This window comes from Lathyrus oleraceus, chromosome 3 (genome assembly GCF_024323335.1).
Source record: "Lathyrus oleraceus cultivar Zhongwan6 chromosome 3, CAAS_Psat_ZW6_1.0, whole genome shotgun sequence".
NCBI lineage: Eukaryota > Viridiplantae > Streptophyta > Magnoliopsida > Fabales > Fabaceae > Lathyrus > Lathyrus oleraceus.
Window position 1 is genome coordinate 8,755,349 of NC_066581.1, and position 72,089 is coordinate 8,827,437.

The window sequence follows — 72,089 nt, forward strand, 5'->3', positions numbered from 1 at the left end:
TCAACAACAGAGGAATAGGGGATTCTAGACACAAATATAAATACCGGATCAAATGATGCAACACTATAACAATGGAAGAAGATTATGTTGGTGTAAGCCCTAGAGGCATATACTTTTGGTACTTGTATCGAATTATTTATTAATAATAAAAGGCTTTTTCTTTATTATGTTTGTTTAATAAAGTCCCTAGAATATCCCGTTTAATGTATCAAGTGTGACTTAATCATGAGATCACATTAAACATAAGGACACTATTCTTAAAGTATCCGTAGTCGAGCTTTATTGTGAAGTGGGATAACATTAAAGCATGAAGACTATTATGTTTATAGACTGATGATCACATCTCATGGATCATGGATAAGGAGTTATCAAGTCTCAAACATAGGTATGAATATTAAGAGTAATATTTATACCGGATTGACCCGCTATGAGAATACTATATTAAAAGTTATGCAAAGTGTCATAAGTTGTTCTCATGGTGATAATGGTGTATACTACTCTTTGACCTGAAACCACTATGGACCCTAGATGTAGAGTCGAGTGCTTTATTGCTGATCAAACGTTGTCCGTAACTGGATAACCATAAAGACAGTTGATGGGTACTCCACGACGCATGCTAAGGGACATGAGTGACCTAGATGGAATTTGCCCATCCTGCGTAACAGGATAAATGTCTATGGGCCCAATATTGAACTGGACAAGGATGACACGGTCTATGCCTTATGTTCAATATAGACATAAGGGCAAAAGGGAAATTATACACATAATTATTATCACAGAAGGATTTGTCAGATCACATGACATTTTCGTGTCTTGGGTAGCAGTGATGTGTTGCTAGATACCGCTCACTGTTTATTATGTTAAATACGTGATTTAATATAATTATCAATGCCGCGAAAACCTATAGGGTCACACACAAAGGACAGATTGATGAGAGATAGAGTAATTAAGGAATACCGTAATGTACGGTGCCTTTAAGTGAATTATAGAACATCGTAAGGTACGATGTACTTAAGTAGAATACGAAACATGGTAAGGTACCACGAGCTTAAGTGATTTTGGCATATTATAAGATATGGGCCATATACACTTGAGTGGGCTTTTTAGCTTGCAACCCACACAAGTGGTTCTATAAATAGAACCCTTGGGTAGAAGCATTGTCACTCTTGCAAATTCGTTTCTTTCTCTCTCTCACTCAAAGCCTTCATTCATAGTAGCTAGCACTGGGATTGAAGGAATCCGTTCGTGTGGACTGAGTAAAGGCGTTGTCATCGTTCAACGTTCGTGATCTCCACAAGAGGTAACGATTCTATCAGTGATCATGCCTATTCGTAAGGATCATTAAAGGAGAAATTTTAAATTCCGCTGCGTTTTGGATCACCATTCTCCTTCAGTGGTATCAAAGCCACTTACGAAACCATGAATCTGATAACTGTTTTTTTCTGTAATAATACAATTAAAGACAGAATGAATCAAAGAATAAACGAGTAATTAAATCTAGATCGATTAAGTTTTATATATGATATAAGTAATCCTGATGCAAAATACGGTATATATGATATACTGTTTCTGTTTCATTCATTCAAACACTTAATGGTTGTTTTCCTTTAAGCGATCAATGGTCGTTTGCTTCTTGATCCGACATTAGTATGGTGAAGCAATGACGTGTTGATCAATCATAATGAATCAACAATCGAGATGTGTTTGACGGTCTGAAATTGGTGCATTAGGGTTAGTGACGGCACAAGGGTTGTGTTGTCAAAGAGTTATGCGATTGGGGTTGTGACTGCACAAGAGTTGTGCTTTCTAACAGATTTTCAAACAGTGTTAACCGGTTAACATATATGGTTAACCGATTAACGCAAGACGGAATACTGCTTTCTAATAGATTTTCAAACAGTGTTAACCGGTTAACGTATTTGGTTAACCGGTTAACGCAAGACGGAATAAAATTTTCTAACAGTTTTTCAACAGTGTTAATCGGTTAATGCATTTGGTTAACCGGTTAACGCAAGACAGAATACACCCGTTCGGCCAACTCTGCGTAGTGTGATCGGCCGTCGAAATTTAATTTGGTTTTAATTAATTAAAAGAATTAAAATTAATAATAATAATTATGTGTTTATTATTGTTGTCTTGTGGTGATCGGTTATAGCCTTAGTTTTCCTTTATTTTGTTTTGGGTTTTAAAATACGACCTGCGTGTCGTGCCTCTCTTTTAATCTCTCAATGTAACTTCTTTTCTTATCTCCCTCGTATGTAAAACGAGTTTCTTTATGTAATGTAATGTTATGAAGAAAGCAAAGAAGTCAGTGCCAAAGGAGGACAACCTTGAAGATCTTGCTTGGAGAAGCTTAGATCGTTATTAGGTTAGCTTAGGTTCTCTCATTGGCTTGGGAGAACAATTGCGCTAGAGGCCATAAGTGTTTCATTATATATGTATGTTGATGCATGTGAATGTATGTTGATGCATGTGAAAGACGATTTATATGATAAATAAGCCGGTGAGATCAGAATAATTGCAAATCCCCTCAAATTAAATATTAAGTTTATGCTTTCCAAGTTTTAACACTCATCAAGACTAGTATCGGATAATGTAGGTTTCGCCTACGCGAGATGCATGTTCTATATTAGTAAGGTGCGATGGGATAGTTGTAATATTCAATTGTTAAAACAATGGGTCAAACTTGACTAAACAAATTATAATAAGATTATATATGTTTAGAAGCAAGAGTTGGAAATTATCCATGTGATGGATTGGAATAAGGAGTTATTCACCCAACTAAAATATTCAAGAGTTGTATTAGATACAATTGGAAGGAGTTCCTACCTAAATAACCTAGTTTTGTGTAATCCGCCTACGTGGACTTAAAACGAAGTGAAATATGGATCTCGATCCACTAGAAAATCTTCCAACGGGATTTCCCGAATCAAATGGTGAGGGTCATTTATTTTTGAGTAAAATAATGGGAGCATATTTAATTAAAGGCATAATTAAATATGTTATTGATACTTATATTTTCATTAATTCTTATGTAGATTACCATGACAACAAACACCTCTAACAACATCTTGCGATCAATCCTTGACAAAGAAAAATTGTCTGGGACAAATTTTCTGGATTGACACCGAAACCTGAGGATTGTCCTCAAACATGATAAAAAGTTGTATGTCTTAGAGAAACATGTTTCTGAAGAGGAACCTCCTAGTTCTGCACCTAAGGCAGAAAGAGATGCTTATAAGAAGCATGTCGATGATGTCAATGAAACTGCTTGTCTCATGCTAGCTACCATGAACTCAAAATTGCAAAAGCAACATGAGAACATGGCAACGTTCAATATGATCGAACACCTGAAGATGCTCTATCAAGAGCAAGCAAGGCATGAAAGGTTTGAAATTTCAAAAGCCCTTTTTCAAGGCAAGTTAGCTGAGGGAGCCCCTGTAGGTCCTCATGTGCTCAAGATGATTGGGTATGTGGAAAACCTTGAGAGATTGGGTTTTCCCCTCGGAAAGGAACTTGCGACTGATTTGATCTTGCAATCGTTGCCAGATAAATTCAGTCAATTTGTCCTAAATTTCAATATGAATGATATCTCTTTCTGAACTGCTCGCCATGTTAAGAACTGCTGAGCAGAATCTGAAGTCAAAAGGGAAGTCCATTCTAATGATCGGAAATGGAAAGAGACAGAACAAAAGGCCCACTAAGCAGGGTGATAAAGGGAAAGGCAAGGAAGTTGCCAAACCCAAACCCACCGTTGCTGCTTTAAAGCCTAGTGGAGGCATAGCAAAAGAAGGCACCTGCTTCCATTGCGGTAAGACCAGACACTGGAAGAGAAACTGCCCAAAGTACCTGGAAGATAAGAAGAATGGAGTAGAGACTTCAACTTCAGGTATTTTTGTTATTGAAATTAATTTATCTACTTCTGCATCATGGGTATTAGATATTGGATGCGGTTCTCACATTTGTACCAATGTGCAGGGACTAAAAAGGAGTAGAGATTTGGCAAAAGGTGAAGTCGACCTACGAGTTGGCAATGGAGCAAAGGTTGTTGCTTTAGCCGTAGGAACTTATGTATTGACTTTACCTAGTGGTTTAATAATTCAGTTAGAGAACTGTTATTATGTACCTGCAATAGCAGGAATATTATTTCCGTTTCTTGTTTGGACAAGTTTGGTTTTTCGTTTATAATAAAGAACAATTGTTGCTCAATTTATTTGAATGATATATTCTATGCTACTGCACAAATGAATAATGGATTATATGTCCTTGATCTTGAAATGACTATTTATAACATTAATACTAAAAGGATGAAACCTAATGAGTTAAATCCAACTTACCTTTGGCATTGTCGATTAGGCCACATAAATGAGAAATACATTTCCAAACTCCATAAAGATGGACTCTTGGACTCTTTTCATTATGAATCATATGAGACGTGCAAATCTTATTTAATTGGAAAGATGACAAAGTCTCCATTCACAGGAAAAGGTGAAAGAGCTAATGATCTTCTGGCTCTCATACATACTGATGTATGTGGACCACTGAACATACCAGTCAGAGGAGGTTTTCAGTACTTCATCACATTTACTGATGATTTCAGTAGATATGGTTATGTGTATTTAATGAAACACAAATCAGAGTCCTTTGAAAAGTTCAAGGAATTCAAGAATGAAGTACAAAACCAACTAGGTAAGAATATTAAAACTCTTTGATCAGATCGAGGTGATGAGTATTTAAGTTTAGAGTTTGATGACCATCTGAAAGAGTATGGGATCCTATCCCAACTTACTCCTCCTGGAACACCCCAATGAGATGGTGTATCTGAGAGAAGAAATCGAACCCTGTTAGACATGGTCCGATCCATGATGAGTCACGCCGATCTTCCAAACTCCTTTTGGAGACATGCACTATTGACAGCAGCTTACACACTTAACCGTGTTCCATCCAAAAAGGTTGAGAAGACACCATATGAGATATGGAGTGGTAAGAAACCACATATGTCTTACATGAAGATTTGGGGTTGCGAAGTTTATGTGAAACGACAAATTTCAACTAAGCTTGAGCCCAAATCTGACAAATGCTTATTTGTGGGGTATCCTAAAGAAACAAGAGGGTATTACTTCTACAATCCTTCAGAGGGCAAAGTGTTTGTCGCTCGAACTGGAGTTTTCCCAGAAAATGATTTTATTTCCAAAGGAATCAGTGGGAGGAAAGTAGAGCTTGAAGAAATTCAAGAATCACAAAGCATTGATACACCTATGGAGGAATTAGAGCAGGAAACACAAGTAGTTGTGGAAGAGCAACCTGCTCAAGTAGAACAAGACCAGCGTAGGTCAAGCAGGATACGTCACCTACCTGAGAGATATGGATATCTCATAACAGATCAAGGTGATGTATTACTCATGGATCAAGATGAGCCTGTGACCTACCAAGAGGCCATAACTGGTCCCGAGTCTGAGAAGTGGCTAGAAGCCATGAAATCTGAAATGGATTCCATGTACACAAACCAAGTTTGGACCTTGGTAGAGCCTCCTGTAGGATTTAACCCTATAGGATGCAAGCGGGTCTTCAAAAAGAAGACTGACATGGATTGGTAAGGTACATACCTATAAGGCAAGACTGGTTGCAAAAGGATATAAACAAATTCATGGGGTTGACTATGATGAAACCTTTTCACCAGTTGCAATGCTTAAATCTGTTCGGATTTTACTTGCTATCGCTGCATATCATGATTATGAAATATGGCAGATGGATGTCAAAACTGCTTTCCTTAATGGGAATATTCTTGAGGATGTGTATATGACACAATCTGAAGGATTTGACATACCAGAAGAAGCCCAAAAGATATGTAAGTTACAAAGGTCAATATATGGATTGAAGCAAGCTTCCAAAAGCTGGAATCTTCGTTTTGATGAAACAGTAAAACAATATGGATTCATCAAGAACGAAGATGAGCCTTGTGTCTACAAGAAGGTTAGTGGGAGCATGATCGTGTTCATGGTATTATATGTAGATGACATATTATTCATTGGAAACGATGTCCCTACCCTGCAACAAGTAAAGTCTTGGTTGGGGAAATGCTTTTCTATGAAGGACCTAGGTGAAGCAGCCTATATATTAGGAATCAGAATCTATAGAGATAGATCACAAAAACTGCTTGGCCTAAGTCAGAGTACGTACATAGACAAAGTGCTGAGACGTTTTAACATGCATGATTCCAAGAAAGGATTCATACCTATGCAACATGGCATGTGTCTGTCAAAAACACAATCCCCTTCAACTAAGGAAGAAAGGGATCGCATGAATAAGATTCCATATGCATCTGCAATAGGATCTATCATGTATGCCATGTTATGTACTCGACCAGATGTCTCGTATGCTTTAAGTGCAACGAGTAGGTACCAATCTGATCCTGGTGATGCCCATTGGGTAGCTGTCAAGAATATCCTTAAGTATTTGAGAAGGACTAAGGACTCATTCTTGATATATGGAGGTCAGGAAGAGTTGGCTGTAATTGGATACACCGATGCTAGCTTCCATACAGATAAGGATGACTTTAAATCGCAATCTGGTTATGTGTTTTGCTTAAACGGTGGCGCTGTGAGCTGGAAAAGTTCAAAGCAAGATACAGTCGCTGATTCTACAACTGAGGCTGAGTATATTGCTGCCTCAAGTGCGGCAAAGGAAGCTGTTTGGATCAAAAAGTTCATTAGTGAACTTAACATAGTTCCTAGCATTGTGGATCCCATTGGTCTCTATTGTGATAACAATGGTGCTATCGCACAAGCTAAGGAGCCTAGATCTCACCAACGATCCAAACACATACTTAGGCGTTATCACCTCATTCGAGAGATAATAGATAGAGGAGATGTGAAAATATACAGAGTACCCACACTTGACAATATTGCTGACCCACTGACAAAGCCTCTTGCGCAGCAGAAGCATGATGGCCATACTAGATCTATGGGCATTAGGGGTATGCCTGATTGGCTCTAGTGCTAGTGGGAGATTGTTGGTGTAAGCCCTAGAGGCCAATACTTTTGGTACTTGTATCGAATTATTTATTAATAATAAAAGGCTTTTTCTTTATTATGTTTGTTTAATAAAGTCCCTAGAATAGCTAGTCCGTTTAATGTATCAAGTGTGACTTAATCATGAGATCACATTAAACATAAGGACACTATTCTTAAAGTATTCGTAGTCGAGCTTTATTGTGAAGTGGGATAACATTAAAGCATGAAGACTATTATGTTTATAGACTGATGATCACATCTCATGGATCATGGATAAGGAGTTATCAAGTCTCAAACATAGGTATGAATATTAAGAGTAATATTTATACCGGATTGACCCGCTATGAGAATACTATATAGAAAGTTATGTAAAGTGTCATAAGTTGTTCTCATGGTGATAATGGTGTATACCACTCTTCGACCTGAAACCACTATGGACCCTAGATGTAGAGTCGAGTGCTTTATTGTTGATCAAACGTTGTCCGTAACTGGATAACCATAAAGACAGTTGATGGGTACTCCACGACGCATGCTAAGGGACATGAGTGACCTAGATGGAATTTGCCCATCCTGCGTAACAGGATAAATGTCTATGGGCTCAATATTGAACTGGACAAGGATGACACGGTCTATGCCTTGTGTTCAATATAGACATAAGAGCAAAAGAGAAATTATATACATAATTATTATCACAGAAGGATTTGTCAGATCACATGACATTTTCGTGTCTTGGGTAGCAGTGATGTGTTGCTAGATACCGCTCACTGTTTATTATGTTAAATACGTGATTTAATATAATTACCAATGCCGCAAAAATCTATAGGGTCACACACAAAGGACGGATTGATGTGAGATAGAGTAATTAAGGAATACCGTAATGTACGGTGCCCTTAAGTGAATTATAGAACATCGTAAGGTACGGTGTACTTAAGTAGAATACGAAACATGGTAAGGTACCACGAGCTTAAGTGATTTTGGCATATTATAAGATATGGACCATATACACTTGAGTGGGCTTTTTAGCTTGCAAACCACACAAGTGGTTCTATAAATAGAACCCTTGGGTAGAAGCATTGTCACTCTTGCAATTTCGTTTCTTTCTCTCTCTCACTCAAAGCCTTCATTCATAGCAGTTAGCACTGGGATTGAAGGAATCCGTTCGTGTGGACTGAGTAGAGGCGCTGTCATCGTCCAACGTTCGTGATCGCCACAAGAGGTAACAATTCTATCAATGATCATGCCCATTCGTAAGGATAATTAAAGGAGAAATTTTAAATTCCGCTGCGTTTTGGATCGCCATTCTCCTTCAGATTACACGTGTTGCAATATCCTTTTGATGATGAAACATGAAAACACATTGATCGGATACATCTTAGTTTAAACATTGAACCACATAAATGTGAGACTCCGATTATATTATGATGATTTTACATCGTATATCCAATTGTTGTTTCGTCATATTCTTGCCACTAGTTTGTTTTTATTTTTTGTTTATCCGACTTTAAGGTACATGTAATTGTTTTTGTATAATTTGATTTTTATATATTTTCTAATTGAGTGATTAAGTAGGAAAAAATAATTTGAGTAGAAGACTTTTAAACATTAATTAGTCAAACTTAAATTAGATAATTTTGTAAGTGTTAGAAAAATTTATTAATGAAGAGTATTAAATCGATTACTTTAAGAAAAATTGATTAATAAGACACAGTTAATTGATTAATGAGAAAGGAATCTACTTTCTACTTTTAATATATAAAAGTTAATTACCACCATAATTACTTAATTACCCTAATTACAATCCATAATACAGCTACTTTCATGTTCCTATAAGTAATTTTGTACTAAACTCTATTTATACTACTAAAAAATATTACCCTTATTTTATTGTTGTTGCAATCTTATCATTCCAAAATGAAATCAATATTCTGAAATCAAATTAATTAGTCTTTCCCCATCGATCCAATATCTCACAACGATGATTAAGAAATGCATATAAAAGATATACAATTAAGTAGTCTTTCCCCATCGAAAATGTATATTTTAGTAAAAACAATAAATGAAATAATTAAGTAGTCATCTATTCGTTTATTCGCACGGATCGCGCAATATTGTTATAAATAATAAATAAATATATATATATATAAGATATATTTATTAAGGAGTCACGGTCCATCAAAAATGTATATTTTAGTTTTAAAAAAATAATAAAGTAGTCATCCAGTACATTCGCACGAGTCGTGCAATATCATTATATATAGTAAATAAATATATAGTGATGATTAAGTAATGTATATAAAAGATATATTTATTAAGGAGTGACGATCCGTCGAAAATGTATATTTTAATAAAGTAAATAAATTGCGCAATGTCACTTACTAAATGTATAATGATGATTAAAGAATATATATATATATATATATATATATATATATATATATATATATATATATATATATATATATATATATATATATATATATTAAAACATTATTTTATAAGTGTCTATAAAATGTAATTTACAATTGTATTAGAATATTAAATTATCAAATATATTTTTTAAAGGAAATTAATATACAATTATAATTATCAGACTAAATATTAAAACTCTGTATTTGTTTAATTTTTAGATTTGTAATTTGAAATGTTATAATTGAATCATTTATAACTAATTAATAAAGGATTATCACATTAGTATTTTAATCGTACATTAATTAGATAGTTATAGCGAGATATGCAAAAGTGATTTTTTTTTATTCTTCTCTATTATAAATTATTTATAAACATTATTATATTAAGTAATCTACGTAGTATTTTGCTGTAAATAAAAACATAAGAAATTTTTAAACAGTACATTATTTTAAAAATGTATCTATGTTAAAAAATATTTAATTCTTATTATACTAATATATATATATATATATATATATATATATATATATATATATATATATATATATATATATATATATATATATATATATCATTTTTTCATATTTACACATAGTTAGAGAGGTAATGGGCAATTCTTGAATCTCAATCTATAAAGATCTCAAACAGTATTTGTAAAAAAAAAAAGTTTAAGACATTAATTTATGATTCTCCCCTTTCTATATGGTAGGATCATCGTCAAATCAAGAGTTATCTCTTCCAAGAGAAGAATCCATTTATTATCTTAAATACAAAAATAAAGCAAATCCCTAAATTATGATTATATGTGCGAAATTACTTCCAAGAATATAAAAAATTCCATTACATTAGTTTTAATCAGGATACGTAAGTAAAATTCATAGATATTAATTTTTTAGTAAAAGCAATAAATGAAATAATTAAGTAGTCATCTATTCGTTTATTCGCACGGGTCGCGCAATATTGTTATAAATAATAAATAAATATATATAAAAGATATATTTATTAAGGAGTCACGGTCCATCAAAAATGTATATTTTAGTTTTAAAAAAATAATAAAGTAGTCATCCAGTACGTTTGCACGAGTCGTGCAATATCATTATATATAGTAAATAAATGTATAGTGATGATTAAATAAAAACAATTTTATTTAAATAAATGTAAATGTATAGTCATCCAGTATATTTTTATTTACTGTAAACAGTTTTATTGCTTTTGATTTTAATACATTTTTATTATAATTCGGTATACAGAATGTACGTATTTACTATAATTATTCTGTTGAAAGGATAAAATATGTTAGTGCAAAGATAACAACGGTATAAGATTCAATATGTCAGCGTTTTCATAACTTATGTTTCTGTTGTTGTTTCTGTTGTACTGAAAGATTTGAAGTAATGCGCATTGTTTTCATAACTTATGTGTTTGATAAATTTATATATTTTGCATCACTGAATCCCATCATATAATATTGTTTATTTATATTGCAAAATAGGGGTAATTGCATAAATTGCAATTTATGGGAAATCTATGGATCAAAATTTTTGGCTTACTACAATGATCCTAAAAACAATGGAGTTATTATAATTCTGCTCACTCATGCAATGGTAAAAGATGGTCAAGGTATTGCACTATCAGACTTTATAAATACATAGCTGATTTGTATTTTTCATTATACGTTCAATAATTTTTATATTAATTATACAATTTACAGTGTCAAATGCATGGAGTGGTTCCAAATTGTTGATAAATGAAGACATCCCTGAAATTCAAGATTTTATGTCTAAGTATGAATTTTATTTATTTATTTATATTCAGATTATTATACATAATTTTTAATTTCAAAAACAATCTTATTTCTATAGGTTGCCTACTAATGAACAGAAGGAGAAACCTACTCAATCTGCAAAATCTCTTTCTAATTGGTCTGGTGGTTCTCAGTATTCGCCAGTAGAAAGGTTGGTCCCTAACAAAGAAAATTTGGAAACTTCCGCAGTAAGTATCTTCATTTGTTAACATAATAATTTTCTATGAATAAATATTGTATTATTATAATTCATTTTATATCTGACAATTAATTTTTTATATTGCAAGCAAACATTATCTGCATCTGGTGAAAATGATCCAGAATCAATCATTCTAATGACTCCGGCTAAGGATGTTGTAATTGCTGACAAGGGTGAAGAAGTTGATTTTGAAGCGTCTGGCGCTACGCAATTATCAGGCACCAAACCATCCAAGAAATTAAAGATAGAACCATCTTCTTAATTAGAATTTTCGGAAATTTGATATTGAAATATATTTTATGAACTTTTTAGCACCATAATGAGTTTAAGTATGAAGTTGTTAAGAACATGATATGTTTTGGTTGTAGGATGTGTTCTTACTTTTTTGAAGTGTTTATTTTGTGGGATTATAATTGACATTTATATTTCATGTATGGTTTAAAGGATGATAATGAGTATTTAATTCATGTGTGTGAAATTATTCAAAATCCTATGTTGTTATGTTGAACATTGTGTTTTGTGTGTTCTTTCAACTACAAAATTTATATGAGTATCATATCTTCAAATGTTAATAAGTATTTTAGATTGATAACAAAATACGCTGTCATCTTATGAAATATGTGTATACGACTAAATTATAAATAGATTATTGCATGTCATGTTTGGTTTCAGCATGCCTAATGGTGTTAGAAATTAAAAAAACAATTATATAAAAATTTATTATGAAATCCTTCAAAACTAATTATAGAAAACACATAGAAACACATTTTTTTACAATTTTTTTCAAAGTCTAATACATATGTTAAAATTGCAGGTAGTTTAGAAATGTTGGAGCAATGTTTGAATCTTGCATTCAACTGAATTAATGATTTATAAAAAAAACAAGGTATAATTATCATATACAGTGAATTGTCTTTTGATTGATAATGGAAAATCTACATTGTTTGTTTGAAATGATAAAGTTAAGCATGCAACTATACTTTTTATCAATCTCACGTCATCATATATAATATTATAACTCAACATATTTAAATTATTTATTTGCCAAAATATAGTTGGGGGTTGAAATGAATAATTATGTCCACTGCCTCCTTTCTATTGGCTAGGTCAGTGGAGTATTAAAATAATTCAGCTGTAAGATAATTAATGTTATGCATGATTTGTAATAAATCAATAAGAATATCAATTCTTTATACATTTAGTTGTACAAGAAAATTATTGTAAATAATTAAAGTGGGCTAAGAAAATGGGCCCCACTAAATCCCACTATATATTATATAAAATATAATTAAAAAATTGATTCAAATATATCAAAATACATTCAAAGAGAGTTTTTCATTGGGTAAAGTGATGTATGATATGAGTAATTTCCAATGGGTGAATTATTTTATGGATTTGGGATAAAAAGAGAATTTTGAAATCTTGAATTATGGTGTGGATTTAGAATAAGAGGTGGATTTTCAAAATATGGGGTGTTTTGTTGATTTGGGATACAAAGAGGACTTCCATCATTTTGCATAAAATTGGAGCATGTGTTATGTTGATTGAGGTTCATTTTCAAATGAAATGTGTACACAAAAAAATTAAAATTAAATAAAATAAATTGGTCAAATTTAGACTAGATGTGAGTGAAAAATGTGATAAAATAAATTATCTATTTATACTACTAAAAAATATTACCGTTATTTTATTGTTGTTGCAATCTTATCATTCCAAAATGAAATCAATATCCTGAAATCAAATTAGTTATTATTGTAGTTTTTTAAGGCTGCAGACAGATTTTGAATCATCATTTCCTAAAAGGTTGCGGACAGGTTTTGTATAAACTCAGTTTTTTAAGGACCAAAGAATTGTACGAAGTTAAATCATTTTTGTTGCTGGACTTATTTATCACAATTTTAACTAAAATTGTGAACCTTTTGTTTCAATATCTTTTGTTGCATTAAACCTTACTGTATCAATTGCAATTAATTTCAACATTTGGTAGTATTCATTACTATATTTTAAAACAAATGAGGTTCTGGTATTTCTTTTACATGGTTTATGTATTTTGGTTAAATAATCATTTATTATGAAGGTTAATATTTGCGCTTTTATACCTCAAATTAGTAACAGATTGGAAAATTTCATCCATTACTAAATAAATATATTTTTATTTCTTATGTCCAAAATCTCAATGATAAATGGAATGTTTATCCATAACATTAACAATGGAATCTTTATTATATATCACTATATCAATAAATTGTAAAAATATTTTTGTATTATTTCCTTAATATAGTATACAAAAAAATTAAGCAAATTATATTACTATAAATTAATAATGTTTTACTTTATTATGTCCCAAACTGGAAAAAGTTATTTGTGGAAATTTTTTGAATCCATTTATTGATCATTTAACATCCATTACATTAAAAAAAACTCTTATGCAATAAATTTGTGTACGTTGATCCAACCATATATATATATATATATATATATATATATATATATATATATATATATATATATATAAACAAAAAAATATATTATATTTTAATTTTTTAAAAATAAATTATTGCACTTGCGCGATGTAACACCCTTCTAAAATACCCCAAAAGTTTAATTAAAATAACAACATATATCAATCAGAGTAAATATGCAATTAAGGGTGTCACACAATTACTTCACACCATTCACCATGATAACTGTCATGCTCTTTTATTAATTCAAAACATAAAGCATTTGCACAATACGCAGCGGATAGAGATTAAATCAATCATGCAAAACATGTAGCATATTACATGTAAACTGGTTCACAACCAACAATAAAACATTTAAAACATCCCATCCCGATGTTACATCTACCAGAGCATGACCCACTAAGGAACTACACTAGACTTCAAGCACTAGCTCCTACTCAATCACTGCTCGTTACCTGAAAAATAGTTGTAAGGGTGAGTTCCTCAATCGATATAATAAGCATTATAAAATATCATGCAATGTTAAGTAATTTAACACATTTCATCACCTTAATCATAACACACATTCAGTAACGGCACATCAACTCAAACATCATACTCAACACCAACATAAAGCACACGTATAATCTCAATTCATACTCAACACCAACACAAAACACACGTATAATATTGGAATACATCCATTCATATTATACGCCATACATACATTATGCAATAAGACTCCATGCATGCGGTACCGACTATTCGTGAACATATAGTTCAACTTCACCGACCAAATCCAGGTACGGCTACCAAGCTCACTAGTCCCACTCATTTGAGACCTAGTGACTCACATCACTAATTCCTCACCATGGGAATTAGCTACCACCCCAAGGGCCATGCTATGCACGCTAATCACCTAGCATGCAAACATCAACAACAGTCCAAAATGACTAACATCACTAATTCCTCACCATGGGAATTAGCTACCACCATAAAGGCCACATTATGCTATGCCAAATCACCTAGCATGCAACATCAACAACAATCCACAATGGACATATGCTCACACTCTAAGCCATAAAACAGTCCATCCATAATTATATACATAATATATACATTCACAACATTATGCATATTTTCACACATCATCAGCATATTTATCACATAATCATATTATGTCATGCCAAATAATTCAGTCACAGTATTAGCACACTCTACTAATACCTATCCTACTCAAAACAACGGGAAATAATCCCTACTATATCACACACCGATATAGGCCAATCACCAATTATGTTCACAACATTAAAATATCAATTTTTCCAATTTCCAACAGTGTTAACCGGTTAACGCCCTGGGTTAACCGGTTAATGCAGGACAGAACACGCTTCCTGGCCAATTTTAACAGTGTTAACCGGTTAACGCCCTGGGTTAACCGGTTAACGCAGACAGAACAACAATTTCTCAGAAATCACAACAGTGTTAACCCATAATACCCATTAAACGACGATAAACCCCCCTTACCTGAGTTAATCCGGCGAATCTTTAAGCTTCAAGCTTTTCTCTTCTCCAACCTTCTTCCTCTTGCTCTGTCTCTTTGCCTTTTTCCTCTTTTCAGCCGCTTCTCTGCTTTTCACGTGAAACCCTTTCTTTACCAAATGGGACTCTTTTTCTTATTTCCAACTTATATATATTTTCCAATAATTATTATTCCAATAATAATAATAATAATAATCCAATAATTCCAATTATTTAATTAAATTAATAAATATAATATTAACTTAAATTAAATAATTATCTTATTTTTATCGGGGTGTTACAACTCTCCCCCACTAAAAGAGTTTTCGTCCTCGAAAACATACCTCAAGCGAATAACTCCGGATAAGACTCCTTCATCTGACTCTCAAGTTCCCAAGTCACATTGCCACCTGCTGGTCCTCCCCAAGCTACCTTTACCAAAGCAATCTCTTTACCCCGCAACTGCTTCAACTCTCGATCCTCGATCCTCATAGGTGATGTTTCAACAGTCAGGTTATCTCTCACCTGTACATCATCTATTTGGACTACATGCGACGGATCAGGAATGTACCTCCTCAACTGAGACACATGAAAACCTCATGCAAATTCGCAAGTGACGGCGGTAAAGCGATACGATAGGCTACCTCCCTATCCTCTCCAAAATCTGATAAGGACCAATAAATCGAGGTGTCAAGTTCTTCGAATTCAAAGCTCGACCAACTCCAGTTATCGGAGTAACACGGAGAAACACATGATCCCCCTCTTGAAACTCAAGTGACTTCCTTCTCTTGTCGTGATAACTCTTCTGACGACTCTGAGCAATTCTCATCTTCTCCTGAATCATCTTAATCTTTTCCGTAGTCTGTTGAACAATCTCCGGTCCAACCACATCACTCTCACCGGACTCATACCAACATAAAGGCGTCCGACATCTCCTACCATACAAAGCTTCAAACGGTGCCATACCAATGCTCGAATGAAAACTATTGTTGTAGGTAAACTCAATCAAAGGTAAGTAACAATCCCAAGCACCTCCCTTTTCCAAAACACAAGCCCTCAAAAGATCCTCCAGTGACTGAATCGTCCTCTCAGTCTGACCATCAGTCTGAGGATGATATGCAGAACTCAATCTCAGCTTAGTTCCCAAAGCCCTCTGCAAACCTTCCCAGAACTTCGATGTAAATCTAGGATCTCTGTCCGAAACAATACTCGACGGAATACCATGCAAACTTACAATCTTCTCAATATACAACTCGGCTAATCTCTCTAACGGATAATCCATTCTGATCGGAATGAAATGAGCCGATTTTGTCAATCTGTCGACAATCACCCAAATAGCTTCAAAATTCTTAATTGTCCTCGGTAAACCAGAAACAAAATCCATACTGATATTATCCCACTTCCACTCTGGAATAGCCAACGGTTGCATTAGCCCAGACGACTCCTGATGCTCAATCTTTGACTTCTGACAAGTCAAACAAGAATAAACAAAACTCGCAATTTCTCTTTTCATTCCCGACCACCAAAATAACTTTTTCAAATCATGATACATCTTCGTAGCTCCAGGATGAATACTCAGGCCACTACGATGTCCTTCCTCAAGAATACTCTTCTTAAGTTCGGTAACATCCGGAATGCACACCCGATTACCAAATTTCAAAACATCATTCTCATCAACTCTGAATTCACCACCTTGACCTTGATTCACTAGAGTCAACTTATCAACCAAAAGTACATCGGATTTCTGACCCTCTATAATCTCATCCAGAATACCACTCGCTAACTTCAACATTCCCAATTTAACACTATTGTGAGTACTCTCACACACCAAACTCAAGTCTCTAAACTGCTCAATTAAATCCAATTCTCTAACCATTAACATAGACATATGCAATGATTTCCGACTCAATGCATCAGCCACTACGTTTGCTTTACCCGGATGGTAATTCAAGCCAAAGTCATAATCCTTCAGAAACTCTAACCATCTCCTCTGTCTCATATTCAGCTCTTTCTGATCAAACAAATACTTTAAACTTTTATGGTCACTGAAAACCTCAAATCTTGACCCGTACAAGTAATGCCTCCATAACTTCAGAACAAATACCACAGTTGCCAACTCTAAATCATGTGTCGGATAGTTCCTCTCATGAACCTTCAGTTGTCTCGAAGCATAAGCTACAACCTGCTTATTCTGCATCAAAACACCATCCAAGCCCAACAATGACGCATCACAGAAAACCTCAAATAGTTCTGACGGACTCGGTAATATCAGAATAGGAGCAGTAGTTAACCTTCTCTTTAACTCTTGGAAACCTTCTTCACATTTTGAGTCCCAAACAAACGCTTGCCCCTTTCTAGTCAACATCGTCAACGGTAATGCCAACTTAGAAAATCCCTCAATGAATTTCCTATAATAACCTGCAAGTCCAAGAAAACTCCTTATCTCAGAAACTGACTTCGGAGCTTCCCACTTAGATACCGCTTCTATCTTAGAAGGATCAACAGCAATACCACCTCTTGAAATCACATGACCAAGGAAACTAACCTCTTCTAACCAAAATTCACACTTAGACAGTTTAGAAAATAACTTCTTTTCTCGTAGAACTCCTAAACCACTCTCAAATGTTCAGCATGCTCTTCTTCAGATTTCGAATATACCAAAATATCGTCAATAAACACCACAACAAACTTGTCTAGGTACGGATGGAAAATCCTATTCATATACTCCATAAATACCCCAGGCGCATTAGTCACACCAAAAGGCATTACAGAATACTCATAATGTCCATACCTTGTTCTGAAAGCAGTCTTCTGAATATCCTCAGTTTTCACACGTATCTGATGATACCCCGACCTCAAATCTATTTTGCTGAACACACTCGCACCAACCAACTGATCCATCAAATCATCAATCCTCGGTAAAGGATACCGATTCTTGATCGTCACTTTATTCAGTTGCCTGTAGTCCACACACAACCTCATAGTACCTTCTTTCTTCTTAACCAATAACACTGGTGCACCCCACGGTGACACACTCGGACGAATAAATTTCTTATCCAACAGATCTTCCAGCTGACTCTTCAATTCAGCTAACTCAACAGCAGACATATGGTACGGAGCCATCGACATCGGCCTAGTACCAGGTACCAAATCAATCGAGAATTCAACTTCACGCTCTGGCGGTAATTCATTCACTTCTTCGGGAAACACATCAGGAAAATCACACACCACAGCTAGATCGTAAATCACCAGTTTATCTTTAGCCTCCAAAGTCGCTAACAGCATAAACAACTCTGCCCCATCTGCTACTGCCTCATTCACCTGCCTTGCTGATAGAAACAAACTCTTTCCTTCCTCAATCTCAGGAAAGATCACAGTTTTATCAAAACAATTGATATAGACTCGGTTAAACACCAACCAGTTCATACCCAGAATAACATCAATCTGCACAAGTGGAAGACACACTAGGTCCATCCCAAAGTCTCTACCAAAAATACTCAAAGGACAATTTAAACAAACTGAAGTAGTAGTCACTGAACCCTTCGCAGGAGTATCAATCACCATACTTCCATGCATCTCAGATATCTCTAATTTAAGTTTCACAGCACAATCCAAAGATATAAAGGAATGAGTCGCACCTGTGTCAATAATAGTTACAAGAGGAAAGCCATTAATATAACACGTACCTCAGATCAAACGATCATCTGCATAAGTCTCAGAACCCGGTAAAGCAAAGACCTTGCCTCCCGACTGATTCTCTTTCTTCGGCTTAGGACACTGTGGACTGATATGACCCACCTCTCCACAGTTGAAACAAGTCACAGTCTTCAACCGGCACTCTGCAGCCAAGTGACCACCTTTGCCACATTTGAAACACTTCCTCGCAGCACTGGTACACTCATGGACATGATGTCCAGCCTGACCACATCTGTAACACTTAGCAGGGGCACTAGAGTCTCCCCCACTAGGCCTCTTCATCCCACTCTGTCTCTGAAAACCTTTGCCAACTGCATACGGTTTTCCATGGTCATTCTGATTCTTGCCTTTCCTATCAACCCTCTGCTGATAGCTTTCCGCTCTGGCCTTGGTATCCTGTTCAAACATTCTGCAACAGTCGACCAAATTAGAAAACACTCTAATCCGCTGATACCCAATAGCCTGCTTGATCTCGGGACGTAACCCGTTCTCAAACCTCACGCATTTTGAAAATTCTCCAGTAGCCTCATCATAGGGAGTGTAATACTTCGACAGCTCTGTGAACTTAGCAGCATACTCAGTAACAGACTGGTTGCCTTGCTTCAATTCTAAGAACTCTATCTCTCTCCTTCCTCTGACATCCTCTGGAAGGTACTTCCTCAAAAATCTCTCTCTGAACACCGCCCAAGTGACCTCAGCACTCCCGGCAACTTCCAACTCAGTGCGGGTAGCAACCCACCAATCATCTGCTTCCTCTGACAGCATATGCGTACCGAACCTGACCTTCTGGTTATCGGCACACTCAGTCACTCGGAAGATCCTCTCGATCTCCTTCAACCACTTTTGAGCACCATCTGGATCGTATGCTCCCTTGAACATTGGAGGATTGTTCTTCTGGAACTCACTCAGTTGACGAGCAGCTCCCATTCCCACAACATTCGGATTTCCCCCAAGTACTCCAGCTAGCATACCCAGAGCCTCAGCAATCGCAGCATCATCTCTACCTCTTCCAGCCATCTCTATTCTGAAAACCCAACAAGCTAAAACAATAAGTACTGGTAGGGTTACACAACACCTATCACGTACAGGGAAACAGAATAATTACGACTCGACTCGACCGACTATGCTCTGATACCACTAATGTAACACCCTTCTAAAATACCCCAAAAGTTTAATTAAAATAACAACATATATCAATCAGAGTAAATATGCAATTAAGGGTGTCACACAATTACTTCACACCATTCACCATGATAACTGTCATGCTCTTTTATTAATTCAAAACATAAAGCATTTGCACAATACGCAGCGGATAGAGATTAAATCAATCATGCAAAACATGTAGCATATTACATGTAAACTGGTTCACAACCAACAATAAAACATTTAAAACATCCCATCCCGATGTTACATCTACCAGAGCATGACCCACTAAGGAACTACACTAGACTTCAAGCACTAGCTCCTACTCAATCACTGCTCGTTACCTGAAAAATAGTTGTAAGGGTGAGTTCCTCAATCGATATAATAAGCATTATAAAATATCATGCAATGTTAAGTAATTTAACACATTTCATCACCCTAATCATAACACACATTCAGTAACGGCACATCAACTCAAACATCATACTCAACACCAACATAAAGCACACGTATAATCTCAATTCATACTCAACACCAACACAAAACACACGTATAATATTGGAATACATCCATTCATATTATATGCCATACATACATTATGCAATGAGACTCCATGCATGCGGTACCGACTATTCGTGAACATATAGTTCAACTTCACCGACCAAATCCAGGTACGGCTACCAAGCTCACTAGTCCCACTCATTTGAGACCTAGTGACTCACATCACTAATTCCTCACCATGGGAATTAGCTACCACCCCAAGGGCCATGCTATGCACGCTAATCACCTAGCATGCAAACATCAACAACAGTCCAAAATGACTAACATCACTAATTCCTCACCATGGGAATTAGCTACCACCATAAAGGCCACATTATGCTATGCCAAATCACCTAGCATGCAACATCAACAACAATCCACAATGGACATATGCTCACACTCTAAACCATAAAACAGTCCATCCACAATTACATACATAATATATACATTCACAACATTATGCATATTTTCACACATCATCAGCATATTTATCACATAATCATATTATGTCATGCCAAATAATTCAGTCACAGTATTAGCACACTCTACTAATACCTATCCTACTCAAAACAACGGGAAATAATCCCTACTATATCACACACCGATATAGGCCAATCACCAATTATGTTCACAACATTAAAATATCAATTTTTCCAATTTCCAACAGTGTTAACCGGTTAACGCCCTGGGTTAACCGGTTAACGCAGGACAGAACACGCTTCCTGGCCAATTTTAACAGTGTTAACCGGTTAACGCCCTGGGTTAACCGGTTAACGCAGACAGAACAACAATTTCTCAAAAATCACAACAGTGTTAACCCATAATACCCATTAAACGACGATAAACCCCCCTTACCTGAGTTAATCCGGCGAATCTTTAAGCTTCAAGCTTTTCTCTTCTCCAACCTTCTTCCTCTTGCTCTGTCTCTTTGCCCTTTTCCTCTTTTCAGCCGCTTCTCTGCTTTTCACGTGAAACCCTTTCTTTACCAAATGGGACTCTTTTTCTTATTTCCAACTTATATATATTTTCCAATAATTATTATTCCAATAATAATAATAATAATAATAATCCAATAATTCCAATTATTTAATTAAATTAATAAATATAATATTAACTTAAATTAAATAATTATCTTATTTTTATCGGGGTGTTACACGCGACCCGTGCGAACGCACGGGTCCTTTACTAGTAACTAATAATAAGAATAACATAATTGATTAATGAGTAAACAATAGTAATTTGTAACAGAACAGTATCAACAGTGGCGGAACTGAGGGGGGACGTGGGAAGGCCACGACCACCCCTCAACTTTTTATTTTTTTTAATTCATATATGTTAAATTACTAAAACATCCTTATTTTAAATTAAAATTAATTTTTATTTTTTCTTTTTCATTCAAAGTTAGGTTAAAATACAGATAAGGTAAAAAAACTCCTACCTTTCATTTCTTTCTCATATGTGTTTGCTACCGGCACCGGAACCGGAACAGATTAAAGTGATCGGCATCTAACAAGTAAAAAACTTTATTCATTCTTCTTTTATAAAAAGTAACAAATTAAAGTGATTGCTTGATTTGTGTTTTTGAGATTTTTAGGGTTCTTCTTTCTTGATGTGTTAAAATAATCTATATGAGATTTATTAAGCCAATTCATAACACTGTAATTTACAAATATAATTTTACACTGTAATAAGGTTTATTTAATCATTGTTGCTGCTAATTTCTAATAGTGAAGTTACCGGTATTTGAAAACGGATTAAAGTTGATTAATTAAGTTTATTAATTTTTTTCTCTTTTAATTTTTATGTTCTCTAAATTGATTTTTGGATCTGATATGATATTATAGGAAGAGTAAAGATGAATAATAGGAAAGTTGATTCTTTTTTCAAAAGGAAAGCATGTGAAATTGAAAGAGAAGAGAGAGATGAAGAAATTATAAACACGACATCCGAATCTGAAACAGTTCTTAGGAATCCAACAATTGAAGAGCATCATGGTTTTGAAAATTCTTTGGAACGCGATCCTGGAAAGCGTCCTCTGATTTGGAAATATCCACCAAATCAAGTGGATGCAATACGAAGAGCTTATCTAAAACGGGGTCCATATCAAATTCATTTAGAAAACTATCCTTTGTCCGGTAACGAGGATCATTCGAGAAGGTTTCAACATACTTGGTTTAGCATATTTCCATCATGGTTAGAATATTCACCATCTGAAGATGCCGCATATTGCTTACCATGTTACCTTTTTAGCAAAAAACTAAGTGGACGTCCCGGATCACTTCTATGGGTTTTAGAAATTGGAAGAAAGTTAGGAATGGAAAACATTGTTCCTTTCAATTCGTCCATCATGCTCATTTCGAATTCAACCTGCATTGACTTAGAAAATCTTGACAAAGAGAAGCATTAGAAGAGGCAAATATGATGTCATCAACATAAATTTAAACTATTAAAATATCATTATTGAATAATTTACAGAACAAAGTTGCATCAACTTTTCCTCTTGAAAAACTAGTATGCAGAAGAAAGTTGTTAAGTCTTTCATACAAAGCTTTAGGAGCTTGTTTCAGATCATACTAAAGATCAATACAAAAAGCAGGCATGATGCAACACTATGATAATAGAAGAAGTTTATACGTGTTGCGGTATCCTTTTGATGATGAAGCATGAAAATACTATGATCGAATACATCTTAGTTTAAATGTTGAACCACAAAAAAGTGAGACTTATATTATACTATGATGATTTTACATTGTATATTTTGCCATATTATTTTCACAAGTTTGTTTTTATTTTTGTTTATCTGACTTTAAGGTACATGTAATTGTCTTTTTATATAATTTAATTTTTATATATTTTCAAATTGAGTGATTAAGTATGAAAAAATAACGATTCAAACTATTTTAAATTTTAAATTGAGTGATTAAGGTGAGTTACTTGAGGACAAACAACGATTCAAGTTTGGGATTGTGATGACAGTCTGTCATTGTATATATTTAGTCGAAGAATCAGAGCAAAACAAGTGAAAGTTGAGCTAAAATGAAGAAGAATGACCGAAGAATGAGAAAGAAATAGCTAAGTGTGAAAATTGTGGACTTAGTGAAAATTTGAGTGAAACAGGGAGCAAAAGCGTGCAACCACTATAATAATCATATGCACCATCGCACAAACGATATGGTCTTTAAAGCTGTATCGCATACGATGCAAGGTATCACGCGCACAATAGGTATTGTTTCTGGGTTTTTCTGGCGCGTTCTGGTCCATTCTGATGCCTTTAAAAGGGAATTTTCTACACTTTCACAAGATTTACGAAATTGGAAGATCAAGACACAATTTTGAGAGCACAAGTGGTGATTTTTAAAGCATTTGAGGCCATTACTTCAAGGAATTTCATATGTTATTTTCATCTATCAATTATGATATTGTTAATTGCATTATGAGTAGCTAATCTCCTATAGGTTAAGTTGTGTTATAATGAACCTATTTCTATATTGTTGGATTCTATGATTTTTGGCATGTATGGAATACTAACCATTAGTCTATATGTTAAACCTAGGTTGTTGTACTTACATTGGTTGAATATGAATAGGAGACCCCGAGTTGTGACATAGAGAATTAGCGTTTTATACATCGCCTAACCCTGCTTACGCTGACGGACTAGGGATATAAAGCTTCGAGTAGTGGTTAGTGACTTATTTCGTGAGGGACCGACTGTAACGATTTTGTTAACTTTTTGTGGTGTTATAATGATAGGACAATTCATACAAGACATTAAACATCAACAACAAAGGAATATGGGATTCTAGACACAAATATAAAAACCGGATCAAATGATGCAACACTATGACAATGGAAAAAGATTACACATGTTGCAGTATCCTTTTGTTGATGAAACATGAAAACACATTGATCAGATACATCTTAGTTTAAACATTGAACCACATAAATGTGAGACTCCGATTATATTATGATGATTTTACATCGTATATCCAATTGTTGTTTCGTCATATTCTTGTCACTAGTTTGTTTTTATTTTTTGTTTATCCGACTTTAAGGTACATGCAATTGTTTTTGTATAATTTGATTTTTATACATTTTCTAATTGAGTGATTAAGTAGGAAAAAATAATTTGAGTAGGAGACTTTTAGACATTAATTAGTCAAACTTAAATTAGATAATTCTGTAAGTGTTAGAAGAATTTATTAATGAAGAGTATTAAATCGATTACTTTAAGAAAAATTGATTAATAAGACACGGTTAATTGATTAATGAGAAAGGAATAACTAATAATAAGAATAACATAATTGATTAATGAGTAAACAATAGTAATTTGTAACAGAACAGTATCAATTAATAAATAAAGAGCAACTAATAATAGTATTGAATTAAATTTTTAAACCACTAGAGGACAAACACTAATTTCAAAATTAAAAACCACCTGCATTTAGAAATTAATTAGTTAAAGTTAAATTAGATAATTTATTAAGTGTTAGAAAAATTTATTATTGAAGAGTATAAAAACGATTGCTATAATTTAATAGGATATTGTTAATGGATAAAGAGTAACTAATAATAAAGAATAACTTATAATAGTACTAATCAATTAATAAGTAAAGAGTATTAATTATTAGTGAATGGATAATTAAGTATAATTAATAAAAATAATAGTAATGCTAATTCAATAATTAAGTGATTAATTAGTTTTCTTACCGCAGATAGATTACTAGTTGTAGAAAATAGTAAGTTTGTATAGGAGAGCCAAAAAAAAAAATTACTAAAGTATAGTAGTATACATGGTGGACCTTGAACTCCTTGAAGAATTTTGTGTATAATTAATTAGTACTAGTAATTAAGTGAAGTTGAGGCAAGAGAACGAATTAAAAATAGATGCAGAATTGAAGAGAGAAATAATAAGCAAGGAGAAATAATTGTACTACTTACTTTTAGTCCCACATTGACTGCCTAATTTCATTGTTTAGTGTTTATATACCATAGTTAAGAGAACCACTATCGTCCCTTCGGGGACATCCGATAAAATTGGAACGATACAGAGAAGATTAGCATGGCCCCTGCGCAAGGATGACACGCACAAATCGAGAAATGGTCCAAATTTTTTTGAGATTTTTTTCCCTGTCTCGTCTTCTTCGCTGCCGTTCAGACATTGTTGTTAGGGTTTTGCTTTTCTGCATTTCCTTTTCTCTTTGATTTTGAGTTTAGGGTTTTGTTTTCTCTTCAATGCAGGTGGTGTTCGTGACGACGTGACTCCTATTTCAACCAAGTATTAGGGTTTTGTTTTCTGATTTTTTTTTGACTTTTCTCTCCCGTTCAGATATTATTAGGGTTTTGTTTTCTACATTTCGTTTTCCTTTTTTCTTTGATTTTGAGTTTCTTTCAATGCAGGTGGTGTTCATGACGAGGTGACTCCTACTTCAACCAAGTATTATGTATGGTTAAATTCTTGTTCTGATTTGGTTATTCTATCATTGTTATGTGTTTGCGAAAACATAGCTTTCAGTTTTCGTTATGTATAGTTAAATCATTGTTCTGATTTGGTTCACCATATCGATCTTCGTTTCAGAAAACATCAAATTCACCATATATATATAACATCATAGCTTTCAGTTTTATTCTGATTTGGTTATGTATAGAGTTCATGTGATAATGGTCACCACCTTCTTCAACTGTTGGTAGATTCTTGTCTTAATTTCATTTCAATGCTACTGACTTGCTTCAAAATTCTGTCACGTGTAAAACAAGTTGAATTTCTTTTATAGGTTATGGTTTTTCTTTAAAGATTTATTTCTTTTGAGCTTTGTTGTATGGTCTCACTACGTATCCAATAGAATAACCAGCCTTGCATTACCATATCTACTATGTAAGAATAGTCAGTTTCCATAAAATTGGTGCGTTGCAGGGAATTGTAGACCTTCCATTGGATGACAGTAATCACATTCCTCTCTAGTATGGAGTAATTTACAGTACCATTGCATGCATGCTCATAATTCGTCTTTTGAGAGTTTCTCTTGAAATGCATGCTGAGTAAAGTACTTCTCACTGGGAGATTTTACCACTTTTGAGATGTTTTAACATGTAGGCATGTCTGAAACATAAGAATCATGTCATTGCAATGGTTTAAAAATTAGTAGGTTTTGTGGACTGATTTCATTTTGTGAATGGTCACCATGTTACCACATCTTCTTAATGTGGGACATACATGTAAATTACTCTCTCAATTCTTAAGCAATTATTCAATCTTGACAAAGACCTCTAGACAGTAGTTTGTGATCTGTTGTGAACCACAGTCTGATTATCTCCAACTAGGCTCTTCAAGAATAATAAATATATCAACATTAAGCTGTGTTGTTAATAGGAAGAGAACATGTGCCATGTCTGATGCATGTCTGAAAAGAAATGAGCAGGCATTGTACAAGCTAGCATTGAGTTTAACTTGCGCACATATCAATTGATTTTCAGTGGCTATGGTTTGCACTCTTGTTGAATTTATCTATACTTGATAGATAGAGGCATCTAAGACAGTACCATGTGATCTATTGTCTCATGGGACCCATCATTTTAACAATAATTTCTCAATCAAATGGATTTCAAGATACTATTGGAAACTATATATGCACCACCATCTTCCTTCACAACATCACAAACCACTCAAGCAAACAAATTTACATACACTTTTCTTAAATCTGAGAAATTCAGTTTGTTTTTCAAACCATTACAAGATGGGTTTCCGATTACCTTCTATTAGACGTGCTTCTTTTATAGGTAGCCAAGCATCGTCAAAAACTTTGAATGTGCCAAAAGGTTATCTTGCTGTGTATGTTGGAGAGAAAATGAAGCGCTTTGTTATTCCTATGTCTTACTTGAACCAACCTTCATTTCAAGACTTGTTGGATGCAGCTGAGGAAGAATTCGGATATGATCATCCGATGGGCGGCCTCACAATTCCTTGCACGCAAGATGTTTTCTTGCATATTACTTCTCGCTTCAATGGACTATAAATCTAGAGCTGCAAGATACTGACATTAGATTAGCAGTGACATTTTGTACAACAGTCACAATTTTATATTTGTATAGATTTTTCCTTTCCCTACTTTTGGAATGGGTTAGAATTGTCCATCTGAATGACAAATTCAGGAACAAAATATTTGTTATTATTTATTTCTAATCATAATGAAATTATATTCAACAACGAACGGGTTCCTATATGCTTCTATTTATAAATTCTAATACAGAAAATATATTGTTTATTAAAATTCAGTCCAATCAGTAATAATTTTCTAGTTTTTAAGGCAGTGGTTATCATTATATCAAACCAATTATTCTACATTTATCGGCCTAGTTAATTATTTAGCCAAACTATAATTGTAGATAAGTTACCTTGTATCTAAGTTTAATTTTTTTTACACACCTTATGATTCTATTCTATCAACTGCTTCTTCATCTAGGCAGAGCAATGAACTGAAGATAAGTTGCAGGACAGTTAAATGTTTGTTTTGTCTGTTCGGGCGAAGTTGTTTGACCACAACAGCTCTGATTAAGGGAAGCTTTGAGTTATGTTATTTACTCGAAATTCATGTTTAACTGCCATTTTATGTGTAGATTTTGGCTAAACAGAGAACTAGCAATAGAAGACTTTTCATAATTTGGTCAATAAGTGGTAAGCCTGAACTCTATTATTTGATGGTTTATCTTCAATTTGAGGCTCTAATTAACTGTCTCCAATATATGCTCTGTTATATGCTCTGCTCAGTCTCTGTTTAATTAGCTCCTGAAACACATGAACTGCATGCATGTAATTTTGAGACTGTGATAATATTTTGATTTAAGAAAGGATACTAAATGTATGGAGACTGAGATAATCTTTTGGTTAGTATGTAATAGACAGTTTCCATTAAATTGGGGGCATGGCTTCATTGACTTGTGTTTGTGCATGCAACACAAGTATTTAAGATGAGATTAAAATCAACAGATGAATTCATCAGAGTATAATTTGGTTCTGTTTTAGGCTTTAATTAACTACGTCTCTAGTACTAATTAATATTAGTTTGATTAGATGAGTTCACAAAAAACAACGGATGAATTCACAAAAATATAGTTTGATTAGATTCTCATTTCATATTTCCCACTTAAGAGGAAACATCAAAATTGACAGGAATTCCTGATGTACAAAAATTGTCTCCACTACTTAATCTACACTGTTCTATGCTAACATTCATATGCATTTTTTGCCGTATGAATTCTTTATAGGTTGTTCAAGCAAGAAACTGTATGTAAGTAGATATCTTCCTTGCACGGAATTGTAAGACCGCCCATTGGATGACAGTAACCGTATTCCTCTTCAGCTTGGATAAGCAATTCTTGAAATAAAGGCTCGTTCAAGAATGATATTGGAATCAAGAACCTCCTTGCTTTCTCTCCGACATACACCGCAAGATAGCCTTTTGGGACTTCCACTTGTTTGCTAGATGATGATCGTCTAATACCAGGTAAGTGAAAACCCATTCTCGTTTTGTTTCTTGACAATAGAATGATCTCAAAGAAGTAGGAGAAGAAAGAAATGAACTTGAATTCTGACGCTTCCAAGGTATGAATGGTTTGTGTTGCTTGTAAACCCAATGATGGATATATATATAGAGAGAGTTTGAAAACCAATTGTATAGCGAATGAGTTATTGAATGGGTGTTAGTGGGAGCCATGGCTCATTAATGATCACATGGTACTGTCTTGAAAGCTTTCCTAGAGGACCATAAAATGTGAGATTACATACCCCACCTTTTGAAAAAGAGACTAGAGATAGCTTACTTAATATAATTCAGACAAGCTCTAGACACATCAAATGTCTTGTTCTTGTTTTTGTAAGACAAGTTATATCCAACCAATAAACAATGCAATCTTCTTGGATGCTGCTGCAACTTTGTATGGACAGACTACGGCCACGTTGTTGATCTAACCGTAAAAATGTGGCTGATATATCAATTAGATAAATTTAATTACTGTAGAGTCTTAAGAAATCACTCATTTAATCTTTGAGAAAGACCTCTAGACACTTTCATGTGATCTCTTGTCAACATTAAGCTGTGTTGGCTATGAGAAGAGAACATGTGACATGTCTAATGCATGTCTGAAAAGAAAATGAGTAGGTATTGTACAAGCTAGCATTCAGTTTAACATAAGCCTTTCATTCAGAAGATTGGTTTGCACTCTAATAGAACTTATTGATCCTTGACAACACCATGTGATCTTTCATCTCATGCCCCCCATCATTTTAAAAATCATTTCTCTACCAAAGGGATTTCAAGAAACTGTTGGAAACTATAAATATAGTGTTCTCCTTCACAACAATCACAAATCACTCGAGCAGTCAAACTTAGATACATTTTTCTTATTTGACAAATTCAGCCGGTTCTTCAAAATATTTGAAATTGGTTTCCCTTTACCTTCAACTATTAGAAAGGCATCATTTAGCAGCAGCCGGACTTCAACAACGAATGGGTTCCTATATGCTTCTATTTATAAATTCTAAAACAGAAAATATATTGTTTATCAAAATTCAGTCCAATCAGTAATAATTTTCTAGTTTTGAAGGCAGTGGTTATCATTATATCAAACCAATTATTCTACATTTATTGGCCTAATTAATTATTTAGCCAAACTATAATTGTAGATAAGTTACCTTGTATCTAAGTTTAATTTTTTTTTACACACCTTATGATTGTATTCTATCAACTGCTTCTTCATCTAGGCTGAGCAATGAACTGATGATAAGTTGCAGGTTTTGTCTGTTCGGCGAAGTTGTTTGATTACAACGACTGTGATTAAGGGAAGCTAAGCCAGAGCCTAGTACTTGGTTTCAACTGATGGTCCAGCAAAACTTTGAATTATGTTTTTTACTTGAAATTCATGTTTAACTGCCCTTTTATGTGTAGATTTTGGCTTAACCCAGAGAACTAGCAGTAGAAGACTTTTCATAATTTGCTCAATACGTGGTAAGCCTCAACTCTATTATTTGATGCTTTATCTTCAATTTTAGGCTCTAGTTGACTGTCTCCAATATATGCTCTGTTATATGCTCTAAAAATAAGCATTTTTTATTGTCTAGTCATTTTTCCTAAAAATATAATATTAATTTAAAAAAGGATACTAAATGTATGGAGACTGTGATATTATTTTGATTAGTATGTAATAGACGGTATCCATTAAATTGGGGGCATGGCTTCATTGGCTTGTGTTTGTGCATGCAACACAAGTATTTAAGATGACATAAAAGTTAACAGATGAATTCATCAAAGTATAATTTGGTTCCGTTTTAGGCTTTATTTACTACCTCTCTAGTATTAATTAATATTAGTTTGATTAGATGAGTTCACAAAAAACAACAGATGAATTCACAAGAATATAGTTTGATTAGATTCTCATTTCATATTTCCACTTAAGAGGAAACATCAAAATTGATAGGAATTCCTGATGTACAAAAATTGTCTCAACTAGTAAATCTACACTGTTCTATGCTAACATTCATATGCATTTTTTCCTGTATGAATTCATTATAGGTTGTTCAAGCAAGAAACTGTATGTAAGAAGATATCTTCCTTGCACGGAATTGTAAGCCCGCCCATTGGATGACAGTAACCGTATTCCTCTTCAGCTTGGATAAGCAATTCTTGAAATAAAGGCTCGTTCAAGAATGATATTGGAATCAAAAACCTCCTTGCTTTATCTCCAACATACACCGCAAGATAGCCTTTTGGGACTTCCACTTGTTTGCCAGATGATGGTCGTCTAATACCAAGTAAGTGAAAACCCATTCTTGTTTTTGTTTCTTGACAATAGAATGATCTTAAAGAAGTAGTAGAAGACAGAAACGAACTTGAATTCTGACGCTTCAAGGTATGAATGGTTTGTGCTGCTTGTAAACCCAATGATGGATATATATAGAGTTTGAAAACCAATTGTATAGTGAATGAGTTATTGAATGGATGTTAGTGGGAGCTATGGCTCATTAATGATCACATGGTACTGTCTTGAAGGCTTTCCTAGAGGACCATAAAATGTGAGATTACATACCCCACCTTTTGAAAAAGAGACTAGAGATAACTTACTTAATATAATTCAGACAAGCTCTAAACACATCAAATATCTTGTTCTTGTTTTTGTAAGACAAGTGATATCCAACCAATAAACAATGCAATCTTCTTGGATGCTGCTGCAACGTTGTATGGACAGACTACTGCCACATTGTTGATCTAACCGTAAAATGTCGCTGATATATCAATTGGATAAATTTAATCACTGTCGAGTCTTAAGAAATCACTCATTTAATCTTTGAGAAAGACCTCTAGACAGATTCATGTGATCTCTTGTCAACATTAAGCTGTGTTGTCTATGTGAAGAGAACATGTGCCATGTCTAATGCATGTCTGAAAATAAATGAGTAGGCATTTTACAAGCTAGTATTCAGTTTAACATAAGCCTTTCATTCAGAAGATTGGTTTGATCTCTAATAGAACTTATTGATCCTTGACAAGAAACTGTTGGAAACTATAAAATTAGTGTCCTCCTTCACAACAATCACATGTTACTCAAGCAGTCAAACTTAGATATACATTTTTCTTATGTGACAAGTTCAGCCGGTTCTTCAAAATATTTGAAATTGGTTTCCTTTTACCTTCAACTATTAGAAAGGCATCATTTAGCAGCACCCGGACTTCATCAAAAGTTACGAATGTGCCGAAGGGTTATCTTTCACTGTACGTTGGAGAGCAAATGAAGCGGTCTGTGATTCGGATGTCATATTTGAACCAATGGTCAGCCTCACAATTCCTTGCACAAGAAGATGTTTTCTTGCATATAACTTCTGGCTACATTCAATTTCACATTCATTCCACGTTCAATTTGGAAGAGAATGACTTCCACATTCTATATATGCTCGTGTTATCCGTTTTACATATAACAAATTCAGAGTTCAAGTTCTCACTTTTTCATCTACTACTTCTTTGAGACCATTCTACTACTTTGAAAAGAGACAATGGAAAAAAAGAAATTGCAGTTCACATGTTTCTGGGGCTGAATTGCTGGATTAGAAAAAAGTCTATACAGAAGTTAAACCCATCAAATAATAGAATTCAGATTTACCACTTAACCCAATTATGGAATGTCTATCTACGATGACAATTAGTTGACGGATTTTGAGGATATTTCTAATCAGTTGGTTTTTCATTTTGAGGGGATGGTGCTAATACTATTCAAGTTCACATGTTTCTGAGGCTGAATTGCAGGACTAAAAGGAGTCTGTACTGAAGTTAACCACATCAAATGTTTCTAACCCAATTGGTTTTACATTTTACATTTTGAGGAAATTTCCAATACTGATAATAATTGCTTGGATACTAGTTTGATTGAGGAAATCATTCCTAGCTTTGTTGATGGATAGAACAATAATATGCTTAATATTTTCAATGAAAAGGAGGTGAGGTGTTGAACATAGTAGGGAGATTGGTGTAACTAACTAGTACATAGAATAGATTAACTGAATCCTAACTAACCTTTAGTTAGTTATCAATTGGCTAGATAGAGGTTCAAGTTAGTTACAAGTTACTTGCTCTATAAGTTATCATATTCAGGTGTATGCATGGATGATGATGAGTAGTGAAAAATTCTGCAACATATCTTTCTTCTTCGATCTTTCTTTCTGCACTTTTACATTTTTAGCTTGATTCTTAACATGGTATCATCGACCCCTGATCAAGTCTCCACTGTTGCACTCACTTAACTCATCTCTTCCATCTTGGTTTTCTCTCAGTTTTCTGCATTGTTCCAATTGTGTTTTTCTGTGTTAACCATGCCAGTTGCAAGCTCTGCAAGCAGCCTCAATGGCAGAACTCCATCACATGCCAATAACAAAGGTTATCAAACCGATACCCTCAATCCCTATTTCATGCATCCCAATGAAAATCCTGCTTTGGTTCTGTTTCCCCTTTGCTTTCAAACAATAATTATCATTCTTGGGCAAGATCCATGGCAATTGCTCTAAGATCCAAGAACAAACTTCATTTTATCAATGACAGCTTACCTTGACCACTGGATGAAGATCACAATTCCCTTGCTTGGGATCGATGCAACACTATGACCATGTCATGGATTCACAATTTTTGAATCAGATATTGCTCAAAGTGTATTATGGATGGATACTGCAGTTGAAATTTGGAACGAACTGAGAGACCGTTTTAACCAAGGTGGTGTATTCAGAATATCAAATCTTCAAGATGAAATATGCAACTTGAAACAAGGTGATTCATTTATTTCTTCTTATTACACAAAGCTTAAGAAATTGTGGTAAGAATTGAACAATTTTCGTCCAATTCCCGACTGTTCATGTGATGCTACTTGCCAAGCTATCACCAAGATTCGTGCATACAAAGATGGTGATCAAGTTATCAGATTCCTCAAAAGTCTGAATGATCAATATTCAGCTGTGAGGTCCCAAATCATGCTAATGGAACCACATCTAACCATCTGCAGAGTTTACTCTCTCCTTGTTCAACATGAAAGACAAGCTATCTTACCTATTGATGAATCAAAGGTATTATCTTTTCCTAATCTCAGTCAACCTCAAAACCATACCTCCAAATCCAATATCAATTCTTGTGGTAGAGGCATTAGAGGTGATCGATCATTTGGTGGAAGAGGCCGAGGTTCACGAATTTGCACTCATTGTGGCATGGCCAACCACACAGTTGATTCTTGCTTCAAAAATCATGGTTTTCCCCACATTGGAAGCAAGATGGCACAATCAACCGTTATGCAACTATTACTGACAAAGTAGAGGAATCTCAAATTGATTTCAATGGAGTAAATGAGCAAGTTCAAGGTAACTTGATTTTCACACCAGTCTAGCATAAAGCATTGCTGGCTCTCCTTCAGGGATCCTCATCTTCCCAGGCTCACAACATCATCATCTGGCAACTCAACTTGAAAGTGACTCAGGTATCATATGCACTATTCCTCACCTTCCTAGACCTAATAACTTTATACTTGATACTGGTGCAACTGACCATGTATGTCACACAAAAGATTTTTTTTCAATGCATCAAAATAATCAATCCCATAACCATCAAATTGCCAAATGCAGCACTTGTCACTACTAATTATGCTGGAACCATACACTTTGATCAATATTTATATATCACTGATGTTTTATACATGCCTGATTTTTCCTTTAATCTCATATTTGTTCCCAAGCTAACCAAAACCTTGAGCTAGCAATTGATGTTTAATGATACTGATTGTATTATACAGGATACTCACTCCAAGAAGATGAATGGCACAACTAGATTAAATGGTGGATTGTATATCTTAGATTCTCCCTCAGTTACCTTGTATCACACTCTATCAACTCACTTTATTGATACCTTACATAATCACTCTTTAGACACATCATAAAATTGTAATCTTTGGCACTTAAGGCTTGGCCACCCCTCAGATACCAATTTAATTTAATTAAATAAATGTTTTCCTTTTGTCAAATCTGTGAATTCTGCTATTCCTTGTGATGTATGTTTCTATGGTAAGCCAAAAAGACTTCCATTTTCCCTTAGTTCTCATATTTCTACTTTTGTTTTTGATTTAGTGCATATGGATATTTGGTGCCCCTTATCCACACCATCTATGATGGGATATAGACACTTTCTAGTTGTTGTGCATGATAAAAGTAGGTTCCCTTGGTTATTTCTCATGAGATTGATATCTGAAGCACCGTCCATCATGAAATCATTTGATTCAAGTCACTCTTTACTTAAAGTATATTTATAATTTAAGAGAGGATATTGAATGTAGGGAGATTTTGATAATCTTTTGATTAACAAATACATAATATAAACTTTTATGTATAGTGGAAGGGCTGCTAGGAACTTAGACTAAAGGGTTGCCACTAATTGAATGCTTTCTGACAACAGCTTCAACGATAAGTCCATGTGAAGGGCACGAGAATTCCTTGTGATTGTGGATTCCATCACCTTCTTCAAACATCACAAAAAAATGCAACATACAAATACAATTTAATCGGTGACTAAGACGTTGTTTTGAGTTTTGTTGACTCATGTATGGCCTTGTAATACATACCATACCAGGTTTGTATTATCATATCTATTATTAGTATGTAATAGACAGAATCCATCAAATTGGAGCATGGCTTCATTGGCTTGTGTTTGTGCATGCAATGCAAGTATATAAGATGACACAAAAAACAGCATATAAATTCACAAGAATATAGTTTGATTAGATTCCCATTCCATATTTCCACTTAAGAGGAAACATCAAAATTGACCGGAATTCCTGATGTACAAAAATTGTCTCAACTAGTCAATCTACACTGTTCTATGCTAACATTCAAATGGATTTTTTGCTGTATGAATTCATTATAGGTTGTTCAAGCAAGAAGCTGTATGTAAGAAGATATCTTCCTTGCACGGAATTGTAAGACCGCCCATTGGATGACAGTAACCGAATTCCTCTTCAGCTTGGTTAAGCAATTCTTGAAATAAAGGCTCGTTCAAGAATGATATTGGAATCAAGAACCTCCTTGCTTTCTCTCCAACATACACCGCAAGATAGCCTTTTGGGACTTCTACTTGTTTGCTAGATGATGATCGTCTAATACCAGGTAAGTGAAAACCCATTCTCGTTTTGTTTCTTGACAATAGAATGATCTCAAAGGAGTAGTAGAAGAAAGAAGTGAACTTGAATTCTGATGCTTCAAGGTATGAATGGTTTGTGTTGCTTGTAAACCCAATGATGGATATATATATAGAGAGAGTTTGAAAACCAATTGTATAGCGAATGAGTTATTGAATGGGTGTTAGTGGGAGCCATGGCTCATTAATGATCACATGGTACTGTCTTGAAGGCTTTCCTAGAGGACCATAAAATGTGAGATTACATACCCCACCTTTTGAAAAAGAGACTAGAGATAGCTTACTTAATATAATTCAGACAAGCTCTAAACACATCAAATATCTTGTTCTTGTTTTTGTAAGACAAGTGATATCCATCAGTACATGAAATCTAATCAATAAACCATGCAATCTTCTTGGAAGCTGCTGTAACTTTGTATGGACAAGCTACTGCCACATTGTTGATCTAACCGTAAAATGTGGCCGATATATCAATTGGATAATTGACAAGGATCAAACCATGAACTTTGCTTCCACAGTTGAGCCAAACATTAACTGAAATAGTAAAAGTAAGAACATCTTAAGGTTCTGTTTATGGGCTTATGTAAATTCTTAAAATTTAATCTATGTTATAAAATTCTTAAAATTAGAAGTATATTAATCATATATTAAAGATTGTTTCCTTTTGAATCATTGCTCAACATTTTAAAATAGGTTTATCAATCAAGTTCTGCTACCAAACTATTCTTATAAGCTGCAAAAATCATCAAACATTTATCTGTTCACGTTAGAATAGAATATCTTTGCAGGGAAATGTTGCTAGACTTTTCTTCGGAAGACTGCAACTATTGAAAAGGATATATATAGGGTTGTTGACATTAATAATTCAGTTTCAGGATACAGTTTTCTGCTACTTGTGGATTCAAACGTGTACTACTACTATCTTCTGGTTAGGATGACTACTGACCAATTCCTTGTTACAGGTTCCATTGTTGCCTCCTAGCATATATGATTTGTAGCCACTAATTGGCTTAAAAGTCACCCCTAAGATGATTTTTGCTGCTATATGTCGACATTGAGCCGTGTTACCAGTATGAAGAGAACATGGCACATGTCTACAATACATGAATGGCCATAAAATAGATTTCAAGTGAGTGGTCTACAAAAGGTGTGGTGTATTATGCACACTCTTATTCAACTTACTGGTCCTTGATAGAGAGACATCAAATCATGTGATCTCTCATCTCATGGACCCCATCATTTAACACTGTAAATGCATTATCACCCTCCATAACAATCAAAACTCATTTGCATACTCAACCATCAAAAGTTAGATACTTTTTTCTAATATTTCAGAGCCTTATTTGTTCTTTGAAACATTTGAAATGGGCTTTCATTTGCATGCAATTATTGATGTGCTTCATTAAGCAGAAGCCGAACATCATCGAAGGTACTGAATATGCCAAAGGGCTATCTTGCCGTGTAGGTTGGAGAAGAAATGAAGTGGTTTGTGATCCCCATGTCATACTTGAACCAAACTTCATTTCAAGGCTTGTTGAGTCAAGCTGAGGAAGAATTTGGGTACGATCATTCAATGGGTGGCCTCACAATTCCTTGCACAGAAGATGTTTTCTTGCATATTACTTCTGGCTTCGACGGACTATAAATCTAAAATTGCAAGATATTGACATAGACTAGTATTGACATTTTGTACAATAGGCATATTTTAAACTTGTAAATATTTTCCTTATTCCTTTATTGGGAATGGATGCAATTTGTCCATCTGAATGACATAATTTTGAACAACTCAACTCAGCTCCTCTCTGTTTCTGTTTCTGTTGATGAATTACTAGACTAGTGATTTCTTGGAAAAAAGATGCTAGTTTCATCCTAAAGTTATGATGAGAGATTGATACAAAAGTTTTCCAGGTACGACTTTAGCTTCTAATTTAAGAAATATTCATCAAGCCTGAGCTGATAATGGTATAATTTCTATAAAGGTTTTAAAATGCAGTTGAATATTAGATATTACAGCGAATCGTTGTCAAAATGTGGGTCATCTATTTCCTGGTTTTTTCCTCACTACAGAAAAAATATCATCTTATCTTTAAAGGGTTCTTACTTCTTGCAGTGTCCAAATCATACTACATCATCACATGGCTTGTTACTTTGTCAGTTGTTTTAAAACGAGAAATTCTAGCTACAAACATAGGTTTCAACTTCAAAAATTACCCTCAATCATCAATAAGGCCTAATCATTTCATATCGAACACAATTAATTTGTTACTTGTGTAAGAAGTAACTTAACTACCTTAACAAATTTAAGTAACTTTTGAATTATGCTTTAAGTCTCTAAATTAAGTATATTGAGCATGTTTTTCATTTCTTTAAACTTATCAATCTCCAATGGTTTTGCTAAAGCATCTGCAATTTGATTATTAGTTTTGCAGTCTTCCATTTGCTTACTTGGTTTCTAAAAAGGTGGAATTTAGTTTCTATGTGTTTGCTTTTCCTATGAGATATGAGATAATTATTAAAATCGGTAAACCACTTCTACCATAAACTCTGCCTTTTCTTCATTGTCAATCTTTATTTCACGGACCAATGATTGCAACCAGATATCTCGACAGGCTGCATTGCAAGTTTAGATGTATTCAGACTCACATGACAACAATGCCATAATGATTTGTTTCTTAGAATACCGTTGCAAAAGTTAACTTATCCCATTATACTCCTTTCTATTTTTTCACCACATTAGTCTGAATAAAAAAACCAATTTATTTGCTTCTCCGACTTTCATATTTTTGAAAAAACACCAAAATCAATTATGTCTCGGAGATATTGAATTATCTTTTTACTCATTTCATATGTGATAGTTTAGGTTTCTCCATAAATCTACTTACTAATCTTACACTAAAGCATAAATCATGTCTTGAGTTGCAAGTTTGTCTTCTAATCTATAAAACGACGATTCCTTAAAATATCAATATTGTGATTCTTCTTATGACTCATCATTCATCTTCTAATTTCACAAACTAATAGCCAACAATTGTACTTTAATCCTCTTCAATATGTCATATCAAACTCATTATTTATATGCAATTTGAAGTCTTTAATCTCAAATATAACCACAACTACTACTTTTCAATTCTTGTTACTAGGGTAAAGATTTATGTATAATCAAGGTTATTATTTTTCAAAAACCCTTTTGCAATAAGTCTTCCTAATTCTTTGCAATGGGGCCATTTGATAGGTACTTGAATTTTTAAATCTACTTGACTTTTTATGTGCCGGTAGTGATACTAGATTCCAAGTCCAATTATGTACTATTTGAGCGCCTCAGAAAATTTAGATTGCGTCTGAATCTAGCTAAGTGTACATTTGGGATCCGATCAGGGAAGTTATTTGGTTTCATTGTTAGTCAACGAGGAATTGAAGTAGATCCAGACAAGGTCAGAGCGATACAAAAAATTCCAGCTCCACGAACTGAAAAGCAAGTTGGAGGTTTTCTTGGAAGATTGAACTATATTTTCAGGTTTATTTCCAACATGACTGCTGTAGCGGTAAATTCATGACCATTAAGCTATGGATAAACTTAACGTCAATAAAACTAGAGTCGGCACCGCACTTTTATTTTTCCAAAGGAAAAGGGAAAAGTACAAAAAAACCCCAAAGATAAGAAGTTTTCAAATAAAAACTAATAAAATGCCAGAGATTACAAGTAAGGGGGTTGGTTACACAAAGGGAAGATGTTAGCACCCAAGGTACTCTTAGGGAGTCATTTTTTATGTGTGTATGTGTTTTTAGTATAAAAGATGTTTGCAATAAATAGAGTGTGGGGATGAGAAAAGAATTCATTAATTATACTTTTGTGTTTGAGAAGACCTTCAGACTTGTGCCTACGTACCAACATAAAAATGAGGGATCAAAATCTTGTAGTTCGTGGTATCAATTTCAAAATGAGTGGATTGCTTTTAATCAAAATTAAAGTTTATAAGAGGCATAGAAAGGGGCCTAAAAGTTTGAATGAGTGTTAGTTCTTTTTGTCTTTTGAAATTTTAAGTCAATATGATTTGATTTATTTACAAGTTTGATTAAGAAAATAGTTTTAAAAATGCAATGACATAAGGCCGAAGTTTCTAATTTGCAATAAATTCTAAGTTTGAAATCACAAGCAAAAAAAGTTTTTTAAAAAGGGGGAGAGATTTTGAAATTTAAGAAGTGGGAGGAAATGAAGAGACTAATCCTAAGCATAAAATTAAAAGTTAATGGTTGAAAAGATCTAACCAATGGGATGCAATCCAACAGAAAAGAATGTCATATAGAAAACTCACTTTCCCTTTGGACTTTGAATCAAGCAATAATCAGCAAGTAATTAGCAATATCAAGCAAGACATCAAATAAAGATAGTCACATCCAAGCAAGCAACTTCACAGCTATCAGTCTTCTTTGCCTTCTCATGTATCAGATGACATACTCATTGGCTTTGCTCAGAATAAGACATTAGACACAAGTTCAAAGTAACAATTGCATCAGAACCAAATAACAAATGAATTCAAGTGGATCCCAATACTTGCATTAGATGAAAACTCAAATCACAATAACTTGGTCTCCGAAATGTTGGCATTGACTAAGTCTTTTTTGCATATGGAATGTTGCCTAATTCTAAGTACAATAGCTCAGATCAAATTCAATAGTCCACACAAACATTCTTTAAGGTTTTTGTTGTTTCATAAGTATTTTAAGGTCCTAAGACCACAAACACAAACAAAATATACAAACAAATATATACAATCATAATATATGGCTCAAATGAGCAAAGTGAAAATGACATAAACATAAACAAGTTAGATGATATGTAAATGACAAATGAAATGGTAAATGACTTGAATTTAAATTGCATAAAGTAAATGACTTGAAAAATAAAAGCAATATTAATACAAGTTAGTCAAATGTTAGTTGATTAGATGTTAGTGATGTTTTCCTTTTCAATTGATTAAGTCATTCTTTGGAGAACATTCAACCCTCTATTCACAAGCATGGATCCTTGAACCAAGACATCTTCCAAAGGAAGGAAAAAAGACCAAGTTTCCACACAATACCATGAAATGGGGGAGACTCACAATCTCACTTACTAGAATGCTATGCCTTTAGGGTCAAAATTTAGCTCTATGTTAAGCAATCGTAATTTGACTTATGCATAAGTCACAACTATCTGAGGTCGGGTAATAGAAATTTTGGCGTCAATGCATGTTAGATATATGGTATAATGAACCAAACTCCTACAACATACCACACACAAAAAGAAAAAGATAAAAGGATAAACTTATCTCATCCATAATTGTATTGGTTCATCTAACACAAGGTTATTGATGAACCAATTAGCCTTAGGATATTGAGATTTCATTGATCAATGAAAGGGATGGGAGAGAATGGGATTGAAGATGAAGAGGGAGGGGATATGAGATAAACACAAATTGGTCATGGGAGGAATTTTATCAAATTAAAATCATTCATTCATTTTGGGAGATGAAATGTACTTTTCATCAATCCCCTAAATCCAATGATTTTAACTCAACAAAAGTTAAATCAACCTTGACCAAGGCACAAACACATAGTCAAACATCACAAGTCAATAAAAATGACTCAACATAATTTCTACACAATTAATCAATTAAAAATCAAATTAAAAATGCATTTAAATTAAATTTAGTTTGGTCAAAACCTAAAACCTCTTCAAAATAACAAATAAATGGCCAAGAGATTTATACTAGGTCAAACAAGGTCAAAGGACCTTACACAAAAAATTTCATAATTTTTGAAAGGTCAGAAGTATTTTTAAACAATTAAAAATATGCACAAAAACAATTAATTCATGAAAAATATCAAAATTTATCCAAAAATTAATTTTAATTCAGAAAATGAGATAGGAAAATATTTAAATATTTTTGGTGAAAGTCCCATGTTTTTTGGATTAAAAATGAAATTGATATGAATTAATTAAAATAACACAATTAAATGGAAAATAAGAAAATATGAAAAATCAGTGGTCATCAGATCTCCCTCATTAATTGAGGTGGCAGGTCTGATGGCCAAACGCGCGCGTTCCATGATGCACTGCAGTCAACGTGTCACACACTTGGTAATGAGAACCAATGACTAAGATTAAAATAATTTAAATGGATCTTGTGGCTGAGAGGTGTGACAACACACCACCGGAGCTAAGACTTTGGTCTTCTTCTCCGGTGGACCTCACCGGACTGGTCCACCATCAACCATCACCAAAATGAAAAACAAAGACATAGATTTAAAGAAAAATGCTCAGGAGCTCGAATCTGGCCTCAATTTTCTCCAATTACAAGTATATAAAAAGATACAAGGATTTGAATTTTGAGGATCATGAACTGAGTTGCTTCGATTTAACCTCAAAGCAACTCAATCTTCTTGCCTACATTGGTAGGACTTCAGCCAAGCAAAACTCATAAAGAATAGTGAAGAATTAAGGGAGAATCGAAGAGATGAAAATTCTGGAAAATTACCTTCGAGGGAGCTTCAATCTTGCTTGATCTTGATTCCAATTGTGCTTGGATTTGTTTCAGAAGCTTGTAGGAAGTGATTATGTTCAAGAAATGGCCTGGACTCTTGGAGTTTCAATCTCAAAACAGAAGGAGATTTGAAGCTCGATTTTAAAATGAAAACCTTCAAGATTATCCTTTAATGGTGAGAGTTTGGATTGCAGGTTCAAAGCTTGGGCATGAGGTCCTTAATTCTGAGTAATAAGGGTTGTATTTATAGCCAAAGAGATTCATTTCCACACACTTCCAAAAATTGCCAATTTTAGTAATTCTCTTTGAATGCTTGCATGGGTGTGTGATAGGTCCATCAATTGATGTATTCAGGTCCAAAAATGAGTGAGGATCATGCTAAAATCATGTCATGTGGCCATGCATTTGTGTATGAAATGTGGTAGTAAAAATCATCCAAATGGCATCTCACATTGCATCCATGCGTAAGTCCTTCATTCTTTGGTCAAATAAGGTGATCTTGGACTTTTTGGAAAGGCGAGATCAAGGGGAACAACTTTTATGATGAACACGTTTTTATTTGAAGCTTGGATCATGATAAATTTTGAGGTGGAAGTTAGGGAAATCAAACATATTTGAAAATTTTCTAAGTCCCAAGTCAAATGTTCACTTCTTCCACCTTGAACAACTTTTTCTATGGACTTCAAATGAAAAACATTCCTTCATCAAAGTTGTAGCTCTTTCAAAACTATTAAATTTGATCACAAATTTGACTTTATTTGGATTTGTAATGAAGGAGTTATGCATTTTAGAAGTTGAGGAAAATCACTTGTTCAATGATATTGACCCAAAATGACCTATAATGTTTCCTCTTGGCACATGCATTTGCAAGTTGAATTTGAACTTCCTCCAAATTTCCGAGTAGTGGTTAGTGACTTATTTCGTGAGGGACCGACTGTAACGATTTTGTTAACTTTTTGTGGTGTTATAATGATAGGACAATTCATACAAGACATTAAACATCAACAACAAAGGAATATGGAATTCTAGACACAAATATAAACACCGGATCAAATGATGCAACACTATGACAATGGAAAAAGATTACACATGTTGCAGTATCCTTTTGTTGATGAAACATGAAAACACATTGATCAGATACATCTTAGTTTAAACATTGAACCACATAAATGTGAGACTCCGATTATATTATGATGATTTTACATCGTATATCCAATTGTTGTTTCGTCATATTCTTGTCACTAGTTTGTTTTTATTTTTTGTTTATCCGACTTTAAGGTACATGCAATTGTTTTTGTATAATTTGATTTTTATACATTTTCTAATTGAGTGATTAAGTAGGAAAAAATAATTTGAGTAGGAGACTTTTAGACATTAATTAGTCAAACTTAAATTAGATAATTCTGTAAGTGTTAGAAGAATTTATTAATGAAGAGTATTAAATCGATTACTTTAAGAAAAATTGATTAATAAGACACGGTTAATTGATTAATGAGAAAGGAATAACTAATAATAAGAATAACATAATTGATTAATGAGTAAACAATAGTAATTTGTAACAGAACAGTATCAATTAATAAATAAAGAGCAACTAATAATAGTATTGAATTAAATTTTTAAACCACTAGAGGACAAACACTAATTTCAAAATTAAAAACCACCTGCATTTAGAAATTAATTAGTTAAAGTTAAATTAGATAATTTATTAAGTGTTAGAAAAATTTATTATTGAAGAGTATAAAAACGATTGCTATAATTTAATAGGATATTGTTAATGGATAAAGAGTAACTAATAATAAAGAATAACTTATAATAGTACTAATCAATTAATAAGTAAAGAGTATTAATTATTAGTGAATGGATAATTAAGTATAATTAATAAAAATAATAGTAATGCTAATTCAATAATTAAGTGATTAATTAGTTTTCTTACCGCAGATAGATTACTAGTTGTAGAAAATAGTAAGTTTGTATAGGAGAGCCAAAAAAAAAAATTACTAAAGTATAGTAGTATACATGGTGGACCTTGAACTCCTTGAAGAATTTTGTGTATAATTAATTAGTACTAGTAATTAAGTGAAGTTGAGGCAAGAGAACGAATTAAAAATAGATGCAGAATTGAAGAGAGAAATAATAAGCAAGGAGAAATAATTGTACTACTTACTTTTAGTCCCACATTGACTGCCTAATTTCATTGTTTAGTGTTTATATACCATAGTTAAGAGAACCACTATCGTCCCTTCGGGGACATCCGATAAAATTGGAACGATACAGAGAAGATTAGCATGGCCCCTGCGCAAGGATGACACGCACAAATCGAGAAATGGTCCAAATTTTTTTGAGATTTTTTTCCCTGTCTCGTCTTCTTCGCTGCCGTTCAGACATTGTTGTTAGGGTTTTGCTTTTCTGCATTTCCTTTTCTCTTTGATTTTGAGTTTAGGGTTTTGTTTTCTCTTCAATGCAGGTGGTGTTCGTGACGACGTGACTCCTATTTCAACCAAGTATTAGGGTTTTGTTTTCTGATTTTTTTTGACTTTTCTCTCCCGTTCAGATATTATTAGGGTTTTGTTTTCTACATTTCGTTTTCCTTTTTTCTTTGATTTTGAGTTTCTTTCAATGCAGGTGGTGTTCATGACGAGGTGACTCCTACTTCAACCAAGTATTATGTATGGTTAAATTCTTGTTCTGATTTGGTTATTCTATCATTGTTATGTGTTTGCGAAAACATAGCTTTCAGTTTTCGTTATGTATAGTTAAATCATTGTTCTGATTTGGTTCACCATATCGATCTTCGTTTCAGAAAACATCAAATTCACCATATATATATAACATCATAGCTTTCAGTTTTATTCTGATTTGGTTATGTATAGAGTTCATGTGATAATGGTCACCACCTTCTTCAACTGTTGGTAGATTCTTGTCTTAATTTCATTTCAATGCTACTGACTTGCTTCAAAATTCTGTCACGTGTAAAACAAGTTGAATTTCTTTTATAGGTTATGGTTTTTCTTTAAAGATTTATTTCTTTTGAGCTTTGTTGTATGGTCTCACTACGTATCCAATAGAATAACCAGCCTTGCATTACCATATCTACTATGTAAGAATAGTCAGTTTCCATAAAATTGGTGCGTTGCAGGGAATTGTAGACCTTCCATTGGATGACAGTAATCACATTCCTCTCTAGTATGGAGTAATTTACAGTACCATTGCATGCATGCTCATAATTCGTCTTTTGAGAGTTTCTCTTGAAATGCATGCTGAGTAAAGTACTTCTCACTGGGAGATTTTACCACTTTTGAGATGTTTTAACATGTAGGCATGTCTGAAACATAAGAATCATGTCATTGCAATGGTTTAAAAATTAGTAGGTTTTGTGGACTGATTTCATTTTGTGAATGGTCACCATGTTACCACATCTTCTTAATGTGGGACATACATGTAAATTACTCTCTCAATTCTTAAGCAATTATTCAATCTTGACAAAGACCTCTAGACAGTAGTTTGTGATCTGTTGTGAACCACAGTCTGATTATCTCCAACTAGGCTCTTCAAGAATAATAAATATATCAACATTAAGCTGTGTTGTTAATAGGAAGAGAACATGTGCCATGTCTGATGCATGTCTGAAAAGAAATGAGCAGGCATTGTACAAGCTAGCATTGAGTTTAACTTGCGCACATATCAATTGATTTTCAGTGGCTATGGTTTGCACTCTTGTTGAATTTATCTATACTTGATAGATAGAGGCATCTAAGACAGTACCATGTGATCTATTGTCTCATGGGACCCATCATTTTAACAATAATTTCTCAATCAAATGGATTTCAAGATACTATTGGAAACTATATATGCACCACCATCTTCCTTCACAACATCACAAACCACTCAAGCAAACAAATTTACATACACTTTTCTTAAATCTGAGAAATTCAGTTTGTTTTTCAAACCATTACAAGATGGGTTTCCGATTACCTTCTATTAGACGTGCTTCTTTTATAGGTAGCCAAGCATCGTCAAAAACTTTGAATGTGCCAAAAGGTTATCTTGCTGTGTATGTTGGAGAGAAAATGAAGCGCTTTGTTATTCCTATGTCTTACTTGAACCAACCTTCATTTCAAGACTTGTTGGATGCAGCTGAGGAAGAATTCGGATATGATCATCCGATGGGCGGCCTCACAATTCCTTGCACGCAAGATGTTTTCTTGCATATTACTTCTCGCTTCAATGGACTATAAATCTAGAGCTGCAAGATACTGACATTAGATTAGCAGTGACATTTTGTACAACAGTCACAATTTTATATTTGTATAGATTTTTCCTTTCCCTACTTTTGGAATGGGTTAGAATTGTCCATCTGAATGACAAATTCAGGAACAAAATATTTGTTATTATTTATTTCTAATCATAATGAAATTATATTCAACAACGAACGGGTTCCTATATGCTTCTATTTATAAATTCTAATACAGAAAATATATTGTTTATTAAAATTCAGTCCAATCAGTAATAATTTTCTAGTTTTTAAGGCAGTGGTTATCATTATATCAAACCAATTATTCTACATTTATCGGCCTAGTTAATTATTTAGCCAAACTATAATTGTAGATAAGTTACCTTGTATCTAAGTTTAATTTTTTTTACACACCTTATGATTCTATTCTATCAACTGCTTCTTCATCTAGGCAGAGCAATGAACTGAAGATAAGTTGCAGGACAGTTAAATGTTTGTTTTGTCTGTTCGGGCGAAGTTGTTTGACCACAACAGCTCTGATTAAGGGAAGCTTTGAGTTATGTTATTTACTCGAAATTCATGTTTAACTGCCATTTTATGTGTAGATTTTGGCTAAACAGAGAACTAGCAATAGAAGACTTTTCATAATTTGGTCAATAAGTGGTAAGCCTGAACTCTATTATTTGATGGTTTATCTTCAATTTGAGGCTCTAATTAACTGTCTCCAATATATGCTCTGTTATATGCTCTGCTCAGTCTCTGTTTAATTAGCTCCTGAAACACATGAACTGCATGCATGTAATTTTGAGACTGTGATAATATTTTGATTTAAGAAAGGATACTAAATGTATGGAGACTGAGATAATCTTTTGGTTAGTATGTAATAGACAGTTTCCATTAAATTGGGGGCATGGCTTCATTGACTTGTGTTTGTGCATGCAACACAAGTATTTAAGATGAGATTAAAATCAACAGATGAATTCATCAGAGTATAATTTGGTTCTGTTTTAGGCTTTAATTAACTACGTCTCTAGTACTAATTAATATTAGTTTGATTAGATGAGTTCACAAAAAACAACGGATGAATTCACAAAAATATAGTTTGATTAGATTCTCATTTCATATTTCCCACTTAAGAGGAAACATCAAAATTGACAGGAATTCCTGATGTACAAAAATTGTCTCCACTACTTAATCTACACTGTTCTATGCTAACATTCATATGCATTTTTTGCCGTATGAATTCTTTATAGGTTGTTCAAGCAAGAAACTGTATGTAAGTAGATATCTTCCTTGCACGGAATTGTAAGACCGCCCATTGGATGACAGTAACCGTATTCCTCTTCAGCTTGGATAAGCAATTCTTGAAATAAAGGCTCGTTCAAGAATGATATTGGAATCAAGAACCTCCTTGCTTTCTCTCCGACATACACCGCAAGATAGCCTTTTGGGACTTCCACTTGTTTGCTAGATGATGATCGTCTAATACCAGGTAAGTGAAAACCCATTCTCGTTTTGTTTCTTGACAATAGAATGATCTCAAAGAAGTAGGAGAAGAAAGAAATGAACTTGAATTCTGACGCTTCCAAGGTATGAATGGTTTGTGTTGCTTGTAAACCCAATGATGGATATATATATAGAGAGAGTTTGAAAACCAATTGTATAGCGAATGAGTTATTGAATGGGTGTTAGTGGGAGCCATGGCTCATTAATGATCACATGGTACTGTCTTGAAAGCTTTCCTAGAGGACCATAAAATGTGAGATTACATACCCCACCTTTTGAAAAAGAGACTAGAGATAGCTTACTTAATATAATTCAGACAAGCTCTAGACACATCAAATGTCTTGTTCTTGTTTTTGTAAGACAAGTTATATCCAACCAATAAACAATGCAATCTTCTTGGATGCTGCTGCAACTTTGTATGGACAGACTACGGCCACGTTGTTGATCTAACCGTAAAAATGTGGCTGATATATCAATTAGATAAATTTAATTACTGTAGAGTCTTAAGAAATCACTCATTTAATCTTTGAGAAAGACCTCTAGACACTTTCATGTGATCTCTTGTCAACATTAAGCTGTGTTGGCTATGAGAAGAGAACATGTGACATGTCTAATGCATGTCTGAAAAGAAAATGAGTAGGTATTGTACAAGCTAGCATTCAGTTTAACATAAGCCTTTCATTCAGAAGATTGGTTTGCACTCTAATAGAACTTATTGATCCTTGACAACACCATGTGATCTTTCATCTCATGCCCCCCATCATTTTAAAAATCATTTCTCTACCAAAGGGATTTCAAGAAACTGTTGGAAACTATAAATATAGTGTTCTCCTTCACAACAATCACAAATCACTCGAGCAGTCAAACTTAGATACATTTTTCTTATTTGACAAATTCAGCCGGTTCTTCAAAATATTTGAAATTGGTTTCCCTTTACCTTCAACTATTAGAAAGGCATCATTTAGCAGCAGCCGGACTTCAACAACGAATGGGTTCCTATATGCTTCTATTTATAAATTCTAAAACAGAAAATATATTGTTTATCAAAATTCAGTCCAATCAGTAATAATTTTCTAGTTTTGAAGGCAGTGGTTATCATTATATCAAACCAATTATTCTACATTTATTGGCCTAATTAATTATTTAGCCAAACTATAATTGTAGATAAGTTACCTTGTATCTAAGTTTAATTTTTTTTTACACACCTTATGATTGTATTCTATCAACTGCTTCTTCATCTAGGCTGAGCAATGAACTGATGATAAGTTGCAGGTTTTGTCTGTTCGGCGAAGTTGTTTGATTACAACGACTGTGATTAAGGGAAGCTAAGCCAGAGCCTAGTACTTGGTTTCAACTGATGGTCCAGCAAAACTTTGAATTATGTTTTTTACTTGAAATTCATGTTTAACTGCCCTTTTATGTGTAGATTTTGGCTTAACCCAGAGAACTAGCAGTAGAAGACTTTTCATAATTTGCTCAATACGTGGTAAGCCTCAACTCTATTATTTGATGCTTTATCTTCAATTTTAGGCTCTAGTTGACTGTCTCCAATATATGCTCTGTTATATGCTCTAAAAATAAGCATTTTTTATTGTCTAGTCATTTTTCCTAAAAATATAATATTAATTTAAAAAAGGATACTAAATGTATGGAGACTGTGATATTATTTTGATTAGTATGTAATAGACGGTATCCATTAAATTGGGGGCATGGCTTCATTGGCTTGTGTTTGTGCATGCAACACAAGTATTTAAGATGACATAAAAGTTAACAGATGAATTCATCAAAGTATAATTTGGTTCCGTTTTAGGCTTTATTTACTACCTCTCTAGTATTAATTAATATTAGTTTGATTAGATGAGTTCACAAAAAACAACAGATGAATTCACAAGAATATAGTTTGATTAGATTCTCATTCCATATTTCCACTCAAGAGAAAACATCAAATTGACAGGAATTCCTGATGTACAAAAATTGTCTCAACTAGTCAATCTACACTGTTCTATGCTAACATTCATATGCATTTTTCCGTATGAATTCATTATAGGTTGTTCAAGCAAGAAGCTGTATGTAAGAAGATATCTTCCTTGCACGGAATTGTAAGACCGCCCATTGGATGACAGTAACCGTATTCCTCTTCAGCTTGGATAAGCAATTCTTGAAATAAAGGCTCGTTCAAGAATGATATTGGAATCAAGAACCTCCTTGCTTTCTCTCCAACATATACCGCAAGATAGCCTTTTGAGACTTCCACTTGTTTGCTAGATGATGATCGTCTAATACCAGGTAAGTGAAAACCCATTCTCGTTTTGTTTCTTGACAATCGAATGATCTCAAAGAAGTAGTAGAAGAAAGAAATGAACTTGAATTCTGACGCTTAAAGGTATGAATGGTTTGTGTTGCTTGTAAACCCAATGATGGATATATATAGACTTTGAAGACCAATTGTATAGTAAATGAGTTATTGAATGATCACATTAATGATCACATGGTACTGTCTTGAAGGCTTTCATAGAGGACCATAAAATGTGAGATTACATACCCCACCTTTTGAAAAAGAGACTAGAGATAGCTTACTTAATATAATTCAGACAAGCTCTAAACACATCAAATATATTGTTCTTGTCTTTGTAAGACAAGTGATATCCAACGAATAAACCATGCAATCTTCTTGGATGCTGCTGCAACTTTGTATGGACAGACTACTGCCACATTGTTGATCTAACGTAAAGTGTGGCTGATATATCAATTGGATAAATTTAATTACTGTCGAGTCTTAAGAAATCACTCATTTAATCTTTGAGAAAGACCTCTAGACAGTTTCATGTGATCTCTTGTCAACATTAAGCTTTGTTGTCTATGTGAAGAGAACATGTGCCGTGTCTAATGCATGTCTGAAAAGAAATGAGTAGGCATTGTACAAGCTAGCGTTGAGTTTAACATAAGGCTTTCATTTCAGAAGATTGGTTTGCACGCTAATAAAACTTATTGATACAGGGGCACCTAGACAACACCATGTGATCTTTCATCTCATGCCCCGCATCATTTTAAAAATCATTTCTCTACCAAAGGGATTTCAAGAAACTGTTGGAAACTATAAATATAGTGTCCTCCTTCACAACAATCACAAATCACTCAAGTAGTCAAACTTAGATACATTGTTCTTATGTGACAAGTTCAGCTGGATCTTCAAAATATTTGAAATGGGTTTCCCTTTACCTTCAACTATTAGAAAGGCATCATTTAGCAGCACCCGGACTTCATCAAAAGTTACGAATGTGCCGAAGGGTTATCTTTCACTGTATGTTGGAGAGCAGATGAAGCGGTTTGTGATTCATATTTGAACCAATTTTCATCTAATGGTCAGCCTCATAATTCCTTGCACAAGATGTTTTCTTGCATATAACTTCTGGCTACATTCAATTTGGAAGAGAATGACTTCCACATTCTATATATGCTCGTTATCAGTTTCAAATATAACAAATTCAGAATTCAAGTTATCACTTTTTCATCTACTACTTCTTTGAGACCATTCTACTACTTTGAAAAGATACAATGGAATAAAAAGAAATTGCAGTTCACATGTTTTTGGGGCTGAATTTCAGGACTAAAAAGAGAGTCTGTACAGAAGTTAAGCCCACCTAATGTTTCTAACCACTTGGTTTTACATTTTGAGGAAATTTTCAATACTAATAATTTCTTGGATAATAGTTTGATTGAGGAAACCATTCCTAGCTTTGTTGATGGACAGAACAATAATATGCTTTCTAGTATTTCCAATGAAGAGGAGGCGAGGTATATCATTTTTGCCATGAACACTGATGGAGCTCCAAGTTCATATGGGTTTGGTGCTTATTGAAGGAAGGAATGTCACCAATGGCATTTGTCTTGCTTTTGAGGCTGTTGATATGCTTTAACCTAGATCTTTTGGAGGAAATATTTTCATAAAAGTTGACATTATTGATCAGGAATTCTTAATTGAAGTTTTGCAATTTTTTGGATTTTGCTCCAAATTCTATAACTGGATTAAAGTGATCCTTAAATAAAGCTGCATGTTTCTTTTCTTGCTTGAGAGAGGTGAGACAAGGGAATCCCTTATCTCCTCTTTTACTGCCTTACATAAGAGAGGTATGAGTAGAGATAATACTAATCTAGATGATAATGGATAATGTCATATGCCGTTGAGCAGAGCAAATACTAATCTAGATGATAATGGATAATGTCATATGTCGTTGAACAAATTTAAAGAACTAGAGATAGGAGAGATCATGACATTCACTTTGGCCGATTCATCTGTGACTCGTCTGCTTGATATTGTATAAGATGTGCTAGTTCATGCCGATAGTTTGACCTTCCCTGCAGACTTTGTAGTGATTGACATGTGAATTGATCTTGAAATTTAATAAGGAGAAGTTGGTATTTCATGCATATCAATGGACACCATATGTGGAGGATATTGAGACATGCTCTCAATTGAAAGGGAAAGGTAGTGAAGTTCACAAGAAGATGTAAATAGGAGTTTTCACCGGCGTAAGAGTATCCCTTGCGCATGACGTATTTTGGGAATGAGTCGTCAAGCTAATGACGAAAAAGAAGCGTTGGATGAGAGGCAACCCATATTTTTTCCCTTTTTTTAGCAGTTTTTATTTTGCAGAATTTACTTTAGTTTTATTCAAGACCATCCTAAAGAGAAACTAGATACTCATGAATAACTCTATCATGAAGATCTACATTGTTCTTAATAAATTTGTTCGTAACTGTTTTTTTTCCTCCAGATTTACAAGTTCTAACTTTAGCATTGAACACATGATCTAAGAAAAAAAAGGGGACTTGATCATTATGAAAGCAAATGGTGACTTGAAGTCAAAGGAGGAGAAAAGAATCAAAGGACTTTTACTCAACCTTTAGATACCTCCTCTAATATGGTTTGAGCCTAAATAATTTCCAGTGTTCACTTTTCTTTTTTTTGAGTGTATCCATGCAATTTTATTTTTTCTGGTTTGATCTATTTTCGATAAAGTTCTCTAAGTTTGATTGACATACACTGAGACAATTTTTTGTTTATGACTTTGAGCCTTTGTAGTCACCCTATTGTAATAGGAATATCCTTTTGCTAGCCACTTTGAGCCTAAGCCTTTTTATCGGAGACGTAGCCTACAACTCTTAGCGATATGACTTGAAAGATTATTTCTTTCCATCCTCTCTTTGGGGTTAGGTAGAATTTTAGTTCTTGAAGTTGTACGAAAAAGATTAAGTTTGGGGTTGCTCTTGGAAGTGAGCAAAGTTCTAAATTTGGGGTTGGGGTACTAGAGAAAACTGTCAAAATTTCAAAAATATTGAGAAAAGAAGAAGTGGAAAAAGTCATTTCTTCAAAAAGAGAAGAGAAAAAACCAAAAAGAATGACTAAATCTCTAGTACCGAAAAGAAGGAACAAATGGTTATGAGAATAGAAGGAGAACTAGACACCTAACTCCAAAGGTTTAATCTATTTTCCTAAAAATATTCTACTCAAACATAAGCCAAGTTACAACCCGAAAAGACCTCTAATGTATGTGTTATGATTTCTACGATGAATTATTTTAGAACATGATCAAGCTAAGTATACTTTATTTTGCATTTTGATTAAGAGATGACCCTTATCCATTGTGTGAGCTAAAGTGAGTTGAGAGACATGTTGAGTACTCGTCAATGTTTGAGGACGTTTTTCGAATTTACCGGATGAAAGTTGGAAGCTGGAACAATGATCAGGTAACGAAAAAAATATGGTGATGTTCATTTGTTATTGTACGACTTGTGTTTGTTGAAATGTGCAGTTATAGGTGAGTTGCTAGAGGACAAACAAGGATTCAAATTTGGGATTGTGATGGCAATCCGTCATTGCATATAATTAGGTGAAGAATCGGTGAAAAACAAGCAAAAGATGATCCAAAAGGAAGAAGAAAGACCTAAGAATGAGTGAAAAATAGCCAAGTATGGAAGAATGAGACTTACTGAAAATTCTGGCAACGCAATTACTGGAATAATCACGTGTACCATCGCGCGACATCGCGTGCGAGATAGAGATGCATGAGTTACATCTCGCGTGATGCATCATTAATGCGCGCAATTGACATTTTTCTGGATTTTTTCTGATGCGTTCTGACCCGTTCTGAGCTATTTTTAAGGGGATTTTCATCAATTTGACAAGGGTTACGATTTTTGGAGATTGAAGTACGATTTTGAGGGCACAAGTGGTGATTTTTGGAGCATTTGAAGCCATTGGATGTTATCTCTTCAAGGGGTTTCTTATGTTATCTTTGTTTGTTAATTGTGGTATTTTTAATTACACCATGAGTAGCTAAATTCTTCTAGGTTATGTTGTGTTATGATGAACTTGTTTCTCAATTGTTGGATTCTATGTTGATTTGACCATTGTATGAACCTATTGATCTATAATTTTATTCAATTGCTTCTTGTTCATAATGTTTTTTATGTGAGATACTCTTTTAATCTGATTTTGGGCACATAAGGAACACTGACCATTAGTGTATGTCTTAGACCTAGGGCAATTGTTGTACTTACGCTGGTTGAATAAGGATAGGAGACCCCGAGTAGTGGCATAAAGAATTAACGTTCTATACATCGCCTAATACTACTTACACTGGAGGACTAGGGATAAAGAAAATCCGAGTAGTGGTTAGTGAGTTATTTCGTGAGGGATCAACTATAACGATTTTGTTAATTTGTCATGAGGTTATGTGATTAGATCATTCATACAGGACATCAATAATCAATAATAGAGGAATAAGAGATTCTACAACACAACTTGGTCACTTTCGTGACATTGTTTACTTGTTTATTTACTTTTCACAATGAAACTCGACCCCCCTACTAGTTTTTATAAATTGCACACATTTTTTTCTTACTTGGAGGAAGTCCTTGTGGATTCGATCTTTTTATTACTTCGACATTATCGATACACTTGCCGAGAAGTCATCAATCTCTGTTTCTTGTAATGAAAAGCTTCATGGATTCTTTGGGTGTGGTAGAGGGGTGAAATGGGGTGATCCCATCTCTCCTTTCTTATTATGCATTACATAAGAGGTTCTTAGCAAGAGCTTAACTAATTTGGTCAATGAAAATAAATCAAGCTTATTCTTGGTCCTAAAGGTCTTAAAGAGCCTTCTTACTATTTGTTTGTTGATGATGTCATGGTTTTCTGTAGAGGAGAGAGACAAATGCTCTATAGTTTCTCTCATCACCTTGTTCTCTATATATGTTATATTAAGAATTTCATTTGGGCTAGTGATATCAGTAAGACTAAGGTAGTCATTGTGGCTTAGGCTAAGGTGTGCAAACCTCTGGAGCATGGTGGTTTAGGTCTAAGGTCCATCTAAAAACTCAATAAAGCTTTCAACACGAAATTATGCTGGGATCTTTTAAACTCCACTAAAAACTGGGCTCTCTTGTTTAAAACTAGAGTGCTTAGAGAAGGTACTCCTATCAAGCACCATATTACTTCTTCTATTTGGAGCAACATCAAAAGTGAGATAGATTGTGTTAATTATAACATAAGATTTGTTTTGGGTAATGGTTGCAATACCAACTTTTGGCTCGATTCTTGGTCTGGTCCTCCCCTTATGAACCTCATTTAAGATCATGATGATTTCAAAATCCACACTCTAGTTTCAGATTTCTTGCATCAAGAAACTTGGAATTTTCCTAATAACGTGATCAACATGATCCCTAATATGTCTTTAATTGCAAATCCGGTTACTATCCCTTTGGATAACATTGCAGACAACAAGATATGGATTCATTCTAGCTCTGGTGATCTAACTCTAAAAGAAGCCTTCACCTTCAAGTATGAAATCACTTCATCTCACCATTGGACTAAGCATATTCGGAATGCTGATATTCCCTCTTCCAAGGCTTTTTATTGTCTGGAGGCTCTATCACAATTGTTTGCCAACATATGAAAATCTCATTTTGAGAGGCTGTTATATTCCTTCGATGTGCAACCTTTTTAATTCTCGTTGGGAATCATCAGAGCATATACTATTTCTCTATCCTCTTGCTTTGCACATCTGGCATTGTTTTTCAATATGATAAAGCTCCATCTTGTTCGGTGTGAATATGGAAGTAGAAAAACGACCTGGGGGGGGGGGGGGTGAATAGACCTAAAATAAAAAGTTCAACCACCATTTTCAAAAATCAGATTGTTTTAAAAAATGAGTTACGAGCGGAAAGTTTGATGCAAAAATGAAAATTATATAGTTGAATATGATCAAACTAACACAATTTGTTTTACAAATATCAAATATTATAATGTTAAAATGCTTGATATGAATTGACTCAATTTTTGTATTCACAGGGAATGTACACAATGATTCAATTTGTGGAGGTCTAAATTCAATTTGTTTCCAGATTTATCAATCAACAATCTTGCTTAACAAGTTATCCAATTCCAAAAAAATCTAATGCTTATGCAATAAATCGCTATCAAGAACAAAACGATATAATATGAAGGGATTGAAAAACCTAAGCATGCAATCACTATAAATATAAATGCAAGAGTGAGAGAGAGAGAGAGATGACATTGAGATTTATAATGTGTTGGCTCTTGTCCTCGCTTTGCCTACGTGCACTCTTCAATGGTTTCCCATTGAAACCTGCATAATTCCTTGTTATTTGACAAATATTTCCAAGAACTCATATAATCATCAATCCATAATACAGTTGAGAAAATATATCTCATAATATGGATCTTGACTTGTATACAACAAACTTGTCAAACTCTTCTACATAATCTTTACTCAGATATGTTTCTTGAATCTTCCAATGAGACCAATTCTGCTCGAAGCCTACGTGCATAACAATGGTTGTTTGAAATTTCTAGGAATCAAAGCCTCCCAAATTTCTACCGCAAGTGGTTGATGATTAATGGCCTTCTCTTTCTCGTCCACATCCGATTCCGCGTTCATATCCTCTTGCAAATCATGGATGCTCTCCTGCAAAGCTTCATCCAATTGATACAACTCCTCCATAGCGACCAACAACATCTCTGCTATGTCAACTTAGTCACCGATATAGTTATTGTTATTGGTGGTGGTCCTATCATGAGATGGGGTCAAACTTTTGTTGGATGTGATGTATGTGGCCCATATGATTTTTACGGACCCGTAATGGGTGCCAAATGTAATATTAAAAGTACACTAATGATAACTCTATTAGTGAAGACAAGTAAAGTCATAATTGAATAACATGATGAATTCTTAATGAATTTTCATTATGCGCTAGTCTTCTTATATAATAGTTTTGAACCGTGTCACGTGAAGGTCCATCAGTTAATGTGATTGATCCTGATCGATATAACCTTTTAATGGTGATTGGGAATCAAGTTTGATTGTCCAAAATTCATATGACATCCCTTGATGAACCATAAATACAATCTCAATCATATATTAATCAGATACTATTTTGTACCATATTTGTATTGATATAGCATATCTAGCCCATTAGCTATTCCAGTCCGACCATATTCTTCTAAGTGGATCATTAATTGCTGGTGAATTCGATTGGAGATGTATATATTAAAATTTAAAGGTCCTAATTTAAAATTTAAAACCTATTATAGATTTGATTTGAGACTACCATAAATGACGTGATATATAATTTTGTAGGTTATCAAAATTTTAATTGAGATCGTCTTTAACTTTGAAAATAAATTTAGTGTAAATGATTTTATGTAAAGGATAAAATAAAAAGACAATTAATAATAATAACAATAAGTTTGAACAAAAGACAAAGTAAACCTACATCATGACATATTTATTAAATGGCTTCTCTTGGTTGAAGTAATTTAGTGACAGAATATATTACATAATTTATAATTATGACGGTAAAAGCACATCAACAGTGGAAAAATTGAAATGAAGTTTAGCTTGTACGTAAGAAACTATTATATAAATATATTAACGAAACCTTGACATGAATCCGTTGTAGTCTAGTTGGTCAGGATACTCGGCTCTCACCCGAGAGACCCGGGTTCAAGTCCCGGCAACGGAATTTTTTCATTTTCATTTTGTGTATTTTGATTGAATTGAAAAACTGTTTACATACAGTATTCCAATAGACACGAAATTGTTTAAAAAGAGGAAAAATACTCTTCTACTAATCGCAAATTAGTTTATACAGAAAATTGCATTACATTTTCTACTGATAGAAATTGTTCTAATTTTGAACAAAATTCCTAACTCTAACCCTAATTGCTCCACTTTGTTTCTGCACTGTTTTCGCAATCCCAAACATTTGATCTTTTCCAATTTCTCTTTTTGATGAAATCAACACAACTTGAGTTCCACACAATTCATCGTAAATCCTCTCGAACTCTTCCAACACTTCCGCAACTATTCCCAATTTCCTCTTCTTAGCCAACATCTTCACCAACCCAACCACATGCCGCTGAAAATTCCCCTGCTCCACCACCTTCCTCACCGCCGAAGCATCAATACCGCTATCCGACTGAAGCTTCGATTTCCTGAGGAATTTCAAGAGTCGCTGAACATCCTTTTGTACTAAGTGAAGTGTATTGGTGGTTTGAGCTACATCTATGATCGCAGCAGCATATCCAGTAGCAGCCTTGTGATGGAATATTGGAGAAGATTGTTTGAGTTTGAGAGATGGGGTGGTTGAAGAAGAGAATGGTACAGAATGATTCTTGTGTGAGAAATTTGTGATTTTTGGGGGTTTTGGTTGTGCAGGAAGATTAGGGATTGCATGAGGAGTTCTTGTGAAGTGATGGAATTCACGATTTGGCGTTGATGTTGGTGGTGGGAGTGATGAAATTTTGAGATTTGAAAGAGAGTTTGATAAAGTTTCCATGCTCTTCTTAGGTGGTGTGAAGAACCTAAACACAGGATAAGGTTAAGGCTACTTGGTTTTGAAACAAACCCATTTGATTTTTATATGTTGGATGACACGACTGAGTGGTGATAGTTTTTTTTTATTTAAAATTGTTGGATATTAGTAATACCTATAGTGTAAATAAATTTGTAATTTTAATTTATTTTAAAATATAATATGATATTGAATATTATTATTTTATATAAATATCCAATTAAAATTTTATTGATGATTTTTATTAATATTTTTTTATATATTAGTCAATTCATATTTAAATAAATTATTATTGTGAATAAATCAGTAAGTAATCTCTTATTTTAAAATTAATAATTTGATTTTCTATTTTATAAATCTTATTTTATAATATGTACATAAAATCTCAAGAAACAAAATATATCTATTGAATAATTTTTTATTTATTTTTTATTTTTTATTAACATTTTTGTTTAATTCAATTTATATATTTTCTCCATATTCAACTCAAATAGACTAGATTTATATAAAAAAAGTAAATCAAAACTGTGTGTCTTTTGTTTCAATTTATAATATATATTACAATTCGATTACTATGTTCTTTTGTCCCCATACTCTTCAAATATTTTATCTAAATTTAAATGTAATTTTAGTTTTTGTTTTGAGTGGTCTGCAAGACTCCCAGACAAAAATTTATTTGTGAGTAAGTGAATCATCACGTGAGGAATAAGTAGATCTGCTTTTTCCGAGTCGCAGAGTTTCTCTAGTAAGAATGTCATGTTGATATTCCAAATCAATCCAACTATTGACCTCATCCTACATCGTTCCTCATGAGTACAATTACCTGTCGACTCTCCTATTTAAAGAGGAAAATCCACCACTTCACAAGTATTCAAATTATTTCTTGTTTAAACTTTATTTTTCGCTCTCTTACTGGCGTGGGCGTTGAAGTATTAATCTTGCAGGTCATCCCCATCCATCACATCTGAAGCTTTGAACCACTGTAACAAAGAGTGAATTCACCCACTTCGATCATCATCTAGTTCTAAAGCAAGACATTGACGTCGTGTGTGAGAATCGACTTCTGATTTTTGCAATCTCTATGATCTAACGTTTCTCGATTCAACCGGATCTATTCCGATAGAAATCCATATCTCATTCTATCGAAGTGCATATCTCCATATCCCATTCAATTCCATCGAATTTAGAGTAAAATTATTTTTCGTCAGATTCTTCAAATGACAGACACTTCCAAAGCACTCGCTCCGCTATCTAACAACGTGCTGCTACAGCCGCTAAAGCGGCTAGGAATCTAATGCCTCCTCCTCAAAGGTTGGACGATCAAGTCTTAACCATTTCTCCTTTCGTTCCTCCACAACAAAATCATGTCCAACCTAGGACACATCAAGGAGTGTCTCAACTTCCTATATTCCTTGGATCTACACTGTAGTTCCACCTAGGCAAACCTTCATTATGACCTCTGCTACCGCCTACAATGTCCGCACGATAAACACTATCTAACTTTCAACTTGTGCAGACCAACCTTAGCTCGCATGGAGGCAATGAGTTGTTGAACAATGTGTATCAGATGGTTCAACATAAGAACTCCCATGACTTGGTGGAAAATCTAACTCGAATTGAGGAGCAACATTGTGCAAGAGGTGGCCTCGCCCAAAACCCTCGCTTCTGAGTCGAGAAAGGATCAAGACAAGGTCCAAAAATCTCCAAGTCGTTGAAAATGTAGGCATCATATTATTCCTATGATCCCGAAGGAAGGGGAGGTAGCCACACTCTTCTCGAAGTTCATAGTCTGAGGAAGAAGGAAAGGTATGAAGAAGATGTTCTCGCTCATTTGCAAAAGAAGAACGACTTGTCCGCTAACATCTTGGACAATATCATATTGAAGCCATTGGAGAAGCCTCCATATCTCCAAGATTATAACATGACTGAAGATCCCCATGACCACGTCGGACATGTAGATGACTGACTAGACTACTACCTTGCCAACGAAGATGTGAAGTGGGAGCTCTTTGCACTAGCCTTAACTGAATTTTCTCAAGCCTGGTATGAATCCCTTATGGACAGTAGCGTAGATTCTTGGTTTGACTTGTGTGGGGATTTCACTGCCCCTTTTACTGCTAGGAAGAGACTACCAACCACCATGGTTGTGCTTAACGGGGTCATGCAGGATAAGAAGGAAACCATGTGCGTCTTTATTGACCATTTTACTAAGGTTGTAGTAGCTTTTGAGGGGGCTCAAATGAGAGCCTGAAGTGATGGATTTTTGAGAAGGGCCTCATACTGGACTGTGCGTTCTAGGAAAAGTTACAGTGCAAGGAAGCAAACAATCTGAAGGATTTGTTAAGTTGGGTGCAACCCTAAATCAATTATGAAGAAAAATTGTTGGATGACGGAGGCAGCCAAGGGGTTAGGAAACACCATATTTGGTCAACCTTCCGAGAAAAACTTCGAACAGTCTAAGACGAAGAATGAACGTAAACCCCATTCAAGGTTTAATGTGTACACACCTTGAACACTTTATAGGAGAATTTCCTAAAGGAGTGCGCCAACATGGATTTTAAAGAGGCCAGAAAAAATAACCTTACTCGGTCAGGGAGTCTTCACGGACCGACAAGAGTCACGATCATAACAACAAAGATTGCATCCAGTTGAAGGATTAAATCGAGGGGCTAATCAAGAAGGGGTGGTTATCCAAGTATACCAAGGACTGCAAGAGGAGGCTAGATTATTCTCCCAAGAGGAATAAATCCCCCAAGAAAGTCATTGAATCTATGGTTGAGGGAAAATGCAAAGAGGTAAGTAGTACGGAAGACGAAGGGCACAAGGGGAAGCAACCCATTAGCGATTCCAATGAAGAGAAAGATTGTTTAGCTTATGGTCGTTAGCAAGAAAGAGGGGAATACCTCTACCAAGAGTTAAACAAACACATCCTCATATTTTAGGATAGCGAAAATGTTAGGGGAACCCCTAACGATATTTTTTCCCTTGGTCATAACGACCATGATCTCCAACTTTAATGTCTCCAGGATATTGATTGACGATGGTAGCTCATGCGACTATTTGACATGTGACGTAGGAACACTAGAGAATTATACAGGTTCATCCAAGATGAACTACTCTTGTCCCTAAAACCTATTATTTAGAGTATCCAGTTAACTCGAGAGCTTTTAGAAGGATGTGCCTGCGAACCTCCTTACACAAGGAAAGGAAGTTTGAAGGCTAAATTCTAACCAAACAACAAACAATGTCTTATAGTGGTTAGTCTCGAAACTAATAGAGATTTTCCACAGGCTAATCTCAAACCAAGATAGAGTTTTGAGTTGGCTATCTTCCAAACTGAATTGAGATTATACACAAGATGACAATGAACCGAAATGAGGTTTTCAATAGGCTGATCTCGAGCCTATTAAGCTTTTACACCAGACTGAACTTAGTGACCAATAGAGATTTTAACCAAGCTGATCTCGAACTGTTAGAGCTTTTAACTAGGCTGAGCTCAAGAACCTTTATGGATATTTTCACTGGTTGATCTTTACAAACCAAAAGAGAGCTTATTCTTCAAGGAGAAACTCTCGAACCAAACAAAGAATTCCTAAGACAATCCCCTAATAATACAAGATATTTTAAGTGGTTTAGCATGTAACCAAAATAACAACTTCACACAGAATAAATACTTACCCAAGAGAAAAAACACTCTTGGTAAATGTTTTGTTGCAGAGCCAGAATTGTTTGGAGAATCGGAAAATGTGATTGATAACAGTAGATTTGAGCTTCTGATGCACTAGAGGAGGGGATGACCTGCAAGGTTAGCACTCCAACGCTTAAGTTGGTATATGAGTGAAATAAGTGAATGGAAATTGGATTTTAAAATTGTGTACTTGTTTACTATGAGATTTGGTAAACAAGCGGCAGTCTCTTGTAAAAGGTTACTTGCAGGATTGACCAGATAATCCTAGGTCATAATGCTTAAAACCTTTATGAATATTGTATGCGAATATGAAGGACTTCAACGTTGTCGAAGTCTTTAGGTAAAAGTAATTCAAAAGTTAAGTTGTTTAAAAAAGATAAAGGGATTCGACTATGACTAAGTGACAATTTTTAAAAAGAAAATGTAAAGTGACAAGAGAATAACAAAAGAATGAAAGCAAGATTGCAAAGAAAATAAATTGAAGGAAAAGACTTTGCATTAAATGAAATGGTGTTTGGAATCATACATTTAGCTCAAGTAAACTCCTTTCTCGCTTCACTGGGAACTTTGAGTTTGTGAGTTTTTTTGTAGTAAATTCAACACAACACACTGAATCCTAACATTAGAACTCCTATTTATACTAATGTAAAATAACTTCTTGTAACATTATTCTCTTTAGCAATCGACATGTAATCACTGTAAGCTTTTTTCCTCTGAGACGTCTTCCACGCGCTCCTTTAAATAAGATTGAAAATTAGTTACTCGTTTTAAAATTGTTTCTTTGCGCTAAACACTGGTTGTCGACGTGTCTTACTGAAGTCGAAATCATGAGCAATATTGTCGTCGAAATCTTGGATGAAAAATCTCTTTTCAGAAAATACTAAGTCTCAACCTCCAACCCATTTGAGACTTCAACTTCCTCGGCTGACAAACCATGTCGAAATGTCGTGTTAAACTTCCAACTTCTCTAAGTCTTTCTCTTTCTGCTGAGATTTAAACCTGTCAAAAATCCAACTAACAAATTACCCCCCAAAATGCCTCTTTTGACTAAAAGAAGATAGAGGTGTTTTGACTTTCCTAGACACTACTTCACCTAGCGGAATGTCGTCATTAACATCATGACCTCTCCATCAACCGTTACACCGAAAATGTGCAATTTCCAACAATCCCATAACTCTCAATCATGGCTCCTCTCTTTTAGGACGACATGGATATGTACATGCAACAATTCCAATTTTGCCTCTAAAATCATAGCATGTGTCACATAAATTTCTGCCATTTGTCAAAATCAAAATTGAAGAGTTTTCTTCTCTCCCATTATAAATATGTCTTCTTTATTTCTTCTTCTTTTTTCAACTCACTTCTACATATAAACTCTTCTTTGAAATTTCTCTTTTTCAAGCATCAAGTTCATCACCTTCAACAATGGCTTCCAAAGCAAAAAACTCAAAAGAGTTCAAGGACTCTCTACCTCTATCTACCATATTGCAATCTGCCATTCTTATTGGAAATCAAGAATACATCCCAAAGCCACCAAATCAAGAGGAAAAAATTTGTATCTACAAATACTCGGTACCGATTCCTTATTCAATTTCTAGTAAAGTCCATGCATTTATGGCTCTAATGCCCGACCCTTCAGTGGATGTTATTAAACTTAGAGAGTTAGTGAAAATTAAGAAACCCATAGACTCAGAATACATTAAACCACTATTCGTGTCTTCCGTTCCGCCCCTTCCCCCAAAAGAAACAAGGATCATATTTAGTGTTGAATAAAATTGAAAAAAAATGGCCAAACATGAAAAACTAGAGGAATTTTTTATTTAATTCAATTGTCTAGGGTTGGCCCTCTTTATTGGTAAAACATACTTGTCGCAACCTTGTATATATGGGAAAGTAGCACCAATACATTCCAACTCCCCTGTGGAATGGTGACACCTACCATTTTCGACGTAACGGCTATTACTGGTCTTCGTCCAACTGTCGATAGTTTCGACCCTAATGAGAGAGATGAGGATACCATCAATTTCAATTCTAACCGTGCCAGCTTTGTAAAGTAAATTGAAGACCATCACGACCTTGCCACTTACGAAGTGTCTGATGAAGAACACATTGCCTTTTTAGCATTCTGGTTATTGAGATGTATCTTCTGCTGCAAGTCCTTGAGAGTAGCCAAAAGATAATTGAACCTGGTTAACCAATTACGCGAAGGGCAAGATATCTGTCTTAGCGAGTTAATATTAAGATCTCTTTATGAATCCTAAAGTTTAGCTGTTGAAACCCTAAAAATATCAAACCCAAAGATAATCTGTTATAAGATGGACCCTATTGGTTGCTCCAAAATTGGCTGAATGACATGTTCAAAACTTCTTTGGATGTCGACAAACATAACGATGCTAATGAAGACATCAAAAAATACACATCGAAGGTACTCATCTTGCATGAATGACCCCAGTTGATGCAAATCGAACAAATCAAGAAGCTTTTTCAGAATATTTTATGTTGTTTGCCAAACGCCACAACTTTACCCCTACTATGGATCCTTTTATGAATAGAAGCCATGGGCCTTAACGGTTTACAAGAAACTTTCCCGCAACTGAAGAACAAGAGACTGAATCAAGAGAGGTATGAGAAGCTTTCCTTACTCCAAAACTCCTTTTGAATAGACCTGGGATCTCCAAAGATGGCATAAAGATATTGTGCTACCAACCCAATTTAGTCTCACGCCAATTTGGAGTTAGCCAGACCATGCCTAAGTCCTTCTTTAGTCAAAAGAATGAACTTTTCCTATGCACTGTCGAATACTCAAAGAGCGAGTATACTCAACAACTTGATCGGTATGTTGCTGACTGTGATATGCTTATGCCCTTTCCTCCTCACCTAAATTTCTATTGCACCAACAAGTTCGACACTTGGTTGAGAGCTTACCATGCAAAAGAATTTCTTGAGGTTGCAACATTATCATAATATTTAACAGATGCTTTCTCTTCCCTGCCGAAGAAGTTCCAAAAAGGTAGAGACAAACATATCAAAGAGATCCAAGCTTTTCAACGATATTTTGAAACTATGTATGACCCCAATGATCTTAGTCAGAATATTCATGAAATAACAGTCGCTCTAAACGAAAAAATGATGGCGAAACTTTCTGACTTAAAAATCCCTCATTACGTGGGGGATACGTACAAGTTTGCATTAAACTATTATCGTTACAAGTTTCCCCCTTTGCCTACCAGTAGCATGGCTTTGGATTTTTCACCTCTGTTTCCATGGTGGTTTATTTATGGGGAATATTTAAAAGTACTAAAAAATGAGATCCTAAAGCCTACTAAAAGAGTAAATCCGACTAAGCATGATGTATACAGTTTCAAAGGACACCTTCATGTCGACATGGATCATGTTAGGGTTGAATCCCTTAAACATTAAGGTGAGGAAAGTAAATGATCCTTAAAATCAACTTAGCTTATTCTTATTTTTCTCCTTGTTTGTATTTGTCATTACATGTTTTTAGCGGTTGAGTACAGGAAAAGAACAAGAGATGTTGTCAGTGCTGATGTGGCCTCAAAAAGGACCAAGGTCGAAGTAACTCCAATAACAGATACATAGGTTTGTTCTAATATCTGAAACTGAATTTACTTACTTTGACATATATATCTTAATTGCTTTTCCTTCACTTGATATCCAGGATGATGGCCAATCAAAAGCCATTCCCATTGAAAATTCTTCTCCTAAAACCCACACTAAGAAGAAGAAACCAACGAATGTTGGGGCTGGCACCATAAATATTGCACATAGCCCAAAAGTTGATCCTACTCCCAAGGAAAAATAGGAGAAATGAGAAAACCTATGGAAAGGAGAAAAGGCTATCAAAATAGCAAGGAAGCTTTTTTCCACAGATCCTGAAAGCATCAACTCAAGCCCCGATGCAGATGTGCCCAAAATGAGTTTATTTTTAACTATTACTTTCTTTGTCCAATAATCTTCAAACACTAACGCTCAAATTTCTGTAGGATAATCTATCGACCAAACCTGTGTTGAGTACCCAATGTCCAATACCTCAAACCACAAGTTCCCCTTGGATCTATCCTACTCCAATCAAAGAACTTGTCGAATAAGTTAATCAACCTAAAGAAACAAATAAAGATATGTATCATGATTCAGCTGATAAAAACCAAACTTCTTAGACATCATCTTTGAAACTCTTGAGTAATAATATCCAAAAGACACCTCCCCTCCTGGAATCCTGGACCAAGGTAAGAATTCCCACAAAAATCCAGTAACCACTGACTCTCCTACAAACAGTGAGATACCAACTACAAAGGTTGTGTCAGAGATCGAAAAGGATCATGCAAAAACTTTGACTACTAAACTGACTCTATCACTAAATAATTCTCTATCTCTAGAGGAATTGACAGAGATGAAAAAGACCAATCCACGAGCCTATCTGAAACTAATGATGAGTACCATAGGCAACTTGACTGACAAGTGCTCAAGTTCTTCAACAGTTTCTGGAGGAAACATTCTACTTGAGATTGTTGATGGAATTATTTAACAACTGAAGTCCAAACTTGTAGAGGATGACTTATTTGAAGCGCTTGAACAAAAATTCATTCACGGTTATGGAATCAAATTGTTGTTGAAGAAACTTGACGTCTTTGATGCCCCCAACGATGTTGCCAACTTTGTGGTAGCATTTGACCCTCTCTTCGACCAAATCATTGCTGATTTTCAGAGAAAACATGAGGTGCAAGCAAAAATGAAACCTAAGGAGGACACCCGGTCGAAGGAATGAATTTTGGTGAGTGAATCAAAAATTGAGATGAACAATTGGAAGATGGTTTACACAAGAAAGATGAAGATGTTGCTGCCTTGGATGTTAAAATCCTCAAATGGAAGAAAGAAATTGAGGTGTTACAGTTGAAGCTGAAAGAAGTTGAAGACAAAAAGTTTGAACTTTGAAAGACTAATCGACATCAATTAGATGCATAGGCCTTGGTTGGAATCCAATATCTTTAAAATGTCAGTAATCTGGATGCTGAAACTAAAGGTTTTGCCTCTATCATTTCACAAGTTGATCGCCGACTATCTGTAGTGAGAATCCAATATGAAAAGCTCAAAGCCTCTTTTCCTTTTTAATACTTGCACTTTTATTTTTATGTTAAGGTTTTTTGTCATTTGAATGATATTTTAGTTTTGTAATCCTAAATATGGCCTACGTGGCATCTCGATAGTCATGCTCATGTTTCTTAGCCTTTTTTATTTTGGAGTATAATTTTTTATTCTGCGTTAATATGTATTTCCTGCAATGTAGGTTTATCTCTCTTTAAGTATTTACCATTTATTAGCAGGATTCGACCTTCATGGGTCAATCCTTCGACCTCATATGCATTATTTGTAAACACCTGTAGGATTATAAACGATCCTTCCCAATTGGGTGACCACTTGCCCAAGGTTCGATCTTTCTTGTCCATGGGCAAAATGACTTCCCAAACTAAGTCTCCCAACATAATTTTGTTTGATTTGGATTTCTTATTATAAGCCTTAACCACTCTTTCTTTTTGTCGTATCAAGACATCCAAAGCATCCAATTTTTCTTTTTCTAAATCACTTAATTCATCCAATATCATACCCTATTAATACTTAGTTATAATTTCAATTGTCTTTGAACTCTAATTGACTGCAAATGTATCTTTAGAGGGAGTACTGCATCGTGACCACCAGTAATTCGAAATGGTATGGAATTAGTCGACTCCTTAGTGGAGTTTCGACATGCCCAAAACACTTGGTTTAAAGTTCTACGCCAATTTTTTGGATTTTGAACTACGTGCTTCTTAATTAACCCAATTATAATTTTGTTGGCCGCTCCAAATTGGCCATTAGCATGGGCATAATAAGGTGTTGAAGTTAACAACTTAAACCCTATTTCAGAGGTGAACTCTACCATCTTTCGACCTGTAAATACTAATCCTTGGTCAGTGGTAATAGTCTCAGGTATTCCAAATATGTATATAGTATGATTTTAGATGAAACTAATTACTTTTTCTCGGTCGACATTAGGCAAAATGATGACTTCTATCCACTTAGTGAAATAATTTATCCCAACCAAGATATAGTTTTTCCCTCTTGACGAGGATGGGTTAATTTTACATATTATGTCTAAAGCCCATCCTTTAAAAGGCCATGGCTTGATTATTGAGTGCAACTCACTTGTAGGCACATGTTGGCTACTTGAATTCCTTTACCCTTCCTGATAGTCTTTGGCGAAGTTCATGCAATCTTTCAGGATAGCTGGCCAGTAAACCCCAAGTTGAAACAATAACCATTTCATCTTATGGCCTTCTTGATGAGAGCCACATGATCCTCTATGCACTTCAAAAATTTCTAAGTACACTTCACTTTTTACAAGACACTTGAGAAGAATTCCTTGAGGGGTTTTCTTAATCAACTTGTTTCCCATAATCACATAGCTCAGAGCCCGGTACTTGATCTTTCGATCTATCACTCCTATTGGATTTCCCAAATATTCGACAATGGGATTCTGCCAATCATTGTGTGACATTAGGTCAATGGCCAAAACTTCGAAGGCTTCAAAATTTTCAAAAAACTCAGAATTTTCAAAGTTTGGTGATATCTCAACTGCATCTGCCCCCTCCCCCAAGTTTTGACATTGACAATGTCTCTGAAGAGTCATTGGCTGAGATTAACTTATCTTTGATTTCAACCAAATCCTCTAATCTTTACTTGGAGATTTTGTAATCTGAAGCAATCTGGGCTATCTTATTTGCCTCTTGATTCTCTAGTCGAGGTATATGGTCTATAGAGACATAGTCAAAACGTTTCAATAAGGGGTTGGCTATAACGAAGTACATTATCAAATTTTATTTGATGCACTTATATTCTTTTTTCAAATGTCTCACCACCTACTTTAATCACCTTTTATTTTGACGTCTTTTACCCCTAAGTCCAACTAAATTTGAAGTCCCGTTACCAATGCTTTATATTTAGCCTCATTGTTTAAACAAAGGCCTTCGATTCTAAACTTGAACTTGATCGGTATATCCTCTAGAGAAATTATAAACACTCCAATTCCAGTTCCATCTTTATGCCTAGAATCATCGAAGTATAATTTCCAAGGCCTCGTCTCTGCATAACTTTGTATTGCTTCGACCACTGAGTGGTCAAAAATGAAGTCTGTGACAATCTGGCCTTTTATTTCTTTCAAAGGACAATAAGTTAGTGAATATTTAGTTAAATTTAAATCCCACTTTCCTATTCTACTATGAAGTATAGGTTTCAACAAAATGTGTTTGATCACATCAAAATGAGAATACACATAAACATCAACAAGCCTTATATAATGCTTTAGTTTTGTACATGAAAAGTATAAACAAAGACATAACTTTTCTACTACATTATATGTACAATTTCATATCCTTTTTTCTACTTAGAGGTGACAAGATAAAAGGCTTTGTCAGATAGTATTTGATTTTGTTGAAGGCCTCTTATTGCTCGCTCCCCCATCTGAAATCACTTTGTTTCATGAGTCGAAGAAATGGCGAGAAGTCCAATGTCTTTCCACTTAAGTTGGATATGAATCATGTTAGGAAATTTATCTTTCCCAACAAAGACTGGAGTTGTTTCTTTGTCGAGGGAGGCTTGAGATCCAAGATCGCTTTGGATTTGGTTTGATTGATCTTCATGCCTTTTTTGTGCACCACAAACCCAAGAAATCTCCTGCATGGACACATAAAGCAAATTTTAATGGATTCATTTTTAATCCATATTTCCTCATCCTCTCAAATGATTGTCGAAGATGGCCTAAGTGACCATTTTCCGACGAGGACTTTATAACTATGCCATTAATGTAAATTTGCATGAATGTTTCAATGAAGTCATGGAACATCCAATTCATAGCCCTTTGATATGTTACCCCAACATTTTTTAAACCAAAGGGAATTACTACCCATTCGTAGGTTCCTAAATCACCTGGGCATCAAAGCGCCGTCTTAGGTACATCTTCTTCATGTGTAAAAATCTGGTTATATCCAAAACATCCATCTAACATACTTAGATATTCAAGCCCTACGGTTGAATCCACTAACATTTTGGTCATAGGCATTGGGTACTCATATTTAGGTGTAGCATTATTCAAGTCTATGAAATCTATACATACTCTAAGAGTTCCATTTTTATTTATACATACTCGTAGGTTCCATTTTTATTTGCTAACCAATTGACATACCTAGCCGTTCTAATAAGCTTTCTCATGAGCAACCTTTCAATCTCTTCTTTGATCTTCAACATGATCTCCAGGGCGAACCTCCTTGGTAGTTTCTTCACCGACTTCTTACCAGGTCGAATTGGTAGCTTTAACTCCACGATGTTTCGGCTCAACCCTGACGTTTTTTTGTAATCCCAGGTGAAACAATCTTTGAATTCCCTAAGTAAATCGACCACTTTTTCTTCATGTTTGGTTTGACCTTAACGCTGATGTAGGTTGGTCTTTTTATCACTCCATCACCAAAATCTATTTCCTCCTAGAGATCTTAGGCATGCATATTCTTTGTAAAATCAAGTGGGTCGGTAGTTCGGCTAACTACGGGGTAAAGGATTATGTTTTGGGGGCGGACGACTTTACTACGCAATCTACCGGATGCTCGACCTTTGGAGACTTACTCACATGTAGTAGAAGGAGTAAACGTGTGTTATGGAGAAGAAAAATCAATGAGTTGGTAGGGTTAGGGATGCTCATGCAAAAAGGCAGTCCTTGACGAAGGAACCTGCATAAAGTAAACACACAA

The 72,089-nt window shown here is 34.5% G+C and overlaps 1 protein-coding gene, 1 long non-coding RNA gene and 3 other non-coding genes across 29 annotated transcripts; 4 read left to right on the top strand and 1 right to left on the bottom strand.

Moving 5' to 3' along the window:
• The first annotated feature begins 25,599 nt into the window (after positions 1 to 25,599).
• LOC127132083 (uncharacterized) lies at positions 25,600 to 52,793 on the top strand. 25 transcript variants are annotated; one of them, XR_007806604.1, is made up of 9 exons: positions 25,601 to 26,207; positions 28,224 to 28,435; positions 29,026 to 29,264; positions 30,551 to 30,764; positions 31,329 to 31,567; positions 32,457 to 34,761; positions 35,074 to 35,903; positions 50,776 to 51,014; positions 51,726 to 52,793. It is a non-coding gene; the product is annotated as an uncharacterized LOC127132083 (long non-coding RNA). The 25 variants fall into 25 exon arrangements; XR_007806605.1 differs by having other exon boundaries at positions 25,602 to 26,207; positions 33,624 to 34,761; XR_007806590.1 differs by having other exon boundaries at positions 25,600 to 26,207; positions 31,329 to 34,761.
• On the top strand, positions 25,776 to 25,878 carry LOC127132892 (U6 spliceosomal RNA). The gene has a single exon (XR_007806896.1). It is a non-coding gene; the product is annotated as a U6 spliceosomal RNA (small nuclear RNA).
• On the top strand, positions 45,227 to 45,329 carry LOC127132893 (U6 spliceosomal RNA). Its single transcript, XR_007806897.1, has one exon. It is a non-coding gene; the product is annotated as a U6 spliceosomal RNA (small nuclear RNA).
• Positions 52,794 to 58,702: 5,909 nt separating the features above from the next.
• On the top strand, positions 58,703 to 58,775 carry TRNAE-CUC (transfer RNA glutamic acid (anticodon CUC)). Its single transcript has one exon. It is a non-coding gene; the product is annotated as a tRNA-Glu (tRNA).
• Positions 58,776 to 58,881: 106 nt separating this feature from the next.
• LOC127132085 (ATP synthase subunit delta, chloroplastic) lies at positions 58,882 to 59,679 on the bottom strand. The gene has a single exon (XM_051060952.1). It carries the CDS (start codon positions 59,589 to 59,591, stop codon positions 58,941 to 58,943), a length of 651 nt encoding a protein of 216 aa, XP_050916909.1. The 5' UTR covers positions 59,592 to 59,679; the 3' UTR covers positions 58,882 to 58,940.
• Positions 59,680 to 72,089: the final 12,410 nt, after the last annotated feature.

Coding starts and splice junctions, on each gene's coding strand:
- LOC127132085 (XM_051060952.1), bottom strand. CDS start 59,591: ATGGAAACTTTATCAAACTCTCTTTCAAATCTCAAAATTTCATCACTC.